This window comes from Pelecanus crispus, chromosome 1, assembly GCF_030463565.1.
Source record: "Pelecanus crispus isolate bPelCri1 chromosome 1, bPelCri1.pri, whole genome shotgun sequence".
NCBI lineage: Eukaryota > Metazoa > Chordata > Aves > Pelecaniformes > Pelecanidae > Pelecanus > Pelecanus crispus.
This window is the reverse complement of record NC_134643.1, coordinates 202,165,783-202,237,871: the sequence shown is the minus strand read 5'-3', so window position 1 is coordinate 202,237,871 and position 72,089 is coordinate 202,165,783. Positions and strand designations below refer to the sequence as shown.

Here is a 72,089-nt window from a genome sequence, read left to right as displayed (position 1 = left end):
CCACTCCATGTGGTAGACTGCATGGATTGCCAGATGATTGTTATCTCTGGAAGCAGATGTTGGAGCAAACCATGGGAGTCTTGAGAACATAGTAGGGACTAGTGACTGGTAGAAAGCTTTCTAGTTATGAAGTTCTTCCATTGAAGAATTTTTAATGCATTAGATTCTCCAAACACCTTGTCAAAATCTTACAATAATTAAATCCGAGAAACAGAGGACAGTGTACAGCTGAGGAAAACTCTATTCTTTGCTAAGAAGACTAGTTTTAAAATTAGTAGGTCCAAATAGTTATCCACTGAATTTTGATAGATTTTCCTGTCTCTTCCTGAGCATGCCATATAATAACAATATGCTTTTTAATATTGGACTGAATTATTGCAACATGTTATTTAAGGACCATACAGCCTGCTTCCAGTTACAGCAGCCATTGCAGATGAAAGGATAATTTTACCAGTGGTACACTCCTTAATGAGGATGTAAGACCTGGAGAGGAGGTGGAAATGAATTTTCTCTCAGAATTTTTATTATAGAATATCCTCTTTTGAAGATCTTACTTCTGGGAATTGCCCCTGAGGAAGACCAAACACCAAGTGTTGGGACTAGCAGTGTACATAAAACTCACTAAGAACCCAATGTCCTTGTTCATAAAATGACTGATTTTAGCTATTCCAGAAATGAGAGATGTCTACACATGAACTAGATGGGGAAGGCAACGGTTGTTTACTCATCCTAACAGTCAGCTAGCTCTGATATATGAGTGATCTTGGCTAGAAAGTGATAAGCACAGACACTAATCAAAACTACTTAGAGTTGCAGGAAACCTCATGGAAGCAGGAATTACTGCTATTGCCACCTGTCACTTCCATTCCTTCAAATCAGGCATGTGTAGCAACAGCTGTCAAAATAAGATTTAAGTACCTACAGAAAATCTAAACCTGACTGAGGTAAATAAAATAGCTACTTCTGCCTATTATTGAAATTGCCAGCTGGGAAATTTGCCATAATGATTTGGAACCGCTACAAATCTGTTTCAAATTATGGGAGTGAAGCGGGAGGTAACTGAAACACTGGTTCAGCTGGACAAAAAAGCGTGAATAGCACATCTAGCTCAATCTGTGCTAGAGAGTCACCCATGCACGGACTGGCCATCACTAGGGGATCCAGCTTAGGTTTAGCTTCAGAGGAAACCACTGGGAACAGGTATTTTCTCATACTCAATTACAGATGCCTCAGCTGCCTTCTCTTTTGGTGTCCATCTTCTGATAATTGCTCTACAGTGTGTTTTCCCCTGGGATAAGTTTTGATCATGCTAAGTCTGATCTTCACCATTTTTACAGTAATGCCTCCAAATAGATATTTCCACCTTCACTGTGGATTTACACTATTTATGAAAGGAGAATCAGTCCTAGCAAAATCACTATTTCTGCTGCACAATATGCCTTTGGGTGTCTCTATGTATGTAGATTTGTATTTGAAGTGGGCAACTTACCTCCCCTTTCCCCACCATGATTTAGACTTTCAGGGACTTTGTGGAGAATAGATACCTGGCGGTGGCTGAATCTTGACAGCAGCAAGGACCAGATCCACATTTCACAAGTCCTGTTTGGTGGACAACCTTCTTGGTGCCACAGCTCCCTTGCTCAGCCTGTCTTTCCCTCCATCTCTGCTTGCCCCTGTGTCAAAGTCACCACTTTCTCCCCTCATACTGACTTCTCCACACTTGCTACTGCAGGTAGACAAGGGCAGGGGGCTCATTCTGCCGTTTGGGTAGCAGCCAGATCCCATCCTCCAGGGAAGGGAGTTGGCTCAGCCAGCAACATCTCTCTGGCTGCCCGATGGACCACGCTGCTTTAGAAACATCAAGACTTTTTTCTGTCAAATATGACCAAGTAATTCTTGGACTGCAAATCCAGGGTGTGCTGTGAGAAGGTGTACAACTTGCTGCCAGCATTGGTTATGGGTGTTTGTATGGGACATTGGTGGTGGAGGTAACCTTTGGAGAGAAATGTTCCCCTCCTCTGGCTGGATGTGAATATAGAACTTTCTGCTCCAGTGCTTTTACAAGGTGTGAGTGGACTGGATCCATGTGAAGATAGGTCTGTGCACTATATGGTAAATAATACAGGTTTTTTTCTGTTGCTTTATTGGGTGAAAACAATGATCTGGACCAAATTTCCTGGGCAAACATAATTTAAAACAGGTGCTTTCTCTGGACATCTCTGGATGTTCAAGTGACTCAAAATTATTTTTGCCATTAAATTTTGATATAAGCATGCCTACAGAAAATGAACAGAAAATGACTGTGAACTTAGTCAAAGCACATATATTTAATAAAAACATTTCCTGAAAAGATTATATGGTATTCATGCATTAAATATTTCTGGAGCTTGAAAGGAGCTGTAATGGAAAGAGTGACATCAAAGACATTAACAGTCCCCACAAAGTGAGTTTGGAAAATATAATTGAGGTTTTTTCAAATTCTTTGCTTGGAAAAAAAGGTTATTCGTATTTTCTTCCTTTTCTGAAAGACTATATTATCATCTCATGATGTGATGAAGTTAATCATCTGATTGATAATGGTTTTTATTCTGTTTGCTCACTGTTTCTGTGAACAACATGGATATCTGCAGTCAGGAAAGTGGTATTTATAGCAGCTAAGGCTAAATTATCCCTCACTGGTGTTGATCTCTGCTTTATCAGCTGATGCTATTCCTCATGATTGTGTGTGTTTGGAAGGAATGCAATTTTCATTATACTCCCACCTGTCATAAATTCGTGTCATCTCATAACAGAATTACAAATTCTGCTTTCTCAACTATCTAGTGGTTTACCATAACTCATTTTGGATACTGGTTAGCTGACGAGCAAAATCTAAGATAATAATTAACCTTTTTCTCACTTTTTCCTTATCTAATTTTTATTCCTGCACTTGCCTATACTTTACAGCTTATTCCAATTACTTTTTAAGCTTTTATTGCTCATTTCTTACTGTTGTCACTTGAGCATTAATTGTTCACAAACCAATGCCCATCCACATTGCAGTGGCAGTAGCTTCAGTAACTATTTGTAGGATTTACAGCCCTACCTGCTACGTATACAGATCATATACTCATAGAACCATAGAACAGCCCAGGTTGGAAAGGACCATGAAAGATCATCTGGTCCATCCTTTCGTGGTGAGAGAGAGCCTAGATGAGATTATCTAGCACCCTGTCCAATCACATCTTGAAAACCTCCAGCAATGGGGACTCTACCACGTCCCTGGGGAGGTTGTTCCCGTGATTGATTGTTCTCACTGTAAAAAATTTCTTGGTTCTGTTGAGATGAAACCTCTCACGGTGCAACTTGTACCTGTTGCCCCTTGTCTTCTCCATGTGTCACCCTGTGAAAAGAGAGCCTCCCGTCCTCTTTGTAGCTGCCCTTTAAGTACTGGAATACTGTGATGTAGTCCACCCTGAGCCTTCTCTTTTCCTTCAGCCTTTCCTCATAGGGCAGGTTCTCTAGCCCTTTGATCATCTTCATGGCCCTCCTTTGGAGTCTCTCCAGTCTGTCTGTGTCTTTCCTGAATTGTGGAGACAAGAACTGGACACAGTACTCCTGGTACAGCCTGACAAGAGCTGAGTAAAGTGGGATGATCACACCTCTGTCCTGCTAGTAATGCCCTTGTAGATGCAGCCCAGGATTCGATTTGCCTTCATTGCTGCAGCAGTGTGCTGCAGACTCGTGTTCAGCTTGTTGTCCACCAATACCCCCAGGTCCCTTTGAGCAAGGAGCTCCCCAGCCACACAGATCCTAGCCTTTACTGGGCTCTTTGTTTATGTTGTCCAAGGTGCAGGATCTTGCACTTGTCTTTGTTCAACTTCATACAGTTCTTGTTAGCCCACTCTTCCAGCCTGTCCATGACTTTAAGATGGCTCTCCCTTCTGATGTGTCCACCTCACCACTCAGTTTGGTAACATCAGCAAACTTGTTGAGGGTGCTTTTGGGCCCTTCTTGTAGATTGCTTTTTCCTTTGTCCCTATTGGTGACATGGTGCTCAGGCCAGGCATCCATGGCTTCCCTGGAAATGCTTCTGAGGGAAACCTGCTGCGAATCTGCATGCTGGTGCTCAAGATTCTGGTTGCAAAGGTGTTACTGGCTGTAGCTGTGTTACTGGCACAAACTCAATAACAAATTTAGATCAGGAAGGGACAGAGAACTCCCAAAGATGCCTTCTCCAGCCACCAGTTCTAGAGACATCAAAGCAAACATTTGCCCTCCCTCCTTACAGCTGGGCTGTGGCCTTGGTCACTGTCCTGTTGTGACACATGCTATAAAGGCACTCAAGACGAGGGCATGGTCTTGTGTGCTCACTGCGGAGCTCTGGGGGTTTGGAGGAGGAACTCATTGGTCATTTAATGATTTACATATGTTTTATAATTATTTGAAGGTCTGTAGACCTCCTGACATTTTGTCAATAGACCTTAGGCATGGAAACATGAATGCACAAGAGGGTGGATTCACTGTCCTGAGCAGAATGTATGACTTAACGTTCCTGATTTGTCAACATATCTACAGCACCTGGGACTGACTGGATATTTGTTCTGCAGTTTTTTGAAATTGTTGTCACCTATTAGGTGTCCCAAAGGATCCAGCATCATAGACACTTTATATAGTATTGGTGAAGAATGCACGTCTTTTATGCATTCTTGATGCATTAAAATAAAACTGGAAAACAGTCTCACTTTTTCTGTTTTATACTCATTCATTCAACAAATACTGAGGATTCCTTTAATAGAGCTTGATGTTTCCATAGTTGTTTTCCTTTCCTCCTCCTCTTGTGCAATAAATCAGTATTACAATGATGTCAGATTACAGCAGCTCCGGAAAGTGGGTGCATTGAGAAGCTAAGAAAAATGGCAGATTTACTATTTCTCATGTTCTGCACAATTCATTTGCAAGCTGGCTTGAAATGCTAGAAGTGGAAACATAATGCATTGAAAATTTAATCAAAAAGTTGTTCCAAATCCATAATAAAAATAAGCTGGAAATAGTAATTGGGAAGACAGTAGCAACTGTTGGCTTTTGCAGAAGGAAGCATTTTATACTCAGAAACATGCAGTTTTGCAGGTTTTGCCTTCCTGACCCTGCAGGTCTGGTTGGTAGGTAAAGCTGAAACTTTGGCCTTCCTTTGCACCCTGAGACCTATTCTACTGCCTGGAGTCCACAGGGGATTTACACCTAAGAGAGACATTGCATCCAAGGTATTCAGCCTTCCTAGGACACTGACTGATCTCCCTGGCACATTGACAGTCTAGTACATACAGAGGTACGTGTCTTGTATTTGAGCCTTAAGTTTGTCAAAACAGGCTTAGAAGGAGTCAGAATTATTTTTTATTTAAATTTGTTAGGTTATCTGATTAAAGGCTAAACGCTATAATCCCACAGGCCCAGCCAGGATCAGAGGATGACTGACAAGTGGAATCCCCCACAACCTGCCAAGCAGAGGCAGAGCCCACCGCCCCAGCTGCTTTCTGAGGCGATCCCAGGGGAACGATTCAGCTAATGTCTCCAGTGGGAAACTGCCAACAGGAGTCAAGGAAAGAATCTCTCCTGCAGAAAGCCATGCAAAATAAAGGGGGAGGGGAATAGGACTTGCTATTGGATGCAGGGGCAAGAGAATTTGGAGAGGGTGTAAAAGTCATTGTAAAATATTTTGAGGGAAGTGTGAGAATTTGTGAAAACTATGATTAGGCAAAGGACCAAAGGTGGGGCAAGGGAGGGACTGAAGTAGACAAGGGAGAAATACATGGGAAAATAGAGGGGAAAAGGAGACCAAATTTACTGGTCGCATGTAAACAAGACTGATGGTCTGGATGTCTCTCTAGGTAGGCAGCCTGTCAGTCTTCTTATTAAACTATTCCTATTTTCTGCATGTACATGGTCTCTGTTCTGTGTGTGTGCCTGTATGTGCATGTGTGCATGATGCACTAGCAAACTGCAAGTCCGAATAGCTGGAGAGCAGGGTAAGAGGTCCAAGTGCCAGTCACTAAGAAGGGATCGCAGGTCTGAAGGGCCTCTCGGTGTCAAAACCAGGAGGTGACTAGGCAGAGGAAGGCTGAGGCTGGATGGACCCGGGGTCAAAGGACTGCTATTGGGGGGACACATGGGTAGGGGGTGGGAGGGGGGTGTGCATGCACACGCGCACATGTGTGACCACAGGGGATACCTGCTCAGAATCACTACTGGCCAGACCTGGGGATGCAGAGCCACAAAAAGTAGAGTCACGCAGCAGCGGCAGGAAAAAGCCCCTGGGTCCTCAGGTTCACTGGATCATGCAACCTCTGTCAAAATTCAAAAGCCAGAATCTATGCATATTTATGAATGTTAATATGCATTACAATTTTCCATCAATTTGATGTTAAAGCAACAAACATAAATCCAGAAGGACTCTGTAATCAAAGGTAGTGTTGGAGGACAACTTATTTCATTTGATGTTAGTCTACAGCAGTTCGTATGGTAAAACTATATTTAAGCATATCATACTGAGATTAGTTTTTAAATAGTAATTAGATACTCACACTTTTGAGCATAGCACCTTGATGTCTGCCTATTTATAACTTCAGTTTGGAGTCTGCAAAAGTAAAATAAAATTTTCATTATCATTTCATGTAGATTTCAACATTCCAAGAAAGCTGGAAGTTGACTAAATGGCTGCAAAATTATATGTTCTGTTTGCAACTCATTGTCAGAATTGGATGCTTTACATTCCCCAGGACCACTGGACACATTTTCCTGAAATGTTCAAAGTCATCTGGAAAGTCTTTGTAAAACTGAAGCATATTCAGCTGTCTGATGTACCAGCTAGAGAGAAGAATTCACGTTTTGTCCTGGATTTTTTGAAATAAACTGAGTAAATTAACAGATGCAGCAGACACATACACTACACACAAAACCAGGGTTGCTGTTCTCCCTCCTGATAATATACTATTATTATCTCTTTTATTTGCCAGGACATTTTTGCCATTTTGAGATTAAACTTGCTTTCAGTTTTCTGACAGATGTAAATACCTTCAGGAAAAATTTCTTTACGGAAAGGGTGGTCAAGAATTGGAACAGGCTGCCCAGAGAGGTGGTGGAGTCACCATCCCTGGAAGTGTTCAAAAAACGGGTAGATGTGGCACTTCGGGACAAGGTTTAGTCTCGTCTATCCTTGATTGGTTTTGTGTGGACTTGGTAATGTTAGGTTAATGGTTGGACTGGATGATCTTAAAGGTCTTTTCCAACCTAAACGATTCTATGATTCTATGATCTTGGCTCTAAGGCTTTCAAAATCTGAAGGTGTTTTTAAAAGTGCATGGAAGATATTCATCGCTTCCTGTAACGTTACACTTTTAGACTGTGTCATCTGAAGTTTTCACCAATGACAGGACCAGCTATTTGCACCATAACTCTGTCTTGTTTGTAATTATCTCATCTTATCACTCAACAGTGTGACTGCCCTAATTTTCTTTGTGAATAATATTAATACGTTTGAGACGTAGAAGTAAAAACTAAAGACCTGCATAAATTTTCATTTGATTGCCATTACTTTGAACCATTATTTAGGCAATATCCCTTTGTTTCGAAATAAGTACCCAAGTGCAGTGTGTTCTAGGATTCTGGCAGCAGCTGAGACAACCCACTGCTTTGTTGTGAATTTTATTATATTTGTGAAATTATCACAAACTTTGTTGAAGATGGCAAAATCCCCTCCTGTTAGGACATCAGCTGCTATATGAAAGGGATAAGCAACACAAAGAACATGTTGCAAACAACTGTGTGCTCAAACAGGATTTTTAGCAGGTACCTGAACATACAATGAGAACAAGACATGCATATACAATATTTCTTCCTAATACACTCTGAGCTTCCAACTGTTTTCAGCTCCAGGGACCTCCTTAAGCTGATGTGGTTTCTGTGTAGTTAGGAATCCTCTAGTTTTCCTTACATGAAGTTGTCTCTTTGAACCCATACAAACTGTTGTTATCCTCAGCAACCTGAAGCAAGGAGGTCAGAGATTTACTGCATTTTCAATGAAGAACTCCCTGCACAACTGTCACCTAACCATGGCTGAGCAACACCCAGCTTTTCCAGCTACTGTCACCCAAAACAGCAAAAGAACCATAACAGGAGCATCATATGCTATTTCTGAAGTACTGCCACTGCACTGGATATTGCACACTAAACATCATGCAGTTCCTGGAAGTCCTTGCAAATTTGCTGTTTCACCAACAATTCAAGAAAGCTGATGACTTTATAAACAGTTTGCTTTTTCTTTTTTGACTATGCTTCATCTTCCAGTGCTCTGGAAGGTATTCCATCACCAAGCACTGACTCTCAGCGTAAGGGAATGCATGAGGTACATATTTAATTTGAAAAAACAAAAATACCTAACACATTCAGACCAAGCATGTTGCCACTTTGGTCTGTAATTTTTATTTGTTTCTATGTTTTTGCTGCATCCTTTAGTTTGACGTGACTTGCAGATACATGCGCTAAATCTGAGTTTGCTTTGCCAGCCACAGCAACACTACAGTATTTGTGCCTTAAAATTTGTCCTTCACACAACCTATTTCTCCTGTGGTTTTTTTTTCCCACTGCAAATTCCTTATATGCTGCTCATTACTTTTTTGCCTGTTGCAGACTCACAAACCAGCAGTGCACTTTGCTGTCAGCCATATTGTCCTCATCCTTGACATGATCTTTTCTCCTCTTGGCTGACTTCAGAGTTTGCAAGATAACCAACACCCTTCAGAAAATAGAATTTTACAAAAAGAAAAAAGAAAAACTACATCTGTGTGTGCCCACACATCAGACTTTGTCAGCTACAGTCCTCTGTTTCAGGGTCAATCCTGTCCTACAGACTGTCCAAAGGCCAGAGACCTTACAGCTTCCAAACTCCTGGTTGTCTTGCCAAAAGTTGGGCAACCCAGGAATCTGGCTGGCCTGGACACCTGGGAGCCTCATGTCCCTCAGCTAGTCAGTGTCTTATAACTTGCTGTTTCCAGAAAAAGGTATTGCACCACCTCAGCTCTTCCAAAAATTTCTTTTATGGTATTTTTGGGAAAATGCATTAAGGATTAGTCACAAGTTGGGATATGACTGCAAAAACATCTGGAAACTGCTGGTAAAGTAACACAAGTTAGTTTTTTTTTTTTCCTGGCCAGCTGTGTCACATGTATAATTTCAATTGCTTACAATACTGAAATTTATATCTAAGTCACTACCCTGAATGGTCAGCAGTGGAAAACAAGCACTGTTTTGCCATAATTTAGCTACTGTGTGTTAGATGTCCCCATAAGGACAAGAACAACTGTGCTCTGATGTGCCTGCCTCTTTTCGCTGACCATAAAGGGAGCCAGGGATGACCAGCTCCAATGCAGATGTACACATTTCGTTAGGTGAATTCCACTACTACTTCTCACATTCAGCCCATGACATGACCTTAATATGTTACAGTAGTCACTCCCAAACAGAAGGACCCTGACATATCACAGTGCCTCTTGATCTTATTTATATCTTTGCCACAAGCGCACAGCGGTAACAGGAAAGGGTGTTATCATGTATGAGATGATAGCATTTAAGTGTGCCACGGTCCATTTATTTGGGGAGTAATGCTAAGCTTGTTTGGAAAATAGCCAGAAAAAGATTTCCTTTAGATTTCCCCAGCAGCTTGCTACTTTCTTATCTGCATTATCATAAATCTATAGAGAGCCCTTTATAGAATAATACAATAGAATAATACACAATAAGGACAATAGATATTATCTGAAATAGCACAGCAAGGAGCAACAATGAGAATGAAGCATAGAAGAAGGTTTTAAAGAGATTTTCCACTGATGCAAAATTTGCAGGGCAACTTGAGCTAAGGGGGGGCAGGCAGCTGTGACCAGCAGGACAGCTAAGAGCTGTTTCTGGCAAACAAAACATTTACCTCCCTTCTCAACCAGTGGTACTTGTTCCCTCCTACCTTGCCATTAATACTGCTGCGTCCAGAGGAACTGCCCAATCTGCCCAGACTTACTTGGCTGCACTTGCTGTCAGCATCCCACAATGATGGGACTCTAGACAACTTCTGAGGTCTCCATTTTTTTTGCTTATCAGGCATGCAATAGAGACTGGCCAGAATATTAGTGCAATGGATTCACATTACTGAAGTGTCATGAACACTAAAATGATTTAATGCTTGAAAAGTACATAACTGGTTGCAAAATGTGCCAATTTGATATCAATAGATCTTAAATGTGTATTTAAAATGAAGTGCTTTTGAGACTGAAGTGCTTTTTGGGTCACAGCACATGTTAAAGGGCTTTAAAAGGAATGTTTAAAAGGCTTTTAAATCAGTTTTAACTATAAGCATGTTAATTTAATTTATATTTGGGCTTGAACCAAAAACGCAGCATCCAGTTTTGCATGCCGTAAATTTGAGTCCCTTTCTGTTTGGACTTCACTGGCCCTCTGATTGTTTATATTAGCTAGAAGTCTGGCCCCAAAAAAGTTGACTTTGGCTAAATTGTAGTGGGGTATGTATTTTCAATAAGTCTTAAGATGATTAAAATAGTATTGTTTTACTGTATAATCAAGTACTCCTAAGCAGAGACCAATTGTGCCTGTCTGAATTTAGGTATCCTACCTGGAATGCAAAAATAGCCATAGAACCATGTCACTGCAGAGAAGGCATTTCTTACCCTATTTTTCTTATTTCTTTTTGTATAAATGATTAGCTGCAATGCCAAATAATATCCAGAAGCTAGTAAAAATTTTACATAAAAGACTTTCCTGTAGGAAAGTGGGATCTTATTGAAATTTTCTATTAGAAAGAATACTCTTTCTGTAGACATTTCTATCAGGAAAATCTAAGTGACATATTGTCTGTGTAAATCTTCAGGTTCACCTTAGGCACTTCAAAATCCTGTGCTCATAGTCCCATTTCTGCCTTGATTCAATTTTCCATTATGTGCCCATGAAACAATCCGTCCACATCACACTGGACTCAGCACCGTCCTCCCTGCCTGGGAGGTACTGCAGAGGGGAGGCCACAGGTGAGACCACAGCTCACCAGGGAAGGTGTGCTGCAGGAGGAGAACAAGGCCCATGCATTCCTAAGCTATGATTCCTAGAGGGCAATGTGTTGGGTCTAGAGGATGCAAAGATGTTTTCTAAACCAGAAAATGTTAAAACGTAACTGGTTTGATGTTTCACATGTGAAAGCAATTAGACTTCTTGTACATTAAGTATTTCTGTATTTTGACTTTTGTCCTTGTGACACAAAATCAAATACAAAAATATTGACATGCCCCACACAATGGAAATCTGGGAAGGGCTGATCTCATGCAGTGGTCTCTGCAGGAATACTGAGTGTATTTGTTAGTAATATGATATCTAAGACCTAGACAAAACCTTAAAAAAAGTCTGAATTAGATACAGACTTGCTCTTTTTGCCTGTCTTATGCCCACCATTTCTTCTAATTTGAATTTGGGCAAGCTAGAGCATATAAATAACTGGTGTGCAAAGCTGCCATTGACAGCGGTACCTGGACCTTTTGCTTTTGTTGCCAAGGGACAACAAGCTAATGTTGAAAATAATGGAAAAGTAATAAAGCGCATGCCATAGGAAGTATTGTGGCAATGGAAGGAACTCTACCAAAGAGGTCTACACAAATACGTAAGTGGAGCCATTGGGATAGGACTAGAGTCAGCTGCAGTGTGGACAAGTTAGGACATCAGAGGCACAACTATAATGTCACACCACCTGTGGGGCACAACATATGAAACTAATGAAGGTGGGAGGGGGATACAGATCCTTTTTCTGTAAATAATTATGAAATTTCTTCAGATTCGGCATATGCACCATTTCTCAATAAGCTGAACCATATGGGAAGTTTGATGCATCTGTGTTATTTCATTACTTAGCTCATTTGGGTACGAATAGAGTCTGAGACAGGTGTTAAATTTCTTAGAGGCTTCAGTTTTCATTAATTTTCATCCCTAAACTGTCTAGCGGATTGAATTGTAAAATGTCAGAAAACTCATTCAGTTCACAAAAGAGTATTAATAATGTAAGGGAAGATTATGTTTTGTTTCTTACACATAAAAGAGAGAATGAATCTCTATTTTAAGCAAGAAATGGTTATACCGCTATCAATCTGTATAACCTATCAATGGAGTCATAGTTTTACTTCCACAATTATCTGAGGCTGATGGTAAACAGCCAAGATTTACTCTTGGAAGAAGTTGAGCAGACAAGTCCAGACTCTTCTGCTGAAAAAGTCAAAGCCATTTTCCTTTGGAATATATGATCTACACATAAACAATCTCATTTTATTATGCCTTTTTTTTTTTCACTTTTTACTCTCACTTGCACATTGTAGTCATATTGTGTAATAAAACTGCAGAAATACTGTGTTCCCCACAAGTTGGGTGTAGGATTGTTATTTACCACCACCTCATCCTCTTCACTGCAAGGCATTGTGACAGGCATACAAACCTTTACAAGAAAGGCTGTTAAGAGTAGACAGTTCAATTCTTCTGAAATTCAGACCAAGAATAAGGGGTTGCATAACTAATACTTTTGATTTTGTTTTGGGTGTTTTTTTCCATGTAAAAGCTGCCAAGTTTCCTGGTTTCTAAATTTCAGACTGGTTTTTGGAAGGTCTACATCTCTTGCCAATGAAAGCAGATAAAAATGAAAATAACAGAAGGGAAGATTCAGAGACATTTCAAGTGATAAGCCTTTTTTAGCCAATACACTTCATGTTGCAGCCATTCCTTTTCTTTGGCCCTTCTAGTAAGAAGACACAGTGAACACAGCAACTTTTGGTTTCAGGATGGTGTGTCCCCATATGTATTGTAGGGAGGACAGAGACCTTAAATCATGTAGTCCAACTGCTTGACCAGTCCAGGGCTGGCCAAAAGTTAAAGCACGTTATTAAGGGCATTGTCCAAATGCCTCTTAAACACTGACAGGCTTGGGGCATTGACCACCTCTTTAGGAAACCTGTTGCAATGTTTGACCACCCTCTCGGTAAAGAAATGCTTCCTAATGTCAAGTCTGAACCTCCCCTGATGCAGCTTTGAACCATTCCCATGTGTCCTGTCACTGGATACCAGGGAGAAGCACCTCCTTCTCCACTTCCTCTCTTCAGAAAGCTGTAGAGAGCAGGAAGAAAGGGCTTTATGGTCATACAGAGAGGGACAACAGTTTGCCGTCTTAACGGACTGTGACTGACCAATAAATGCCTACAGTGGAAGAAGGCTCAGTAGAGGTGGGCAAGGATAATGTGCCCATGAATCATGGAGAATAATGTAGGGTGTGACTGACCACAGCTGTTGCACAGGAGCTGACTTTATCTCAACACAAAGGGACTGGAGAGTGGCCTTTGCTCTACACAGATAAACACTCAAGTCAGTTGAGCAGATTAGCTGAATATGTCACAGTTGAGTGGATCAACTGGTGGTGCAAATGTCTCCCTGAGTTAGCCAGACCAGCATGGGGGAGGAGGGTGAATATGTGGCTGGGCACAACACAGAGTATAAAAACTAAACAACTAAGAAAAGAATTTGAAGAGAGCAATGGGCTTGAGCTGCCTTCAACCCACATATTCCTTCTCAGCGACTGGGGACACCCAGAATCCTGACAGTGACCATCTTGTAGAAAGCAGTAATGAGGATCACATGGTTGTCACGAATGCAGGTTTGTGAATCTTGCTGATTATGTCAATTTATTGTGAATGAGTGACTTTATACAGTTTGATTTAGTAGCAGTTTAGAATTTACTTGTAGCAAATCGCAGAATTTGATTGTAATATTTTAATAGCACTCAATCATCAATGATTAACAAAGTGATTAGACAAAATTGATCAAAACAGTGACTTAGTTACAGATTCAAAGATGGCAAGGTTCACTCTATTACTACATGGAAGTGCATAAAGGAAAATTAAATTACACTGAGTGGGAATGATTCACAAAGGGATTGAGTATGTAGGAGATAAGGAAGACCCTCCAGTTGAGTCACAAGGTTCAGAATAGACCCCCTTGCTTTCTAAACTCCTTCTCAGAGAGGAGTCTAGGTGTGGCTAGGCCCACTCTTAGTCTCAGACTTGGTCAACAGTTTAATAGGTGTAAGGATAATGCAGCAGTATAAGACTCACTTTGAAATTAAATCGTACATATACAGACTACTTAAACTGGTTCTCACATGCATACACACAAACATGGATACATATATAAAAATGGTATACCTGTTAAAAATTCCCCTCGAGTTCAGTGAAATACTCACGTCTAATGTCTTGGCATTTCTCAACGGGCGAACGTTGAGCCTCGAGGAGTGAAGGGTTTCAGCCCAGGCTCCACTGTCGGTCTTCGGTAATGGATTTCTGGTTGTAGCAAACTTTCAGAGTCTGCTAGCTCTGAGAGGCGTCTCACTCAGAGGGAGATGCTGGTGCAGCCCACGGCAGTCCGGGAGAGCTCAAAGGGCCTCAATTAGGACTGCTGTTTATAGGATTGTGAGATGATTGACTTTAATCACCAGTAAATTTCCATCTGAGCCACAATTCAGGTCAGTAGTTGCTGGAATTCCAGTAACGATGATACCACTCTGTTTCAAGGCTGTCAGGGGTAGCAGTTTGTTCTCGCTCCCCTCATTAGCCATAATATGAAGATTTTGATAAGGACAGGACCACTCTCTGCTTCAGCCATGTAGGAGTTTCTGGTACAATTAAGGGGCACTGAACTGACTAACTCGCTACACAAAGGCTGTGTCCTGGAATTCCTAAGGTTGTAACGTGGTTGACGTGGTTGATGAGAAAGAGGAATGGTATTGTGATTGAACTGTATATTGCGATTGCCATATTTTGCTAAGCACAACTTACATTTGTATTATGATTTCAGTATATTTTGTGTCATTCTGCTAAATCAGAAATCCTGTGTAACATCAAATATCCTCAAATAAATAAATTTGATATTAAACATTACACCCTCCACAAATGGAAAAGAACCTGGTCAGAGAGTATTGGACTCTGACACAGACTTATTGACATGTGCATTTGACACCCTTGAATCTCTGACTGTGAGTGTCAGTGGGGAAGAAGGGGTGTCAAACAAGCAAGAAAGTGGTGGAAATAGGGCAGCGCCAAACTGGTGGAAGTTTTAAAGAAGATCTGGTGTTGCTTGTTCATTTACTTGCAATAATTCATATTTGTCCCATTAAAGAGAGGATGGAAAATCCCCTGAATTGGTAAAAGATTTGCTAACAGTGTAATTGTCATCAGGATCTGGTCCACAGTACACAGTGAAAGCTTTGCAAAATAATGAAACAACAGTGGCAATACAACATCTTTTGTGCAATGAATCATACTGGTATTCATCACTGCAGTAATTTATCATGCTTGCCATGCTTCCGGCATTTGCTCATTGATATACTCTGTTGGCAAAAACAGAATATTGATCACTCATTATCATGGAATTTTGCAGAAAAATTTATTGATATAAAATGCAACACATTCTTGTGTTCAAAGCCATGGAAGACAGAAAGATCACAAACAGAATAAAGTCATTTGTTTCATGTATATCCAGGAGAGGAAGTTTCTCTGCAGTTTTCTCACAGTCATCTAAAAAAAAAAAAAAAAATCACTCAACTGTAGAAACAAAGCAAAAACAACTAAGAGGAGAGAAAAAAACCACAGCTCCTTATATACAAAAAAGGTACTGCTAAGGATTTACTTATTATGAATTAATTTAAAATTTTCCAGCTTTCTTCTTTTTCCTATCTTCTGACAGATCTATCTTCATAGGACTTTTCACACCAACTTAAATTTCATGTCTAATAGATCCAAAGCCCTTTTAAGTGCTAACAGGTTTTTTTAACTTCAAAGAGGATATGTCTATAAGGGGTACTGTATGAATTTATAGTAAAGCAAGAGCTAAAATATATTGAAAACATAAAACAGTAAACAATGGAGTATTGTGACTAGCTTTTAAATGAGAAGTTAGTAGCTGGACAGATTTAAGAAATTATATCACTACATTGTGCATTTTATGATAAAAACATTTAATCTTCTGGAATTTTAGGGCTTAATCCAATAGAGAGTTGGGGTTGTTACCAACATACACTACATTGGCTGCAACAGTCACTGTAGCATTGTCCCTACGAAGCAAAAAAGGGTATTTGACATGTTCCTGTTAGTGTTTCGGTAGAATGTTAAATTGTCATCATTTTGAATGCTGGAAATTATTACTATCTAAACTATGTGTAGCCATAACCTTGTTGTAGAGCTATGCACTTTGTGAAGTTATTAAAATTCTTAAAAAAATAAAAGATCTTGTCATGATTTACCTCCAGTTATTTTGAGTACTGCACTATGTTGAGTATAGTAGGACTTCCAGTGCAACTACACTGATTAAAGATCCTGATATCTACCTTTTACAGAGTGACTTCTCTGGATGTTCAAAATTATGATAAACTCAAGATGATCTATGTTAAACATAATCTCTTTTTTTTTTTTTTTTCATTTAGAAGCAGGTTTGTCTGTGTAAAGAGTAGATACAACAGCTAGGACTCATGAGTGCAGTGCTGATTTATTTACCAAAATCTAGCACAGTACATTCGGCATCTGCACAGTCTGAGTGCTCCTCTCAGTGCTATCACATCTTGGTTAGATGGCAGTAATGATGTTGCACAAGAACAATGAGATGTGGAGAAGCCCTGAACCATCACATTTAACTGAATATGACTTAGAGGGCCAGAGAAAAGAGCAGAGATGTGAAAAGGTCATCCCCACAAACTGCAAATAACTTCCTGCAGCGGGCACATATCACACAGAGACTTCAGGGAGAAACAGCTGTAAGTTCAGAGGAGAGACTCTTACATGATGGAAGTTCAGGAGGATTATGAAATATCAATATGCAGCTTTGTTTCATTTGCTCTTTCTCTGATGATGTGTTTGTATGTTTCTTGGAAGTGGAAGAACCCAAATGGAGTATAGAAAACTCTCCCATAAGCTTCCTGATGTGGGGGAGATCCTCCAAGACAGAAAGAAAGAACACCAGTAAAAAATACGAAAGAACATAGACTGCAATTTGGTAATGCTTAAATGGACATCTATGGGTGTAAAGTTCCATTTTAACCTAACCTGGGACAGGTGCAATTTTTTGTAGACAATTGTTATTAGCGCTAGATGCAGTAAAGAAGGTAGGATAAAGCAAAAGAAACATGCACCATGGACCAAATGAAACCATGGTAACATGCATGAATGAAAACATGGGAGTTTTGGTAGCATCCAGACTATAACAAAGCCATGGCTGTTTAGGTCTAACCTTTTATGCCATTATTGCAATGATAAAACAGGAAATGCAAAGAAGCAGTAGATCAGTCCAGTTTACTAGTCATAACACATTTGTTTGAGGTAAACATCTTTAGGGTCTAGTAGAAGCATGAGTCCTGTGAGACTTCTTTTTCTGCATACTTGAAGGTTGCTCCTTTAACAGACTTTGATGAAAACAGTGTTTTTCTTAATATTAGATGCACAATTACCTTTTGCTACTTTTTTCTTTATTTAAATATACATTTCATGCACCATCTTAATTTTTTCTATTCTTTTGATTCAGCTTCTTCTCACTTATTTGAGTTTTGTGATTTCTGATCTTGCCAGTAGTTCTGCAGCTTTTATTCTGTAAGGCAGAAATAACTGTTACTAGAGAACAGACCAGTAGTTTTCCACACATAGAGCCTACGAGGGAAAAGGATAAAAAAAACCCAAACCAAAACCCAGAATATTTGTAAAAGGTAGAGTAGGAGTGTATGAACAATACACAATATTACTATTGGCTAAGCACTGATATTGATATGACTGAGAAGTTCATTGGCAGGTTCTCACAGTTGCAATAGTTAATGTTGTACTAAAAATATACCCTCAAACTTCATTATAGCAGTGCTGATATGATTTACCAAGACAGCTCTGGCATTCTGTGTGGGGTAAATGCAGGCATATTATTGAACTCTGGTCAAAGCCCAGTAGGAAATCTTACCAGCGGGTACTTTCTTGTTCCTATTATTTTTGCTTTTCAAAGATGAACAAGAAATCTACAGCCTGAATCTGTTGTGTCCCTTAAGTCTGCCTTCCTCTTTTTTTTTTAATCACCTCTTGTAACTATTGCCTTTTATATTTTCTACCTTCTCAACTTTGAGAAGTAGTGGGAAATGAAGGCCACTTTTTTTTTTTTTTTCGAAGTGGCAGGTTGTTAACTCATTCTTTGTGCAGTTAGGCAGACTCTACAGGCTGTTTGCAGTAAATGCTTCCACAGGGCTCATGCTCTGCTCCTAAGGTGTGGGTATATTCCTAGCTCATCTTCCCCTTCACTTCTCACCATCCTTGCTTACATGTGATGCTCTCCTGCTGGATTGCCCTACATACAGATGGTAAATGCCTTGGGGAAAGTGTTTCCCTCTGTCTTTGTAAGATGCACAGAACATTTCTGGATGCTTTTGATAAGCAATAAATATTACTGTTTGTGTATAACTTTAGGACACAGACTGTGATCATTTACCATTCAGTACATGTATTATCTGTCTGATGGCTGAGCAGGATTTGCACATCAATCCGTCAAACCATGAAGATTTGGTCTTATTCCCACTGAAATAAAGCTTACTACTGGTGTCAAACAGTGCAAGGTCAGGCAGTATGGCCTTGAAAGCATTCTGTAGCACTGTATTTGAGCTGAATGATCTACTCAGATTTATGAAACTTGGTAAATAAATACTCTATAAAAACAAAAAGCATGAGGGCTCAGTCCTGCAAGGATTTGAGTGCTTTGGTTTTGATCCAACAAAGCACAGAAGTATGTACTTAGCTTTAAGCATGCGTTTATTCCCCAGGGTATTCCTGTGCATTTTAACTTAAATACCTGTTTAAGTGCTTTACTGGATCAAGGCCAAAGTATTTTCAGCATCTTTTAGGGTTAAGTTCTAGACTTTTTCTCTGAGATCCCAAAGCATTTCACAAAACACACTAAAGACAATTCCTCAAAATAATAATATGAAATATTGTCATAGGACAGAAAATGATATTGTTCCCCTGGGTGGGTACAACATTCCCATGCATAACTAAGGCTCCTAGCTTTCTAAATCAGTGACAGGAAAAAAATACCGATTTTTCCTCCAATTACTGAAAGATGCCCTGCTCCAGTAAACACTGAAATGAATGAGTCATGTAAGAAAGGCAGGCTTTAAAGTAAGCTACAGTGATGAAAATCCCTAGCTACAGGGGCTTTGTTGTGTGTTTTGTTTTCTCAAGATTGGATGCAGAGGGATATGATTTATTTCTTTAGATGGGAAGAACTAAAACCACTGAAAAGATTAACTAAAGAGCATTTACAATAGATGCAGTAAATTGTCTTGAGAGAAATAGCAAGGAGCTGTATAAAAAGTAAGGTCCTTGTCTGGGATACTGAACTAACTAATAGCAATAATGTATGTTAATACTGCACATATACCTTACTCTAATTACGTTATAGCAACATCAAAAGACCCTATCTAATTTCTTTGTGCAAGCAGTGCAAGCACATATGGAGAATTAAAATGTATTTAAAGAACGTTCTACAGCACATTTGCCCAAGAAAGCCAAAAACAAACAAAAAAACCCTTATTATTTCTTCCTTGCTAATGTAGAGGTAAGCATTCAGAACTAGTCTGGGTGTCTCACCACAGTACTGCATAGGGTGGTCAGACACAGGCAGAGGTGCTTGGAGGCAGCTCTCAGCACCACAGTCCTCAATGTTTCCCGCTGTCTAACTCAAAGTGGTTCCCTGATTTATATACTCATTTTTGGCAACTCAGTGCAGTGCACTGGCTGTTCTGGATCTCATTCGGATACATTTGAGCCTTGTCATGAACAGTACGGTAAGCACCTGTATCTCCCACAGGATTTGGGATTCTGTGGCAAGGGGACCAGGTTACTGTGATGCTTAATTGCCAGGTGACCATAACCTTTCCAGTTTATAGACCATGGTGGCAGCTGGCAAACAATAATCCTGAAGTTTTGGAGTATGTGTGGAAGGTAACTCTCCTAGGTTATGATCTTTAAATTCTGTAGACAGTGCAATGACTCTGTTATGAAATGTCTGGTAGTGTTGATTCAGGTAGAATTGCACATGTCATAAACAATGTCATAAATTGCATCAAAAGAAACAAGACTCTTTGGAATTTGTTTTGAAAAGAAGGTGCAGCATCAGAGAAGGTCTTTTAAAAACCATTTTATCTTGGTAAATGTATCATCTATCAGTTGTTATTTCCAAACCTGTTTTTTTCATTTGCAGCTTACATGTGTAGAATTTGATCTTTTTCAGTCTATGTCTGTTCCACATGGAAAAGTTCCTTTACTTTACAGAACCCACTGTCAGCAGGCAGGACTGGGCAATACTGCTAGCTCAGGCACGGTTTTTTATATGCTTATCTGGAGAATCATAAGCATGACTATGTTGACAGTTTTAATAGTTTGCATCTTTATGTTGGCTAAATGCTGGACCAGATACTCGACACTGCAAGGTGGTGCTATAACCTTTTGCAGATTTCTGTAGTTAACACAATTCATTTTATTGCTGGCACGTTATGCAGGTAAGATTTGTGGGCCAGCGGATCTCCTAAAAAACACTACATAAAACACTATAATCAGTATCATCATCAATAGTATTCATATATTAATATTCTACATGGTTGAAAGAATAGTGTACACATATCTGAATTGTCTGAATTGATTGGAGAAATGGTCTGAAATCAAGAAGCCCTACCATAAGGATGAAAAATATCAAATGCAGAAATACTAAGTAGAGAAGAGCCAGCAAAGCATGAACACTGCAGGAAAAAAAAGCTTTAAATATTTTAGCAGGTCACAAAAATCTTAAGTGTGCTGTTGCTGCAAAAAAATGGGAAATGAAGTTCTGGATTACCAGAATGCATTAATAAGAGTATCCTATGGCACTGATCACTGGTCAGTTCAGGACACTGCTATTGGGGCAAATATGGGGCATTTGAAGAAAATGCAAACCATAGTAAGTAGAGTAGTCCAAAGCCTGGAAAGTATGGTCTATACGAAAAAAATCCAAAGAACTGGGATCATATAGCCTAGAAAAGAATGGAGTAAAGGAGTTTTTGTATATGTTGCAGTAAAAAAAGAGTATTGTGGCTGTTCTCCATGTCTACCAAAGCTAAGAAAAAATAATGAGTTTAATTTTCAGAAATGGAGGCATCAGGCAGATATGAGAAAAAACCTCTTTTTTAAGGCTAACAGAGAAGAAAGTGCTAAAAGACTTTAACAGGCTTTTAAAAAGATAGTAAAATCCCCAACCCTGGATGATTTTGGCTTAGCCAAGTATCTCTCAGAAGAGGTGTAATCTTACTTGATTATCAGAGCATACAAAAGGTTCATTTTATGTCCCTTTCACTCCACATCCCTGTGATATTTATGATTTGATAAAGCAATGGTAATTAAACCACTAGCTTTTTGCTATGATCTGCCAGATGTATCTAGTGCTAAATCACATTCCCTTTGGTGTCCTTTTCTCGCAATACAGAATTTAAACGAGAGCTGACCTAGTTTACATATTCAGCATGGTGCGCTTTCACCTATTTTAACGATGAATCTATTTCTAATAATTTGCTATTAAATTCTGCCAGCTTAATTCCAATTGCTCAGTTTAAATAACGATAATATTTTTATCAGTATTTTTAACATCTCTGACCTTAATTTCCAAAGCAGGAACATTTCACAATACCTCTGACATTATTAAAATGAGGTCCTGGTTGATCCTAAAGGCTATGAGTACATGTTACTGTTTCACAATGATTGCTGATGTTTCTCTCCTCTCCCTCTCTTTCTCCCTACCACCCCCAGTCACTCATATCTGCCATGAGACATCTATGCCTCCTCAGCTGCCAGGTGCTTTATTACTGTATCTTGTTTGTTAAAACTTGTTCATTTTTAATATTGTGGTTAGAGAGTAGCTACACAAAGAAAATTAGCACTGCCAGACACAGATCTCTTTGGCGAGTGAAGGAGTTACTTGCACTAGAAGTGCAGCTCACAGAGCAGTAACATTCAGCCATTGCTTTAGACAGTAGCAAAACAGTGTGCTCACCAACAATGGCAATTTATTCTCTTGCATTTATTTTTTTCCACAGAAAGTGGTTCCTAGAGGTTGTCTTTTCTCCATCGCCAGCTAATTTTAAATCTACTGTTTAGTTCAGTTTATCGATTGCCAGTGAAACCATTCAATACAATAAATTATGCATTAAGGTTTCCATTCACATTTCACTGGATGGGGATTTATACACATACTGCACACACATAGCGCAGTGAGTGATGTGCAAAATGACAACTGATTTAGCTAGCTGTATGGTGGCCTTCTCTTCTGCACTTAAACTTATGTACATTTCAGAAAACAATTTTATGACTTCTCATATATTTTATAAGCATGTCATATTCCTCCAACACAACACCATTTTGGATGTAAGATGACTTTATGCTGTGAAATGAGTCCATTTTTCTTTCAGGATTCTTGAAATGTAGAGATCATGCTACAGACACTGTGGACAGCTTGACAAAATGTCTACTTTGACATTATATCTACAAAATGTGCCATATTTTAATGTCCATGATAAATCACAGAGTAGTATTCTTTTTTTTCTCCCTCTTTTATGAGAATACTCATTGAACAATGCAACTTTGGGATTTGAAGGTGAACTGTAACTAACTGAACTGAGAGTCATCCTAAGTACATGAGCAATCTGAGGAAAAAAAGAATAAGGGATAACAGTTTAAAATATATTTTTATGGGAAAGGTATGAAAACTTCCTGACCACACACAGTCACACTGGCTCTGACAATGCCACACTCTCAAATATTAACTTGCTTATTGTCTTTAAGCATATCCTGTTTACTCCAAGCCAAACAGATTCCTCTAACATGTTTTTCATCATTTCTTCTAACAGGTTTCCAAATCTTCTTTTCCAGTAATCTTCACCATATGTTAGGTGAGAAAGGTTAAATAAAATGTCTTATTTAGGACTGTATGTACATCTATTCATGTTTCCCAGTCTCTTAAGTTTGGCTATGGAGTCATCCATGCCTATGTAATAATGAAAAAGACCTCAACACATGTATTGTTTTTTCTAGCGTAATAGACATATTCAAGTAACAGAAATTTCCACTGGCTTTGGAAATACAGACAGAGATTCAATTTGAGTCACTGTCAGAACTGGGCAGAGGCTGACAGAAGAACTTAGGGTGGAGGTTTGAGGTAAGCCTGGTGCCTCCAGGAGCACTGGAGAGCATCCAGGACAGGGCTTATCCTGATGGACTCTTGCAGTCTGCTCCCACACAAGCCTCAGCTCAGTGTAGACACTGTGCAGGGTATAATAAGATCTGACACACACACAGAGGGTGTCAGGAAACATCTACTGATTGCAGGGAAATGGCGAGCATCTACTAATTGCAGCAGAATTTTTAAGGTAGATGGTTCCTTGTTTCTGCTGCATGGTTCCTAATCCTGCATGGGAAACTGATTTTGGTCTTGGACTTCTTGCAGAAGGTAGTATATTATCCTAGAAGCTTGGTATGTTTTCAGCATTTATGTCTGCGTTTCAGTGTGTTATTGAAGTTCTGTATCCTCTTTTCTATAGGCCAGCTAGATCTTGAATGGAGTGGCTCTGAACCTCTTCATCAAACAAAATTGCAGGAGACCAGAAGCAAGTACAGCTGACAGCTGTACCACCACAGGCCGAGGCAAGTACATGTCTGAACCCAAAAAACCAATGGCCTGGCAATTACTTTTTTTTAAAAACAAAGTGTGCTTTTTTTATCTGCCAGCAGAAAGCAGATTTGCATCCAAGGAGCAAGGGTGGGGCTAGAACTAAAATAGAGAACTTGACTAGAAAAGCAGAGAGCTCATTCACCTCCAGATTTTCCTGTCATAAATAAACATGCTTCAGGGTCTCCTTTTTATTGCAAGCATTGTTTGCCACAGGTAATCTTTCTCCTTTTCTCTTATAATTTTTATCACCCTTTTCACTAGAAAAAGTACTAACTATAGAGTCTATGGTGAAAAGGGTTGTATGTCTATTTTGTCCTACTGCACCATGAGAAAGCACCCATAGAAGTGTCACATATCATTGTACTGGATATTACCTTTCAGTAATTTCTGAAGGAGAAAAATGTTAGTGCTGCATCACTTTGGCAGCCTTCCTTTACTTATTCAGGTTGTTAGTCTGAAGCGTTTGAGATCATCTTTTTACCAATTTAATACATGCTGGAATGTGCAAACAGGGTTTCCTTTGTAGAAGGTGACTGACTTTAGATATAAAATGGAAACGAGTAGACTTGCTAACTTTAATAAGTATGATGTGGCATTCTCAAGCCAACAAGGACAGCACTCCAAAGTGCCACCAGACTTTTAGTAGTTAATTAAATCAAATCACTAAACTAGTTCAGAATGGAGGAGAAAGGGGTCATGAAACTTTTGAGATTTTAATGAAAGTAGACAATGCAAGATTTGCTTTACATGAGCATACATGAAGAGACAAAGAGAATTTAGGCTGGCAAACTGATGCATCCAAAGAAATTTCAGTGTCTGTCACTGTTAAGTTAGAGAAATTATACAACTACCTCCACACATCAGCCATTTACTGTGGCAAACAGAACAAAGGAAAAATGAACAGAAGGACAAGAGGACCAATTACCTATAAGGGGTAGGGGATTGAGCTTTATTAGCTATGTTTCGAAAAGTCAAACAAAAGACTTTACACAGGATATTCTGGATAACTGCCCAACTTCACAGACTTGACTCTGAGGCATTCCAAAGACCTGAAAGATCTCATCTATAAATTTATTTTCAAGCCAGACACACAATCTCAAGGTACTTAATGTCAGAACAAATAACTATTCCTTACATTCATTATGAACCAGTTGTTACTGAAGAAATGGAAAATAAAATAATATTACAAGAATGTAATGTGCAATGAATCTACTTTATCCAGTAAGTGACGGTTAACCCTGCGAGTGCAGTATATATCTTCTCACCTCCCAGTCTCCTTCTATCATATCTCATACATGCACCTCATTCCTCCTCTGCAATGACTTTACTTTCAGTCACATCTCCTCTTGAATCTTCTCTTTCTCATCTTAATGCTTGAGGAGTAGACTTTGCTGCGTGGAGCATTCTTCATTTGGGTTAGAGTGGTGAAAGTTTTGCTAGGTTTTGGGTATAAGGAACATAATTCTTGAAGTACAGTTGATTTGAGTGCTCATTTGAAAGCAAAGAAACCATTTTTTTTGCTCCCAGTGTTGTTTATATACTTTATCCAATGCCTCTCGTAGCGCAAAGTTCTGAGAACCAAGGGTGACAACATCATTGATTGCCCCAAGCATTAGATACATGTCCCTGCTACTTCTCTCTCTTTGCTCTTTCATTTCACTACCAAGTAGACTTTAAATTTCTCCATGCAGAGAAGCAAAGCTTTTTAGCAGACATGGAGGTTACCTTTTGCAAGGTAAATTAAAAGGTTATGGAAGAATGCAATGGTCTATACTCTTACCAGGCACAATTTTGGCCTGTGCTAGTTAGGAATCTCCTGATTCTCAGACACAGCTACGGTATTCGAGCACCTAACAGCCCAGGAATCATTCCAGGCACACAGTTGGACACCATCACCCTGTTAAAACAGAGTTTCCTGAGTAAGATTTTACTAGCATAGGTGTGGGCCATTCTGTATTACTTGGTCTAGGCGTTCAAGAACATGGCTGAGGGCTGTTTGATTTGCTAGTAAAGACGTGGCTGGGAACTGCTTTCCACCTGCCCTACTAAGATCAACAGACTTGTCATTCAACATGCTTGCGAGACAACAGATGGCAATCTCTGCAAGCTGAGGAGCAAACAGAGTAGAGGCCTTCTCCTTCCCACACGCCAAACTGGCCATCACATAAAAGGATGTCACTGCTTCTTTTCCTCCTTTAGATGGGTTTTGAAAGGGAAAGCGCTGTGCAGTTCAGTGCAGGATAGTTTACAAGTATCTCTCTGCAGGATATCAGAAGCTTGATAAATGGAGATGCTTCAATGCATCTGAAATAAGGTACTCGCACACCAGAAGGCCCAGGGATTGAAATCTTCTGTTCTCTGAATATCTTTTTGAAAGCTGCATGCTAATCACATTGACTTTGAGTTTGAATTAGTGACCTCAATGTATTAGGAGCTGGGATTTGTCATCTAAGGGAGTCCAAATTTCCATAAAACTCATACAAATCATTAATTATAGGTGTCTGTATCTCATTATGGAAGGACAGGACTTACATGTTAAGTGCTGTACTATATAATTTCTGGCCTTAAGTGTTAAAGCATTGTCATTTAAGGCCCTCATAAATCTGTGCTTCCTTGAAAACAACCAGTAAAATTTCCTTGACAAATGTCTCAGACCAGTACTGATACTTTGATTCTGTAAAGTTTGTATATCCAACACATAGCAACATTCTTCATCAGGTACATAAAGGTAGTATATCAGCTAGAGTTCTGGGTAGGTATGTAGGCAGAAATCTAAAAGCGAAATAATACAATCCCTGCTAGAGTCAACCACAAAGTTTGTGTTGATTACCTGTTGTGTTAATTTGGTAATCAATTTAGCCTATTGATTGAATTTTAATTGTAAACTCAATTTGGTCCTTGCAGTGTTATGTCTTTGTCTTCTTCAAGAGTCTATTTGTTTGTTCACTCTTTTTATTAAAATCCAGGAAAAACTAAGTCAACCCAGATTATGCTGCTTTAGTCAACTCACAAAATGGATCATAAACGCTAAAGACACAGGTAAACTCTAATAAAAAAAAAAACCTGCCCACTAGGTTCTGTTTCAAAATGAAACGTAAGTTCCCAAAAGTTTTTTTGTACTTGTTAAAAATAAACTACTCTTATTACCATAGAGACATTGTAAAATATTTTTTGTTAATGTTTCATTTCCATTTTGTAGTGCCTAGGGGCTTTGTGAGTTATGCACAGTTTCTCAGCAACTTCGGCTGTTTTCAGATGAATATATTTTTAAAACATTTAAATGTGCTACATTTGTAGACAATTACATTTTAAATCTAAGCATATGGTTCTATTGTGTTAAATCCTTCAATAATTCTTTGGGTATTTCTTATCTTTGAATTAATGTCACAAATGTTTTCACTTATTACCATATTCCATAAAAATATTCCCCCAAGTGTCATTTTGATTGTATTTCACTTCCTGCTCTAACTCACAAAATCTAGATACAATTTTTCATGTCCCTTCTTATTTCAAAAAAATATCAGCAGTAATGCATGCAGATTTCTTTTTTTAATAATATCTCTATTTTTAATTTTCATTACATGCCTTCTTGGCATTAAACCAAATAGATTATATAATATTTGGAAAAGCATCACTGTGATTCATATCACATGTTTTTAACCTGAACACAGCAATTATTAAAAAAAAAGCAACTTTTGTTGAAGCAACTCAGCCAGAGGATAAAAGTTCATTTTTCCCTGTGTAGTAAACACCATTTTCCTTACATTTGGTTTTGAATTCACTGTACCTAAGCTTAGCCCAGTAGTTTAAAGTCTCTTTTAATTTACTGTAAATACTGTAGCACTGGGTTCACCCTATTCTCTGACTCTGTGGTTTCCTTCTGGCTTCTTGCATGCCATTTACACAGTATAATGCACTGAGTATGGCATAAACCTTTGCTCAGCAGCAGGTACTAAGGGAGGGCATTTTTCTCCCTTCACAGTCACAGACCGGCTTTCAAGCAAACCTATCATAACACCAGCATGTCTTGAATATTTCCACATCATCTAGCTGTCCTCTTCTGCATTATCCAGCAAGTAACTGTTCTTCTGACCTCCTAGCTCTCTGGTTGTCAGTAAACCTATGCTTGTGTATATTGAAGCATTCAATGGATACTGCTTTACAGGTTCTGCCAGACAAAGCAGGTACACAAGCAAATCCCCAAACTGGAGCTGCAGCACCATCCACGGCAGGCCCCGAAAGCCGCTCCCAGGCCCCCTCTGGCTCAGCTTTGTGTGCTATGTAACATACTGGAAGAGGCACTGTAAGCTTGGCTGGCTTCCAGCCATGGCATCCTTAAGATCTCCTGATCTCCTTTTATGACCTGGTGACCCGCCTGGTAGATGATGGAAAGGCTGTGGACGTCATTTACCTGGACTTTAGCAAAGCTTTTGACACCGTCTCCCACAATATTCTCCTTGGGAAGCTGGCAGCTCATGGCTTAGACGGGCGTAGTCTTCGCTGGGTAAAAAACTGGTTGGGTGGCCAAGCCCAGAGAGTAGTTGTAAATGGAGTTAAGTCCAGTTGGCGGCCAGTCACAAGCGGTGTTCCCCAGGGCTCTGTTTTGGGGCCAGCCTTGTTTAATATCTTTATCGATGATCTGGATGAGGGGATTCAGTGCACCCTCAGTAAGTTTGCAGATGACACCAAACTGGGGGGGAGTGTCGATCTGCTGGAGGGTAGGATGGCCCTGCAGAGGGACCTGGACAGGCTGGATCGATGGGCCGAGGCCAACTGTATGAGGTTTAACAAGGCCAAGTGTTGGGTCCTGCACTTCGGGCACAACAACCCCATGCAACACTACAGGCTTGGGGAGGAGTGGCTGGAAAGCTGCCTGGCCAAAAAGGACCTGGGGGTGTTGGTAGACAGCCAGCTGAACATGAGCCAGCCAACCTAAACAATTCTATGATTCTATGATTCTAAGTGAGCAAAGGAGGCATTTGCAGTGACTTTTACAAAAACACTTTTACAAGACTCTACCTAATCAGCTCTGACTATGAGTGACGGATGATGTGACACTTGGCATGGGATCGATAGAGCAGGCTGCAGCTGTACGTGCTTCTATACTATGTAATATTAAAAAAAAAAAAAAAATCCAGTCTTGGATACTGGGTATCACCACCTGGTTATGAACTTCCAGATGAGGGTCAGCAGAATCTGTACATCTCCACTGAGTTTCAACGCTCTGGATCCCCCAGTTATTTTTCAGATAATCCCAACTCACATCCCACAACCTGCTCACACTTCCTGCTGAGGGCTGGGCTTTGGCTGTCCACCAGCATGTCACCTCTCTGGCTGGGCTTCACACTTCAGTGTAGTGAACTGAAGACCAAGCTACAAGCTAAACACTATCAATAATGCCATGAAAGAAAAAAGTTTTTGTGGGCCTAAACTATTTCTGTTTTCTTGCATTGTGGAAATATCAACAACAGGGTAGCTCTTAAATTAGTTCCTCCTGCCAGCTGACCCCTTCCTGGAGGAGTGGGAGGGAGTTTGCTACCTGCAGCTCTGGAAGTACAAGAGATAACCTCTGGATGTGCCAGCGCCACCCCATCTGTTTTCTTCCCCACCTTGCTGACAGGTCAGCTTCCCACACAAGCCATCCCTCTTTCATACCTGTTATTTGTACATTGGAGTAAAGTCAGTGGCATACATGGGAACAGTCCTCATCCACCCTGCAATACCTGGGCAAGCCCAAATTTCACTCAGAAAACAGGCTATTCACAACTTTGCCAGCATTCCTCTGCTGCTTTGCAGGTTGTCACATTCTGTTTCCCACTATAGAGAAAATGTTTTTTTTTTCTTACTTATCACCAACAAAGATTGGCTAAAAAAGTGTGCTAGGGGTCTTGTTCCCCTTCTTGTTTGATAATCCTTGATCTCTGGATGAGAGGAAATCTTGTGGTGACTTCTGGCAGGAACAGCCTGTCCTGTTTACCCCTACCTGCTCCTGGTTGCATGTTCCCACCACCTCCCTCGCTTCCCTGGTGCTTGGCAGACTAGGACTGAGCTCATGAAGGAAACTAAATCAGCAGAAAACTACTGTTGCAGAGAGAGACTATCCTATGCCAGAGCTGGCATGACAGAGGGGATGTGACTGTGGAGTTGGAGAAGAGGGGCCAGACAAGTTTATCTGGTGACAGCTCACCATCAGGTTAGCTTGGCCTTAAGGAGAACCTCACCTTCACTGAGCAGCCTGGTAACACAGCAATTAATTAAAAACATCTACTGGGGGCTTGTGAATACTCCTAATTAATTAACAGTTTTGCTTCCTGCCTTAAAGTCTCTTGACAAACCAAGCTTACAGAATAACCTTTAACACAAAAGCTGCTATACCCTGCAGCCTCAGCCCAGGTCTTTCACGTACTGCATGGCCAGACACAGCAAAATACCTTGACTGGTACAGCACAGGCTTACCCTACTGGGATCCATTTTTTTGTTACAGGTGAGCCAGGCAGCTGCTGTTCCTTGCTGTCAGGGCCAGCTGGTGAGGGCCAGCTCACCCTTACAATGCCCTCCCATTGCACTGGCACAGCAGTCCGTGGATTGTGTGGACATTTGCAATAGGGAACTTGCGCACTCCTTTTTTGCCAGGTTATTTTTCAGCTGGCGCCATGCCTCAGCTTGGTTCACCACAAACACTGGTGTGGGCCCAAGAGCAGAGGCAGCCAGAGGGGCAGGAAAAGGCAGGCACAGGGAGGGGGGTCTCTGACTGCTTCAGCCCTAAATCTAGCCATAGCCCCACCCTGACCTGACCAAGTGCTCCAGGCCCTGCGAGCACAAGCGTGAAGCACAGAAATGCTCTCCCAACACCAGGAACACAACAGAAGCACATATAAATAAAAACTGAGGGTACGGTGTATTTTTACCTGACAGCACGTTGTGTGCAGGTGCTGGTGCAGCCATATTTCATATGCGATGCTTTTGCAATACAGGTATTGAGTGTTCCTGGCCAGTAACAATTTGTCTCTGAGCTTTGCTGCGTGATCATTCTGGAACAACAAAATGGATGGGCTACACAAGGGCTTTTTATCAGAATTCAGCTTTTGGCTGGAGTGTAATGAAGCTGGCATCTTACCGCAGTAATTCTGAATTTGAACAAGGTACCTACTAGAGCCTGAGAAAGAATAGGCAGCATATAATGCCATTAGCAGACCTCCCTTTCAGTTCTCCAACCTCCCAGAATCCCTACTTGGAAAAAGTATCCTAAAGGAATACACACCATCGCACCAGTTTGGTGGATGTGCCTTATCCAAGACAACAATTTTACAGCATACAACACTATGTGTAAGCAAATTTCATTCCTCTTATGAACTATATATCATTTACCCCCAGAAAACTTGGAAAAACCTATGAAACGAATAGGAGAAGAAACCAGCCAACTCCCAGACTACCCATTGCAAAATCCTTTTTCCTTGAAAATAACCAACAGATAACCACTACAGATGTCATTCTTTAATGGAGTTCCTGGATGCACTCAACAGAAATCAAGTCAAGAACAATATCGGAATAATTTGTGTTAACTGTCTTTAAAAAAAATCTATATAAAAATCTAGGTAAAGTGAACTGGCACAGGGATAAAATATGGGTGTTAAGATGAATAAGTTAGGTTGGTCCAGTAGATGTATGATGAGCTAATAGCTGAAGGCATAAAAATTGATAACCTAGAAGGTGAGTCAGTGAGTGTCCTATGCTACCAGAGTGAGAAAAGATGTAGAAAGGATTTAAAGACATTTGCAGACCAGTTGTTTTTGGCCTTGCTTTTTACTAAAGAATATACAGGCTCTTTTGGGACTACAAAGATTAAATTGCTGGAGAGCAGAGTAACAAAAATCTAGACCATGAAATAAATTGTAAAAATTGCAGAGAAAATTGGCACTGAAACGATAGTATATTCACTAATATATTTTAAAGACAAATTTTACTAATTCTTTCAGGACTTTTCTGGACTTTTTCTCACAACATGGTGCTTCACAGACATCCCTGTTCTTACAGCCTAGGTTAGGAGTTACCACTCTAAAGCTATTGAGCTTCCAGGCAGGTCAGTGGCTACAAGGTCTGTCCTGGCTGAGCATGGGATAAACGAAGTCAGCAGGAGCTCTGAGGCCAATGTCATCCTGGGAGCCGGCTGCACTCCTCGTCTAGCCCATCCCACAGTGAAGCAGAGGGACACTGGAGAAACACTGTCATCTCCTGTCTACAAACTGAAGGTAAAGCCATGAAGGAGAACAGGGAGCTTGCAACGCTACTTGGATTAGCAAGTCACATTAAAGATTATGAGGGTGTTTATTTTTTAACACAGCCTGAGATAGATGTGAATCACTGGTTATTTTAATAGATAAGTAAGCAGGTGGATTGTTATTATCCCTAAGAAGCTCCTCAGAAACAAGAGATGGTCCAAAGCAATAAGATGTGCAGACGATACTCATAAATAAAATAGCAGAGCAAAAGGAGCATTTATAAATTAGCTGACACATACCCTACAGAATTATGAAAGCACCAAAATGGCAAAACAAGAAAATGCTGACCCTCCCTGTGTACCAGGAAGCGAAGAAGTCTTAAAAACACGCCATCTCCATGCAGTTGCCTTTCATAGCAAGACGTTTCCCTGCACGCAGTTAATGCTTTATCACACAAAAAATACAACATGACAAATGCCTTCTTTCAGTGAGACATAGGAACGCTGGTGAGTATTGACCGATTCCTCCATGTATCTGCTGCACTGAAAAGCTCTGTGGGTTTGTTCACACGTCTCTCACCCGGAGGACGTCCCCATGCCCAGCTCACCCCACTCCTGGCTATGATCCCTGGCTGTGGATACCACTCCCATTTGCCACTGAAGCAGTTGAATAAGCAGCTTTGAAATGTTTATTGGTGGGGACAAGGAAAGGGCTGACAACAGCCATGTGAATCATTCATCACAACAAGCACAAGCGCTGCTTTTATTCCTCCTTTCAGGCTAGGTGACAGCTCTAATTCTTCAAGCTCTATTTTCCCACGATTCTGGTGAATTTTTATGCATATGGCTGTCACAAACATTACTGCAAAGATCTATATTTAATACTGAAAATTCAGGTCGGAAGTATCACAAAGACCGTGTGGGGCTGTCTCTCGTTCTTGATAGGGACAGCATTTTATGTATTTTCAGGCATACAGGTGCATTAATGCCAAATAATATAACTTTTTCACAAGCCAGTGTTCAAATTTATTTTGAGTAGATTAATTAACCAGAAGTTTAAAAGCAGCTTGCCTTAAATTTGTGTTTCACTGACAGCAACAAGCTGTCCTCTTTGGCCAAGTGCCCTGCAACCTACCAAGGAGACTGCTGCCAGACCTGCTGCTTGACACCCAGGAGCCCATCCCAAGGAGATGCCTTGCCCTAAGGGAAGAAGAGGGAGAGCTCAGGCACCTGGCAGCAGCTGAACGGCTCTGCCCGTCCGCATCCCACAGCCCTGGCAGGCCCAAAAGCCTCAGCCCAGAGAGGGAGCTCTTGGTAGCTGTGAGGCACCATTTTGGGGGGGCCTAGCAGAAAGTTTGTCCTTCTGAAGGAGATTGGTGGGGGAGAGGGATGGAGGAGTGAATATTTTCTTGTGTGAAATGTTTTTAAACAGTGGCCTTTTCTTTCCCCCTCACCACATTTGCTTCAGTCACGGAGGCAGCAGGTGGAGCTGAGGGAGCCCAGCAGGGCCTGGGGGAGCCTTGACCAGCACACCAGGGGCAGCGGGCAGCCATGCCCTCCCAGCCCTCTGTGTCTCACCAACAGAGCTTATCCTTTATATGAGCCAGCAGTGCCTGAATATGAGCCAGCAGTGTCTGAACATGAGCCAGCAGTGTGCCCAGGTGGCCAAGAAGGCCAACAGTATCCTGGCCTGTATCAGGAATAGTGTGAGCAGCAGGAGCAGGGAGGTGATCATTCCCCTGTACTCGGTGCTGGTGAGGCCGCACCTGGAATACTGTGTCCAGTTTTGGGCCCCTCAATACAAGAAAGACATTGAGGTGCTGGAGCATGTCCAGAGAAGGGCAACAAGGCTGGTGAAGGGTCTGGAGCACAGGCCTTATGAGGAGCGGCTGATGGAACTGGGGTTGTTTAGCCTGGAGAAGAGGAGGCTCAGGGAGACCTTATCGCTCTCTACAACTACCTGAAAGGAGGTTGTAGTGAGGTGGGTGTTGGTCTCTTCTCCCATGTGGTTAGCGATAGGACGAGAGGAAATGGGCTCAAGCTGTGCCAGGGGAGGTTTAGGTTGGAAATTAGGAAAAATTTCTTTACGGAAAGGGTGGTCAAGCATTGGAACAGGCTGCCCAGAGAGGTGGTGGAGTCACCATCCCTGGAAGTGTTCAAAGAACGGGTAGATGTGGCACTTGGGGACATGGTTTAGTCTAGTCTACCCTTGACTGGTTTAGAGTGTAGTTGGTAGTGTAGGTTAATGGTTGGACTGGATGATCTTAAAGGTCTTTTCCAACTTAAACGATTCTATGATTCTATGATTCTATGATTAATGACCTTCGCAGATTGATGTTTCCTTCCAGTTTCTTATGCAAGTTACCCCTTCTCCCCACATACTATTTTTTCAGTCAACTATAAGAACAAGGCTGGAAGTAACATAGCACTGAACTGTGGGTCAAATTAACAGTCTGCTGACGAGTAGTTCTGTCCAATTTGCTATGCCATTTTAAGCAGTGGTCTTGTATAGTCATGTGTATGAATTCTAGACAATTCCCTTTGTACTGAGTGCATGCCACTCTGCACAACACCTAGCAGGTTTAAGCGTGCAGTGTGAAGCTTTGGAGTTTACCACTGCTTCACTGATGGAGGCCTCTGCCAGCACAGCACAGTGGTGTTGGCAGAATTTACTTGTACAGTGTAACCTCCAGACACCTGCTACAGGTGCACACTGAAACGAAGGAAGGAATAAGCAACTGAAGAAGACAGGAGAAACACTTCTCAAGCATTATTCCTGAAACAGTGATACACTAAAATGCAAATTCAAATGCCGACGCTTCTACTTGGAATTGCAGGAATTGCACATAAGACTTGCAGTTAAAGGGTCAAGCAGCAATTCAACCTGGAATGACTCCGGCTGTGAAGTAATGCCATATTTGTATTAAGATAAAATGCAGCACATAAACCAGCAACAATTTCAACAGAGACTTAGTTTTCCCTCACAACACCTGTTGTCAGTTACAAAGGACTACCTCATAAAAGTCTTGGATATACCAAAAATCAATATGCATCTTGAACATGCAACAAACTCACTTTTATATCCGGTGGCTTTCATTTTTAACTGAAGGCAAAACCAGTTTGTGGTTTTTTCCTGTTTCCATGAATTGAGGTTTCAAAATCCTTTGATGGGACAATCAATGAACTTAGCCACTTCAGCATTCAAGGGAGTCAGGGGGTTCACTTGTTCCCTTGTCTGATGATACAAAGGCTTTATCTAGAACTTTGTATTGGCTTTCATGGAAACAGTGACTTGGCAATCTGGCCTGCTGTGGCTGGTGAGCAGTTATTTGAGTGCGTTCTCGACATCTCAGAAAAAAATGTTCCCCACATGAAACTCCTGAAAACAATGAATGAGAATGAAATTTTTCTTCCTTGGAAATCATTCATATATGTGTCATTTTAAGCACTGTTTTATTCTACTTTCCCATTTACTTAAAGCAGTGCTATATTTTGGGTTTCAAACAACTTATACTAGATAAATACAACTACAACTGAATGGAGTAAACAAACATAGTTTTACTCAGGCTATAGTGAAGCATGAAAACAAAACAACCCACTAGCCCTGCATATGGAAAGAGTTATTAAAATGGTAAACCATGACACTGCAGACAACATAATGTCATACCATGCCTTAGGCCAGTCTTGTACTATCTGAGCAAGAAAAGTACCTGATGACAGCACTCTGGAATGTGTCTTTTGCAAGGAGTGTTGACCTGATAGTGCACTCATTAACTCTGAAAACTCCATAGCATGAATGTTGACAGCTAGGATTTTAACTACAGGTAAAACTTGTTCTCTTCTGAAAGATTACAGTTCTCTGGGAAAATAATCATGAGGCATTGCCTGCAAGTCTGTTAGCATAGTGAAAGTGTTGGAGGGAGTTAAGTTGCATTAACGTGTAACTGATAGAAATTTGAGAAAAAGTGTCACCATTTGCAAACCAACATTTATGATGCTTTCTCTTTAAAACGTCTAACCATTTCTAGTCACATCACAAGAATGTAACAAACAATGTTATGTAAGAAAACACACTGAGAAAACAGAGTTAAATGAGGGGAAAAAAGAGACCAAAATCAACTGGCTCTGGTAACCTAGAAATCCTGCACAAGTCAATGTGTTGTCCACACCACTATTCTTGCCATGGTTATAGGCTCTACAGTGTTGCCTGCATCAGGGATGCTTTTCTTGTTTGGGGTTCCCTACATCTTGGCAGTAGAGAATGAAGGAAACATCTGTTCTCTATTTTTAAAAGATTGAAACAGGAATAGAAACAATTTCTCCCTGTGACAGTTCAGGCACTTTCTTGATGCCAGTTTTAATTAGCCAACAAACAGAATATCATTAGAAACATATAGCTGTTCCTCACAGCCTAATGAGAACCAGCAGTGGCCCCAATCCAGCAACATTCAAACATCACTAGATGGATGCCAAAATGTTTGGGGACTGGCTTAAAGTCGTAAGTTTCCATTTTCTTTTTTTTTTTTTTAATCTCATCGTGGAGGTTCATTTCCTCAAAAGGAATCTCATGTTTTCTTCAGGGTTTCAATATGAAATGCCTAACATTCACAGTGGACATCCTTCCTTCCATTTTGTCAAGGGTCTTCCTCCCCTTATCCTCCTGAGCACTCTCTTACACTTTTACCTTGAGGGGCACATCATGGTTCATTGCCTGGCACTCATCAACCAACTTATGCCGCAGCAACACACTGCCTTTATACCAGTCTCCTCCCTGCACCTTGCTCATCCTCTCTTGCAGATGAGCTCAGTTCTACCATGCTCTCTCTGTGCCTGGGTACGCTGGCAAAACCACTGTCTTTGTTGACACTCTAAGTGATGGATGCTCTTTTTTTCTGGATTCCTGCTCTTCACCTCCAACTGGGTCATTGTTTTGCATCTGCCTTCTCCAATTCAGGACATTGCATCACTTCAACCATCTTAATTTCTCCTCTGTGCTAGCAGTAGACAGGACTGAGGTCCTAGCTGCTGAGCCTCCCCACAGCACTATCTGCAATCCAGATGGCCCATCAAGTGTGGAAAGGTTTCCTCTGCACGTCCTCTGTGGGCTGACTTCAGCCCACACCTTTCCTTCAGATCCTGGATTTAGTTTAAGAAGTACTGACCTCAAAAGTCATGCCTCTGTGTTCCTGGGCACAGTCCTATGTTGCTGTTTTGCATGCCCCTCTAAACCCCAGCTCTTAGGATGCAAAGGTAGAGGTCTATTCTGTCCTCAGGAGCTTTTTTTCTTGTTTCCTGCCTACATGTGGCTTTGAAAAGGGATATTAGGTAAAATCAAGAGAATTGTTGGTAGTTATGAGAATCTGGCCACACACAAAAAAACACCCAAAAGGTCGGAGGTCTCTACAGAAGTCTGCTGTACACAGAATACATATTTCATCTGTGCAGAGACTAGCATTTAGCCTGAATGTATTATCTACCTAGTACTACGCAGTGCTTAAAAAGGCAATTAAGCAAGTACATGGCTCAAAATCAGGATCTTCTACGCTGAGACTGTAAGCCAGACTTCTACATTGGGACAGCAAAATCAGCCATGATCTTCTGGTAATAGGTAGTTGCCATTTTCATCACTGATGTGATGACAGGTAAGCAGAGGCATAAAATTCTCCTGGTGATTTCATCAGTCTCACCTGTACCAGGGGCAGGGCATTATCTCTGTTACTGCCGTGAAGGCCTTGAGAAGGCCCCCGTGTGTAATCTGTAGCACAGTCTCAAAGAAGAGCGAGAAGCAGGGCAGCTCTGCTCCTTTGCAGCTAGTGACCTGCAGCATCTCAGTCCTCTGAGCAGACAACTTGCTGAGCACACGCCAGGAATGGGATGCCAAGAAACAAGGGCATTTTTCAATGTTATTTCACTTTTTCATGTGATCCCCACATAATTTCTCGTGGCTACTTTTCTCAGTTGTACTTTTCATTTTCATGTGCTGAATCTAGGTGCCATCCATCCCTTCTCTTAGGCTAGGAGCTCTTCAAGTGCCTGGGGGGACAGTATGTAGAAAACAGAGACAAACAGTGCCAAGCAAGACATACATGTAATTTCACTGTGGTGGCCAAGAACCTTTAGACCTTTCCACCAGCTTTGATTTCAATCACCTTCCACATTGCAATGTTGGCAAATATGCACATCCACATCTGCTGTTTCAGAAAGTGCAGAAAATCTACAGTGCTACACAGCACTAAGAAATATAGGTGTAAGTATGCCATACCCCTCTCCCCCCTTCATTTGCCTCCCATTTCAATATAAAGAGCACCAGTGGCTGGGATGGTAAATGTATGCCAAATATTGCTGATTACTGAAGTAAAACACTTTCTGGTATGAGTAATCCTCTTCATTTTCATTGTTCATTGCCTTGCATAGATATGAACAGCAGTTTGGCCTTTTAATGCTGGGTAATTCATGACAGGCCTTTTTTGTATCTTATGGAGCGGACCACCCATACAAGTTGCATTTTGTGGTCCCTATTTCTTGAGATTTTAGCATTCCTCCTGTTAGCCCATGTATTCTGAAGTATTCTAGACAAAAGTTATCAAAAATTTCTGGTGAGATTTTATACAAATGCATTGTGGTCTGTTTGCATTTGTTTTCCTCATTTAAATCAAAATATACAATGGAAGAGCACAGTGACATTAGTCGCATATATTAGTTAAATGCACTGAAAACTTACACAAAATGAGGTATCAATGTTAGAGCAATGTGTCTGTCCTGCATAATTTTAAATGCAGATAACAGTATAGCAGAAGATCTTCTACATGTCTGTGGTATCCTCTTTTGGTGGGAAAAAAAAGTTTTCATTAAGTGAGGGACACGTGTAAGGCTGCTGTAACATGGGGCAGAAATATATTAACTTTCCAGAATAATAATTAGGGCAAAGGGGTAATGATCTTTCTTTGAGAAACTACTATTTCAGAAATCACTCTCGGAGACAACTAAGCAACTGAGTTCAGTGGGCCAACTCTACACAGTGTTTGATTACATGTTCAAGATATTTGTACCAAGATATTGGATATTCATACTTAGATGGCATTGTAACTAAAAAAATCAAACTGACATATTTGCTTTGTAATCCCAGTTGCAATATAATAACAGCAAACTGTTTAGAGATGTTTATCTCCCTTACAAAGGCAACTTACTATTATTAGAAACGAAACACTTCCTATAACCCAAAATTAGAAATCAGTCATGCATCTAATAAAATCAAAACCCCTTACACTCTTTCTCAGGCGAAAGCAGTAGTAATCCAGAAACCAGACAAAACTGTTACTATGGTTTAAATAATTGCCAACAACCTGATGGGTGACAAGAGACTTCTTTAGAGCTGGGAAGCTCTAAAGCTTCTAAAGGCTGTGAGCATGCTCAACGCCACACATAGCTGAACTGGAGATTTCTTTATGTGAGCAGCTACTAAGGTGTTCAGAGCATAAGTACTGCTTGATGGCCATAAACATACTACTGCCCTTCTCTTAATTTTACTGACTTCAGACTGTCAGCAATGTTATTTCTGCTGAATTTTGTTCCTCTGTTAGAAATCCAAGGTAAGACCGCTTCTTTCCTAATTCTTTATAAACATGACTGCCTTTTGGCAAACAGTAAGGAATTTTCATTTACATTAAGGAATAAACAAGAAATTTCATCTAAAGTAAGGAATCAATAAGGTATTTTCATTTACATTATTTTGAAAAACATATTTTTAGGGAAAAAAAATGTTTACAGCACATGAGAAAATTTGATTTCATAAAATGACAGAATTGTCCAACCAGGTTACTCTACATTTTGTTGAAAATAAATTAATTGAATGTAAGACTAAAGGACAAGCTGACACTTTTTGAAAAAGTACTTGACATAATAAAACATTATTGTAAACAGCAAGCTTCACACCAGTATCATAACACATTTTCTACATATTAGTTGAAAAAAATAAGCATTTAACCTAGTAACTGAGTTTTCATAAATATTTCTCTATTGCAACAAAAGTTGTGGTAATTTGGGCAAGAAAATCCTTTCAGTATCAGCATATTAAAATTAGAATTATATATTTGATAGAGCACTTTGAATCTCAGAAACGATTGCCTAAAAGATTGCTTCCATGAGAAAAGTTCTTTCCCATAGAAACACCGTATATAAGAATATACAAATAGAAGCTACAGTATTTCATTTACACAAATTTTCCAAAATTAAGACTTTTCAGTTCCTGCGCAATTTATTTTTTAATAATGAATAGTTTTCTTATGCTTAGTAATTGCTGAAGCATTACAGAAAAGTGAATTAATAGTTTTCACTGTAATTAGCTCATGAATGGTAATTTCTCAGCTTGTGAATACTTCTTTGGTAAAATAGCATTTTTTTCTAATAATGCATAAAGGGCAGGTTATAGTGTAATCAAAGGAAGAAACTGAAACAGAAAATATATTGCTGTGAAGAAAAGAAATTTTCAAAATTGCCAGCCTGTTAGAGACAGTTAGAGAATATATTATTTGTTCTGTAGACACCCTGTTATAAAGGAGTGGAATATGCAGTATTTTAATGTACTGAATTTTACTAAATACTCTACTTAAAAATAACTATTTTAAAATCGCTATGTTTTGTTATTGCCAAAGGAAATTTTACGCATGTAAAGTTTTTATTTTAACATAAACTTTATTTTATTATCTTTCCAACATTTGTTTTAAGACAATGTGGTTAATAAAAACCATACGACTCACTTTTTCATTACACAGATTAATATGTTGCTTTCACTGTTACAAGTTCGATTAGAAGAAACAAAAGTTGGAAATAATTTATTACCAAAACGTCCCTTACTATGTTTCCTATTTACACACCATGAAATGTATCTTTCTTTACTTTGAACTGTTATAAAAAATATAAATAGCCACCTTACCATTCTTTCAAATTGCTTTTTCCATATACTCCCCACCAATAGTAGACAATAAGTCTTGAACAAATTTTGCCATAAATTACCTTGGTTTAACAGCAAACTCTTTGTTCCCTTTAGCCAAACCTGACTAGTTCAGACTACTCCAGAGTGGAACTGAACCCAAGATGACTGGTCATTCCAAGGCAGTGCAGCTTCCATCCTAAACAGGTTCCAGCTCGAAAGCCTTGGATAACCACAGATACAAGGAAAAGATTTTTCCTGTGTGGACAAGTCCTCACAGCCCTCACATAACTGTGTTCCAAGAGGTACAGAAATATGAAAAGAATAACTGATCAGCTCCCATCTTGCCCTCTCCTCTAACATGTGTCCACAAATGTACGTGTTCAGTATAGCAGCTTTGGGAATGCCATAGGACACCGTTACATCTGGGAAACCCACATCTGCGGCATGTTTCCAGGGAAAACATCTGTAATGTAAAATGGGTACTGATTATAGGCTGTTTAGGCTTCACCAGGTCTGTGCTCCACAATTCCTAGAACAGATATATGAGTCCACTCCAAAAGAGTGGAAAACATCACTTGATTGTAAATACTGCTGATACCTGAATGGCTGGTTAACCTTCAAAAAGTGCCCTTAGCATTTACTGCGACTAAACTGATGTGGTACAAAAAGATGGTGTTTCACTGCCCTCTAACGGCTGGCGATAAACAGCTCCCCTTTTTTGTATTTATTCCACGAAAATCTCTCTCCAACAGGCCACTGTGACACGAAGTCTTCCAGCCAGAACGAAACCTCACACAAGTATCCTCACATGCCAAGACCTATGGAAAGTAATTATGCAGCATCCTAGGCATGTTGGAGAAACAAAACTGGCATGCTACTGAGTGGAAAGAAGGTTATTCACAACAGAGCTGTAACTTTGTAATTGATGCTAGGTAGCCAAACCATGTCTAAAACATCAGTGATGAAACTTCAGCTCTTGAATAGGTCTTACCAGTCTGAATTGATAAGCCCAGGAGGATCTGCTGATGTAGCTGAGAGAATAGGTATCTTTAACAGCGTTTTCAGACTTTTTATATCACTGCCTAGAGATTCTATGTGTGACAAATTTAAGGATAAAATATTTAAATCCAGACTTTTAAGCGTTTTCCTTTTATGATGAACCGCTGTTCACAGCAGATATAGGACCACTTCAGTGAGTAACTGCTTCTCAGTATCAGGAAGGGATTTACAGTCCAGACCTTACTAATAGTACCAATGCAGGCTAGTGATCAGTTGAGTTGTTCAGTTCTGACAATAAAAAACCCCAGCTATTATAAATATGACAATCAATCATATTTAAGTGTCATACAACTGCTGAGCATAAATTATAGTGTGACTCACTTTTCAACCAGGGAAAAGAATAACCTGCTAAAGGATCCGTTCATTTCAAAAAGAGACTTAAGGGATGCTGGTTTCCCGGGGAGCTCCATGGTTGAAGAGTCTGTCACCATAGTAAATGCAGGAACCCTAAAGCAAGAACATTTTAGATTAATGTGAAACTCTGATGACTAGTGCCATTTTTTTGTAGATTTTATAAATTTCACAAACACACGGTATCTAATGTGCGGTTGATTTAATCCTGCTCACCGTTCAGGCCATTACATGCATGTTTCACATGGACAATCCACAGCATTTTCAAAGTTTTATGACAACAGTTCTTGCAGGTCATCAAACATCTCTTCAACCTGTAGTTTGAATCTATCAAGTTGGGTTTTTTCAAGGGAAAAATTGATATAAAACCAAGTCTTTCTTTTCCCAGCTAGAAAAAACATATTGGTAGAAAAGAATGGTTATGAAAACCTAGATCTGTGCACAAGTAAATAATTTTGTGTATGTTTTAGTGTGTGTCTTCATTGAAAGAGGATCCAGAAAGGTGAAGATTTCTCTTTCTATTTTCCAAAAATTTTTACTAATTCTGAGTGCTTATGATTCATTTGACATACTTACTTGTTTTCTTTGTTTTCATCTCTTCCTTCTTAAGTGATATGTGAACTTAACAACAGCTGTGCTCCCACTGAGCTCTCAGTCAATAATCTTTCAGTGATTTTGAAGCTAAGTAAAGCAAACTGGCCTGTCTGCTCTCACAGTGACCTGGGAGCAGTAATAATAGCATCAAAAAAAATCTATTCTGTTATCATCTGAAATATGCCGTAATTACGTGTGTTACAACAGCTCCAAGCAGTGTTGGTTCAACAAGGGGCTTTCACTAAACCAGTTTTAACCAGTGCTGAAATCTCTGGATCTGTTTTATTGCAAAGGATAACTTTTGCACAACTTGGACATTTGCAGAGAATTTCTCAGTTTTTCTGCTTTAAACAAAACCATTCTTACAACCGCAGTCACTGAAAGAGACAACATTCCTTGCTTGCACTATCAAGTTTGCAATCAATTTATAGACTTGTTTCATTAAAGCACATTGAGCAACAGTGACATGTTTGAGAACCATGCTCACATTGTGTGAACCTAGCTTGTCACCAGTAATACATGATATGGTTTTGTTGATTTTTGCCACTCAAATTTATGGTGAGAAATCAGGGAAATCTATGGTTAGAAATAGGGGAAATTTAGTAGTAAGAAGAGAAGGAGCGACTCCATCATAGGCAGAAATTTGAAGATTGAATTGTCTCACATGTTGAATAAAGAACTGCTTTTATGGCATTATTGCTTTGAAAGAGAAGCTTCCACTTTTATCTGTACCTATTCATCAGCCAAAGTGCTGTCTGTGGGGTAGTAAATCATGAGTCTTACGGACCTGCTCCACATAATACTGCAGGCGTTGATGAGAACAGATGTGGATACCCAGCAGATGACAGCGTTGTTTGTGTCTCAGCATTACTGGAAAGCGTGTCAGGAACAACAGCAGCCATCAGAGCAGTGAACGCACTATGCTTGATAAAGGAGCAAATTAAGACAAGTTAAAATGAATTTAGAGACTCATAGAGAAAACTGAGAGAGCAAGCCCTTTCTGTTTGGATAATAGCTGGCTTCTTGTCTGCAAGGGCAATTAACTGAATGCTGAGAGCGAAGAGAGACTCAGGATTCATTTTCAGCTCTGCTACCCCACATGCATTCTGTTGTAGCTTTGCTTCTCTTCAGAGGTCATGGACACACTCAGTTCTTTAAAAGAGACTGTCAGACCATGGTGAACATATTTCAGCTTCAATACTTTGAAAAAATGCTTTTTCTGTCCCTGAATGAATACAGAAAGAAAGCTTTTTCCAGTCCAACCTTTGTGCAATATCTGATGCATGAAAAAATGAGTTTGAACTAAAAATGTTGGCACTACCATAGGGACTTTGATGAAAACAACAAACTATCAGAGTCTAATTGTAACATTATTCAAAATACTGATATACAAAGATCTATAGTTTAACCAGTCTAAACTACGTATTTTTATCCACATAGTGGATCCCAACAAAAGCCTTCAGAAAAGCTAAACTTCTTCATCCATATTTTAAGTTTTGTAGCAAAAGAATGTTAGAGCTATCTCACTTAAAAGGCAAGGCATTTCTTGATGAGATTTCCAAAATTAATTGAATTTGGATCTCAAGCCTGAGTTTGGAATCAACTATATGTTTCATCTCCTATCATTGTGTCTCAATCTCAATTCTTTGCATCATACAAAAACCAGTATTATTAGGACAGTGTTAGTTAGATAAGACTAAAACATACACAGTTTTTAAAGATTACCGTTTAGTTGAATTTCTGCTCTTTCCATCCTTTCTGATACTATATAGACCCTAATTGTCCATCGGCCTCATAGGAATCGGATTACTTCACTTTGTTTCTGTCATTCCTCCCTATAATTTTATCCCATATGTTTTATTTTAATCTTGTATATAGTCCCATAGGAGTCTCATATGTCTACAGTCAGCATGTCTGTCTTTGCAAGGTGGGTCCATAGACATTTCTACCTGTTCAACTAAGATTATAATCAAATTTGCTTTGTCAAATTTGAACTTCACTTTTCAAAGGCATTGCTAATGAGTAAAAACAGAATCAGCTCTGTGTGATACAAAGAACTTTCCTATTTTGTTTTTTTTGCTTTTTTGCGGTTTTAGCATTCTTTCATTAGTTTATCTTGGCCATAAAAGCTCCTGTAAACTTTGTGAAAAGGAAGAAGTGTTTTTGCAAATGGACATACATTCCATACCTGTAATGAAACAATAGAGCAGATTTCCTGCAAATGTTCTGCAGAAAACCAGTCATTTGCGATGTGTGCCAATAGACATAAAAACTATTCTCTTGCTTTGAACATCTTGTCTAAATGAGTGATTTACAAGACTAAAAATGTAACTGCATTATTGCAAAAAAAAAGTCCCAAAAGACATAAATCTGAGACCACTTTTGCAGATTCGTACCAAGATTTGACTTGCCAACTGCTGAAAGATTTTACTGTAATTGTGTCCAATAAGTGTTCTTAGTAGTTGTACCTCTCTGATGTGTAAGTGGACACTTCCCTGTTGCCCAGTGGTTTTCAGCATGGGAAATGGCTTTCCACATGCTCCAGCTGGAAATTCTCTCTTCACGTGAGACTTCCATTTCCCCTAGCCAGGAGCACCCAAGTACCACCTCCCTGTCCATCCCTGGCCATGCTGCAGGGTTCTGCTACTTAATGCTCACACTTTTGAGGAATCAGTCTACCAGGAAAGTACATTGATACGTTTCTTTCTGACCAGCAATGTGTTCTGCAGATGATGGGAAAGAGAGAAGAGAAACAAACAGAAACTTTAAGCTGTCTCTTCTAAATTTCAGTGGTGGTAAGCCATTTGTAGCTGACACTGTAACACAAGAGGCAGAATTAAAATTACATACAATGCACTTTAAAGTGAAAAATGAAAATATTCTGTTGCATGCTGTGGTTGTGGTTTTATCAGGTCTTTCTAATTTGAAACATACTCTGCTATAGAGGAAATGTCTTCCCATATTTTCTCAGAATCATGGCTGATGGAAGACATTTCAGTTGGTGTTGTCTGCCAGAAGGGTTATTTTCCATGCAGATATCATACTACGTGCCTCCCGTGGGCATTTCATTGTGATAGTATAAGTGACTGTGAGAATGTTGGAGACGAAGAGAACTGTGGTGAATAATGCAACATCTGTAAGTACACAGAAAGAAAATATGTTTGTGGGATGTGCTCCTCCAGCTAATACACACTGAATCACTAATAGTCGGCAGATGATCCACAAGCCTGACAAGTCTGGGGGTTTCAAGGTAATTGAATATTTTCTTTTCTTCAATGAATGGGGGTATTACACCATGCTGGTCAGCAAAGAAAACTGACAGGTTGTCTAAAAGCACGCCCCAGGCAGACTCCAGCGGTGAGATTCCTGTAGAATCCCTATTATATTATCCTCTGCTGTGGACAGTGGGTAATCACTGTATATCTGTGTGGGGAATCCTCCAAAGTGGGTGCACAAACTCCTGCACGTAGATAGGGGTACTTATGCTCAGTAAGACTTTCTAGCAGTATAAGTGAAGTATTCTTATTCTGTGATGATTTCAAGTGTTGTAAGAGTCTTAGATTTATACATATGTTGGTATATGTGTATCATAAGCACCTACGCACTTGGTGGTGATCACACTAGCATTCGTCTTTGTCTTATTAATCTCCACGCCCACTGTCAATCCAGAAGAGCAAAGAGGAAGTGAGATCAATGAGACCAATCTCCTTCTTTGGCTAATAAATGATCCCTATTTTGGAGCATGATTCCCTCCACACCACATGTGACTTCTGTGGCTCTGAAGCATGTTGGGTCAGAAGATACTGTGTCAACTCTACTGTCATCTCCTGCTTTGTATCCTCCCTCCCCACCTGCCTCCTAGTGAAGTTCTTACATCTCTTTCACTTCCTTTTCTTCTTTCTAGGTATTTCAAATCATCCTCCTGTGCCTCTTTCCTTTTTCATTCCCATCACCCCTCAGCTACCATCTTTGGATGTAGTCATTTGTGTTTATGACTTTCCACATTGCACCATTCCTGTTTACTATTCACCTATGTACCAGTGCCGTTAGCTCCAAACTGCACTCTGCTGTACTGATTGCCCCAAAAACTGATACACTCCCTATGTAACAGAGATTCCTACCTTCTCCCAATCTATTAAAAAAAAAAAAAAAAAAGTCTAAGCTGTATAAACTTTAACTGATTTTCTCTCAAATCTCCTAGAACTTGTATAATTGCCTATACATTTAGCTGGTCCAGTAATGATCTGTTCTCATCATTTTCCATGGTTTTGCTTGAAATTTGAGATCACCAAACATTAGTTTACTGAAACCGATGTAAACTTTCTCGTTTTTACTGAGCCACTTTCTGACTTTCAGTCTTGTTCTAGAACACTTCCATTATCATTTGTAGATTTTCACTGTAAATAATTTGTAACGCTCCATGTTATATCATGTACTGCAGTATGAGTTTCTCCACTACATTAATAATACTTTAGCATTCAGTTCTTTTTATCAACTCATCTTCTAATAATATTTTGCATCAATATTAGACTTCTATCTCTATTTCTCTCTCTCTCTCTCTGCCATGTTTATAGTCTGGTACACTTCTGATATTCAATTTACATGAGATTTATTAATTTGGTCTTATAAATGTTACTCATAATCAGCAGAAAAGACAATAAAAACAATCCATTTGAAGATTTACTTTTGGTTCCATCCCATATAAGAAAACACATGTACCCCACAGACAAATTGGCATTAATGTTCTGGTTTTCTTTAAAAGCTGATAGAAAATTTAAAGTACAGCTGATAAACATTAACACTTTTTATAGGAGATAACAGTGGATGGGCAAGTATCTTTGATACGGTTCATGGAAAGCCTAATTATCTGGATTTGTCAGAAGAATTCTAACTTAATCTTAATGCCCTTATTAATATCCTTAAAATATTTTACATTTCTAAGGCTTTTCACTGCATACATATATTTACTATAATTATAGAGATATTTGGCATTTTAGATGTGCTCAGGGAACACCTTTACTTTCCCAGAGCTTTTTGCATGCATACCACAGCAGAGCAGAGTAATGCAGTGTGGAATTTACCTGTTAGTGGCAGGTTGCAGCTTTATAAAGTTGCAGGAAAATGGCAATTACATTCCTGGAAACTTCTGGAAAGTCAGTATTTGTTTTCATCCCACTCAGGAACAAAAGAAAAAAGAAAAGCTTCTCTATGAAACATTAAAAAAAAAAAACAACCAACTTGTTAAAATCTTGAAATGTCTTATGTTGATCCTTTCTGAAATATTTCTTCCTGTCTACTGATGAAGAGTCATAAACCCAAAAGCTCAGTCAAAGTATTACAGCTCTGGGACAGCTCTTCAGATGGACTGCCAAGCTGGGGTACCCAAAAAGCCCTTCCCTTAAATCCCAGAACGCAAGGACAGTGTCTTGGCAAGGAAGAGGCAAGTTTAGATGCTGTGTTCCCTCTGGTCTGCACTAAAATCAAAGCATACAATTTCTCAGTGAAGTATAGTGACTTAAACAAGTCTGCATTCTCTAGTGGAAACTGCTCCATCAGCAGTTTCTCAGATGTTCTCATTTGTATGTATATATAAATTTATAGGTACATCAAGTGCATGTTGTGTTTCAGTTACCCTTATTGTAGCTTATGGACAGTAGGATGTTAAACTTGATTGATGTTTTACTTACGTTTGCTTTCATTACATGTAAAGCACTGCAATCCTAGGAAGTGCAGCATCAGTGGTTTATAGCCTTCCTGATATAGCCTTATATATACATATAGCCTTCCTGTTTTATAGCCTTAGCCTTACTAAGGTAATTTGGGGGTGCTGCATGTAGATGTCCAATCCCTTTCTAAAAAGAGGTCTCAGAATGGCACTCCATCTGATCAGATGTACTTGGTGGGTCATAGGTAAGACATTCATTCAAAAATTCTTTTTCCTAGGTCTCCACCAATACCCAGAAGGTTGCAGCTGCATGGAAACAGAACTAGAATGTGTTGCTGTTAATTTGAAGTCTGTTCCACTTGTTTCAAGTAATGTAACCCTCCTGTAAGTAGTTCCCTTTGCTCTCCAGCATAAAGCTGCTTTACAAAGAGATGCCTAAATACACTTTGCATAGTGTTAGACTACCAAGTACGGGCCCCCTGCATTCAGAGACTGCAGAAAAGGTTGACCCACTATAGGTATTTACTAGGTGATTTACTAATATGTAGTGAACACTGTGAGCATTTTGCTGCGAGGCCCACTTCAGTGTGGAATTCGTCTGACAAACTATATGTGTCAACCCTGTAAACCAGTCATCTAATACAGGTCATATGAACTGCACACAGAACATGTTTACTTCTCTCCTTTAAAGAGAGCTTGGGGTGTTAGCTGAGATGTGCATTTTGCACTGTAGATGTTTACAATTAGGTGAGTTGAATGCTATTTGGGTTCATCATTCCTTTTGCTTAAAGCCTGTCAACCCCAGGCCACTCACTAAAGATCACTGGCTGTGCAGCCAGCATTGGGGTAATGAGCACCCACCAAATATTGCTGAAGTTACCAAAGCAGGAATTTCAGGATTATTGGTTCTTAATGATGACTGACAGCTCCCTATTTAATTTTGCCAGCTCCAGTCCTACAGGTTGTCAAAATTTATATGTGGCTGAATACTTTTTAATATGAGAAATTCTCAAACATTTTTCTGGATTACCAAAGGAAAATATTTTTAAAAGGCCAGTCTTAAAACTCAGCAATGAGTTTGCTGGCCTTCAGCTAGCTTGTTCAAGCAGCCAAGTACATTTACTTTCTAAACAGACCAAAGGGAGGCCTGTCTCCTCCCAGCTAATCCCAGGAGGGCACTCAAGCTTCAGCTCAGGATTTAAACAATAAGGACAGGTGACAAGGAAGCTGAGGTTACCCAGGCTTCACAGGCAAGGTAATGTACCCAACATACTGCACCCAGTGTAACGTAATGGAATGTGCCCAAAGTCCTTTCCGGGCTCTGACCCTGTGTCAGCTGCACCCAGATGTAAGGTATGATTTTTGGCAGTTGCAACACTGACCTGTTAAGATCTAATTTAAACATCAGTTATGAATTACTTCTAGGTCACTCACACAACCAGATCCATTCTCTTCCAGATGACATTTTCAGCAAGTGTACAAAGGTAAAGAAAATGTGAGTATCTTGACAGTTTATTAAATTATTACATGAGTCCTGAAGTGTATAGAATGAACAAAATCAACATACAGCCACTTGTGTGATCACTTTTTTAACAGTACAGCATGGCATTTGCCTTTGAAACTCATGTTTTGATCATGCTGGTCTTCCAGTGTAGCCAGATGTGCACAGATGCAGGCAGTTTTGTATGCAATACACAAAGGTCTAGTCTTGCTACCTGCCACAGAAAAATAAGTAAGCAGAAAATAAGTCTGCCTAATAGGAAATACCATCATTTTGTCATGAAACTGCAGCTTACTGTTTTAAAAGGTTAAATAAAGCATCTTTTTAATTTTTCCCCCTTTTTCTTTCTTTTTTGATGCTAAGCTACCATGGAAACCAATTGCAAAATTATGCAAGTAGCTGTATACATGACAAGTTCTCCTGTGTAGTCAACCCTCTCACATACCACTAGTACATTTTTTTTTTTCAAGTTGGGTGGTGTCTTCTATGTTCTTTATATAGTAGGATGGCCTTCTTATTGGAATTTGACTTGGAGAGCTTTCAATAGAGCTTCCTCCGAGTTCCTGTAGGAACTAGTCTGACCTTCGTTGAGTTATGAAGAAGGAAGGCATTCATATATATTACACTGTCAGGTAGAATGACTGTTGTATATAGCTGTTGTAATGTTGTAATGTTGTAATGTGGCTGTTGTTCATAACAAAAAAATCAATCAGCCCTATACCTCAGACAAATTCTTACAGGATTAAGGCATACGTACAAAGCCAGCATGTATGAAGTCTACATAAGAAAACAGGGACAGCTCCAAGGGTAAGAATTCATATGCCAGACTTAAGATAAATCCTCATAAACCCCCTAAGGACACAGTATTTGAGTTTAGCTCTTGCTTCTGAGTGGATGGCGTATGCCTTTCATTCGACAGTTCCTAATGAGAGCTCAAACCGCCTTCCATCCAAAAGCAGTCAGCAGCCTTCAAGAACAACAGTCACGTGAAAGGACTGTATAATTTGAAGAGTGGGCAGAGTGCTAGAAACAATTTTTTATAAACAAAATATACATGCCACTAATTTTCAGCTGAGTCGCATCAGTAGGTGCAATATATGTTAGCATAAGTGTGCCAAGAAGGATGGCTAGTGGTGGTTCACATTTAATAAAATTCAAAATAATATACCTATAGTCTGGAACAGTACTGGCTTTTCTCCTCAGCCTCTAGTGCTTTCTATTTTGTATCTTAGTTTTTATATCTTATGATCTTCTATTCCAAAAGCATGAACAAGAAATGGAACATGACACACCCTGGAGACAGACACATACAAAACAGCCTCAAAGAAGTCATTAGAAAGTTCTGTTCTGGTGGAAAATATTGAATCTGACTTCAGTGATGTTACACCAGGCATTCATTTAGCAGTGTGCTTAAAATGACAGAAGGGGATAAATATGGGATTATGAAACATTTGCATTTCTATGAAGTTAAGGAATTATGATTATCCTAGCTTTCTTACCTTACCTGTACTGGATTTCCACAACACAATTGCATTCAGACAATATCAAGGAAAGCATTCTCTGGACTACGCAAACTTCAGAAACTGTGAGTACATTATTGCCCTATTTTACCTTTTTAAATAACTGATTGCCTTTTGGGTATCACAAAGCAACCAGCCTTCCACAGTACAGGAATGGGCATCTAAACTTCAGCCCTTCGAAGTCTCATCCAACCATTATTCCACATATTCCAGTAGCTTGAGAAAGATGTGAGAACTTCCTGAATTTTAACTCTTGCTGTGACTCTGATTGCACACTGGGGCAAAGACAAATCACTGAATTTCTTTTTGTGCCATTATCAACCCATTATAAACTTCATTTACTATGTGTACCTGACACTACCTCACTAGTTGATGTTCGAAAACCATATTGGCCAAATTTTTCAAACATCAGTATTTACAGCATTATTAGGTACCCGGCTATCCCTACCACTTCCAACTGCTCATACAAGCTCAGTGCCTTTGAAAATCAGGCTAATCTTTCCGGTTCCTTATCAAGTTTTGAATAACAAGCTACAGGTATTGACATTTTGATAGCTTACTGTATATAAATGCAAAGCATTTTTACTATGTCTACCTTGGTCTAAAAAGCATATGTATAACACCTAGGCGAAGCTGGCCATTGCATCATAGCAAAACAGATCCATCCCAGCACAGTGCAAAACTATTCATAAAAGCACATTTTTAATGCTTTACCCAGCATCATTCCAACTATAAAATATTTAAAAAGATTAAGTCAAATGCTACTGCCCTTGCAACAACAAACAACTTTTTAGGAGATAGAAACATTAAAATACTTTCAGTTGGCATTTTAAAATCAAACATCACTTGTCACAGTTCTTTATCCTTCTGGTTGTTCTCATCAGCTGTCTGAAAGGTTTCTGCTTCCTTCCTTTAGAAGCAGTCTATCAGTTTTTGGATAGTGTTATTTTAGTTTCTGTGTTACATGTTTTTGTCAACAGGTATCTCAGTCATAAATGTATCACTACTTTGAAACCTGGGGTACTCAGAGATCTAGACAAATTGAAATGGCTGTGAATACCCATTTTCTCCCTGTCTGTAAAAGCACCATTCAGCACTGGCAGTGCATATGTTTATGGCATTGATCTAAAAAGAAAGGGACAAGGCAGTAAAGCCACATCTGCAAATGACATTCTGCACCAAAAAAAAAAATTGCAACAACTATTGCAGCTTTCAACTCCTTATCACACAGATTATGTTTCAATTTCTGGAGATAATAACTAGGTCCAGTTATTTGGATTTGCAGAGGAAAAGCTCCCCCATGATTTGCTCATCTCAGCTGTTTTTTCATTGTTTCTTTACAAGGATTGGTGATGTAGTAAACTATTGTTTCTTTCCAGAATTCTAGATTATAACCCAATAGTGAAAATACACAGCAGTTATTTACTGGGCTAAAGTCTTCAATTTTTCGGTAAGTATTGCTCTTGCAAATTTTCTTATTGGTACTGTTCAATATCCAAGTGGCTTTCCTCTCTATATTTTTGTTTTTTCCTCAAAGTTTTTTTCTTTCTTTAAGACTTTCAAACATCTTCTTCATGAAGGAATCATGCTTATCAACTCCCCATACTTACCACGTCTGGATCCAAATTTGGATCTGGATTTCTCATAGGCATCTTCCATGCTATGACTATCTTTACTATGTTTCTCTTAAAACTCAAGCACATTCCTGAAGTTGTAAACCTGTTTAGAATCGTATCTGTCTTCTCAGAACGCCTACAGGAAACTCATGATCTAAACTGGAAATTCTTGGATACAACCAGCAGACACCTAGCAGCTCCTTTTAGAGAAGTGGAACAGTATTCATGTGCTTGAACAATTTCCCAGGCAGATACACTGTGAGGACTATAACAGAAAATTCCATATAAGGCAGAACTTACAGTAAGAGGGAATGAGACGTGAGGTCCTATAAGCTTTTTTTCCATCACCTTCATCAAGTAAACCAGCAACTGAAAAGTATAACCTTGGTTTCTTAGAAAAGCTAGCAGCTGTTCTTAATAGTATCCAGGGAAATAAATTACTTGGTTTTGCTAGCAGAAGATTTTTATAGAATCATAGAATCATAGAATCGTTTAGGTTGGAAAAGACCTTTAAGATCATCCAGTCCAACCATTAACCTACACTACCAAGTCTACTCTAAGCCAATCAAGGGCAGACTAGACTAAACCATGTCCCCAAGTGCCACATCTACCCGTTTTTTGAACACTTCCAGGGATGGTGACTCCACCACCTCCCTGGGCAGCCTGTTCCAATGCTTGACCACCCTTTCTGTAAAGAAATTTTTCCTAATTTCCAACCTAAACCTCCCCTGGCGCAGCTTGAGCCCATTTCCTCTCATCCTATCGCCAACTGCTACTAGTCCCTTGGCTCAGGACAAAGAAGATGAAAAGCTTTGTGTCTTCAACGGTCCCTTGACTCAACTGTCTCAGCCAAGCTTGTGGTGGGCAGCTGCTGGCATCAGAGCTGGCACCAGCAGCCTTTGGACCTGGCTCCACAGAGTGAGCACTGAAGCAATGGATGGGGCAGGAGCTGAAATACCATCTCCCTCGGGAAAGGGTTTGAGGAAGGGCATAGCATGTGTGGAAAATGTACATTACGCATACTGAGAATGCAAATGATTTAATGAACACCTTTTTTTTTCCTGAATTGTTCAATTTAGCATATTTCTCAGTCATTCAATGTATCCATTGCTTATAAATAAAATAAATTAATAAGCGAGTATCAAAAAATAACTGTTTGTGCTATGTTTTGCTACTGGTAGCTTTAAAAATCTTTTTTCTTGTGTAGTTTCTGTAAAATCTAAAGTTATCTTAAATTCCAAAGCAATGTAACGCAATCTAATCTTGGATTCTTCTCTCAAAAGTTTACATTTGCATGTCTTTCTTACACTTACATATTGTTAGAAGTATGATAAAACATCTTGCTTTCTAACCATGTTTTAATTTATGAACATCAATGATAAACAATTCACTTGAGTCTCTTCCCAAGATCTGTACTCAAATGCCTCTTATTAACTTGATGTAAGTAGATTATGCAAACAATTTATTTGATAAATTAATATATTTTTTTCTGCATAGACAGAATCTGTTGTTTATTCTGTTAGACCAAGGCGCTTTTAAAGGTGTGACAAAAAATACAACCTTGCCAAAGTTGAACCTCACAGTGTTTCAAATGACTGTCTACAAAATACCACAGTCCTCTGCCAACATAAATCTTTAGAGCTGCTTCTTGTTCTCATGGCTCTCGGGAGCTTAGCAAAATTCTGTCTTTCGCTTCAGTTTCCCAATGAAAATTAAATCAGTTACTGTGAATGCATGTTTATCCTAAGTATAACTTAGGATCTATAGATATGTGTTACAATTATTGTAAAATCTCCACCTAGTGGTCTCTATGTATTCTGGTACACAGATTACACATAAGAAATGCCAGTGTATTAGCCTATTATTGCTGAAATAGGTGTCAAGCTGGGCCTTAAATAGAGATTAAAACACAACAAAGAAAAGGATATGATTTGCTTTGTTTGGTAGTTACATTCATATTCAAAACTAAGTAATACATTTGGGCTAATTTTGTAAGAAATAAATAAAGGAAGGTAAAAAGAAAAGATGACTAGCCCAGAGCTTAAACTCCCTCCTGCAAAACTATTACACAACTCATGAATAACACCACTTTCCTTATTGTTATTCAGGGATTTTGAAGGCAATCATATTAAGGCCTTAACTAATCCCACCTTCCTGGAATGTGATGCGCTCACTGTATTCTAAGTAAAAGAGTATAAAAATAAAGCAAGAAAAACCTTTTGAATATGTGTGACTCACAGAGCTCAATGCAGGATTTGTCTCAATGTATAAAACCTCATCAGGACAGTTGTGCTTTTGTCAAGGAGGTATTCTTTATAATTAATTAAATTATTGTATGCACAGTCACATGGCACACTCTGGCAATTGTCACAATCACTTGTTTCAACAAACAAGATAAGAAATAGGCATGCAGTATTATTTCTTGCCTTGTGATCAGATCATGAGCACCAGGTGCTTTTTAAATTCCACTAAATCCTGGGACTTGCAATCTGATCACAAAGCAGAAACAATACAGCATGCCTGTATCTCAACCTGTGGATATTTTTTCTTGTTGAATCCATTCCTCCTTCAGACTGGGGCTTCCCCTTGCAGGGAACCTGAACAAAAATGTGTTGCTGCTAAAATTAAATGTATTGGTATACAGTAATAACTTACATTTCTAACTTTTTATATTCAGCTATAACTCATATAATACAGAGGACAGGAAACGCAGAATCTGAAGGAGGATCATGTTCATGAAGAAAAAATACTGCAGGTTAAGAAATACAAACCACTCCTTATATTATACATGTGGTGTCTTACCAGCGAGGAACAGGAATTCCCTGCAGTGGGACTGTATCAATCACAGTGAGAGCAAAAGCAAAAAAAACCTGAATTTGAACATGTAAAATTTCTGTCTGGATAGCAAATCCCAGAGCCTTTAATCAAATAAAATTCCACGTTGCTCTTTTACTTTGTAAATTGCTTGCTTGTAATTAAAACTAAGGGAAGTTTTACTTAACTGCTTAGTCTTGGGTAGATTTCTTTTGCACTGACTACAGTAACACACCTTGTTACGGCTTGGAAAAATTAACCAGGGTCCTGCGTAACTTCTAACACACTAGAAAAATAAAAAGCCAAGTAGTCATACTGAAACATGAAATTAGCACCCCATATTCAATTGAATCATAAAGTACTTATTCTAATCTATATTTTACTTTACAGGTTTCTTCATGGAAATTGAATTTGCTTTCTGCCTGCAAATACCTTTTCCTCATTAAAAGAATTGGGGGAATTGCAAGCTTCCTAAAATCTATTTTTAAATTACAGAGTGCGAGCTATTACATGGCTGTAATCTGTGAATGTATTGCACTTTTCCAGCCCAAGGCGAGGCAGGAGGCCATGCGGAATCAAAGGCAGAAGGACAGAAAGGTACCCGGCAAGAGGGAGATGCAGGTAGTGCTTGGGGGGAGGGGGGAAACTTATTCCAAGACTTCCCAGGTTTTACAACAGAGGTAGCTGTATGGGCTGAAAATCAAGGTCTCTCTCTGCCCCAGTGACCATTGGGCTCCCTCCCTTCTGGGCATATGAGTGCTCAGCTTCAGCTGGGTCCTCTGGAGCCAATACTACATTTTTCAGTTGCTTTGGCTCACACACTGAGGGTATCTATATTCCCTGTACAGTCTATAGAAAGATAGCTAGGGCAGCATCAGCGTCTCTGTGCTTTGGAGGTGAACCAGTCTCTCCCAGTAGCTGTCTGGGGAACTGAGGCACCTACTTTATGATCTGAGACTGCCACTTCCCCTGGGGATAAGCGCGTATGCATTAGGCTCATCTGCATATAAAGTAGTCACACTGCATCTGGGATTTGGTTGCCTCATTATCTGGCATGACATGTTTAGGCAGAAAGAGAAAACAGCTGCAGAAGGTGCAGAAGCGGAGAAGAGAAGAGAAAGCTTGAAGGAGAAGGGGAGCTGTCAGTGACTGGAGTGACATGAGGGATTGAAACAGGCTGTTACTGTTTGTGGAAGGAGAGTAGCAAATGATGTTATTTGTTAAAGACTGATTTGCTGGCGTAGTGAAAACTCATTCACTAATACCGATCTTCAGAACTGAATTTACTGTGGGAATTTTTTTAATCTCTTTTTTTCTTTGTTTTCTATGTTCTACCTATATTAAATGTGAAAGCTTCACATCTATGTAATTAGGCTTTGATTCATCTCACCTCTCAGCAATGATTAAGTTCATAAATTATAGAGAGACCCTCAGGCAACCAGGTTTCCAAATTAGATACCTCAGCTGAATTAGTTATGATGAATCATAGCTAAAATGATCCATGTTTAGCAATCGCCAAACATCAGTGCCTGTACCGACTGGCTTCAAAGTGACTTACGGATAAAATCAGAGCAAGGAAGTATTGGATGAATTGAAGTAATGATAACAGATAATTTTGCTGCTATTAAAATTTTAAGTAAGGTAGCATGCCTCCTCACTTATAACAAGGAGAAAATCTGAGTCTTAGAGTTCTTAAAGTTTGTATTGAAAGGGATGGGTGGAATACTAAGGATGAACCTGATTGATTTTGTTCTCTATTTCTCCAAGGGATCAGTCCAGCAACATGATTACAAAATTGCAATGTTATATTTTTATAGACATGAAGTATTTACAAAAGCTAGAAGTTATAAATGAGAATTCCCAGCTGAATTAAAAAATGTAATAATTTAGCTTGTCTTTTTCCTGAAATAAAATAAGGAACAGTTTTTCTTTCTTTTAGCAATCTGTCTTTCAATCCACTTTCTTACCTCTCTGATTGCTTTGAAAGTCTTCAGCAGCTTCAGTCACTGTAAGTAAAAGCTGAAATATTTTACTAACATAGTAAACTAAATAATATCCTTTCTTTCCAGGAGAAATATTCATCAATTACAAAAGGCATGTGAAATATTAATTGCCATTCTATCAGATGCTGAGTGTACTTCAAATTTCTATTCCTACAGGAGTGCTCAATGCCCTAAGGTAGCAGGCCAAAATACACTAATGACAGCTATACAGTTTGCTCAGTTTTACTGCTATTCACAAATTTTAAGCCTAGAAGCAATCAAAACACATAAATTAAGAACAAATTGCACAACAAGCACAGCTAGGGCACCTGGACAGATAAGGACATAAATAAACAGTAACAAGTATTTTAGAACTTCTATAAACTCTGCTTTGGGTTGGTTGATAAATTACTCACTCCACAGGGCAGATCATTCAGCTGCATATTTTTTAATTAAGTATTTTACACAAAGCTCAAATTCAGAAGTTTCTTATTTCTTCTTTAATTTGCAAAGATTCACCCTCATCTGAAAGTACACTTTACAATTTCATTTGATTCAGAGTTGAAAAGCAAGACTATAATTCCTTTTTTTAAATTGTCATTATGTGCCATATGGCTTTTTCTTAAAAAGCTGTCCAAAAGAAGAACCAAATGTTATTTTTAAATTCATGCTATTTTTTTCCTAAGCAAAAGGAAAACTTCCTGAATTAATCTGAATGATTAATCTGAACAGCTTTCCTGCAACTCACTGTTTGATATTTTTCTCCTGTGCCACACAGTGAATACTGTAAGTCAACACACAGGGTAATATTCAGTTCTGTTTTGTAGACCCCTATATCTTAACTGTCCAAGGGTAACCAAGGTGAGCAATGTGTCTTAAGTCATTACAGTAAGAGCAGAATTTAGGAGGTTGGTTCAGTTGCTCACAGGTGAGATATCTATTGTTATCTGACACCCCTACAGCATCCCCACTCCAGAAAGTCTTTGAACTCTCATGAGTCCTGTGTCATGTCTGCCTGCCCACACAGATGTCTCAGATACCACAGGACATGCCAAATAACACTAGATGGAGTATTAGTCTGGAGAGCCATTCAGCAAACCAAAAGCTAGTCTAGGTTGAGATGATCCATTCTCCAGATCCCAGTGACTGTGTTCACCCTGGCTTATTAAGTTGCCCACAGATAGGAGCCTGATGCTGCTGGAGATGCCCTTGGGTATCTATCCTATCTGGCCATCACCTGCTAATCCAGAAGGCCACAGGTCTCTTGTAGGTCTTGTATGTCTTACCAGCTAGCTCTACATGAGCATCTCAAATGGGCATCTCCAGGGCACCTCAAATGTTTTTTTGACAGATAACTGAGTCAACTATGTGGCAGCTGTGCCAGAATAACTTCCTTTTAGATTCTTTTTGAAGTGCATTACAGCCCTTTGTTTCATTATTATGCACAGAATTAAATGCAGCAAATATCAATATTCTAGTCCATAAGCCACCACATGGACAAGACAGTAATTGCAAGACAGGACATTGTTTTGAAATATGGATGGAGATGTGTTCTGCTGCTATATAAACCTTGACCAGCGAGGAAAAGTGTAGTTATTTCAATCTGAGAGCACATTAACCGTGATAGATATGGTACTGCCAATGTAATAGTACCACCTGCCTGCCTGTCAAAATGATTGTCTGATCTACATTTCCAACTCAGAACATGTAGTACAGGAACAAAGAATGTGAGACAGACATAATGTCACACGCACACCCCCCACCCTGAAATTGAACTGGGCTAGAATTAACCAGAACAAAGTGATCTCACTAATCATTTTTCCAGAAGCCTTGCTGGCAGGATGACAGGCGTTTTATTTCATGGGTGTATAATCCAAAATATGAGAGAGAGAGAGAGATACAATATATATATAGTATATAATCCAAAAAAGAGATTTTGAAGTTTAAAATCTTGTGGAAAAAAATGCCACTTGGCTTGGGCCCAGACAAGAGCCAAATCAAATCCTCAAATAAAATTTGAAATTCTTGTCAAAAAGAATCTACCCTGTGTTTTCCCAGAAGCGAAACAGACAATACATCAGGTTCTCTAACCGCAGTGACAAGAGGGATAATTTCACAAGGTCTCTTCAGTGAGCTGGGAATAACTGAGACAGGAACACATACTAGGTTCTTTGGAAATACAGGAATCCCTGATCCCAGATTAGGTACCAAAGGCATGTCTGCCCTCGGACCAAAGCTCTGGGGTTTACAACTTGGGATTTAATCTTTTCCTATAATGGACATGAGCACTCTCACGGTCTTATTGATACAGCCATAGTGATAACACTGTTTGTGTTGGTCATAAGGCCTGGATGGATGCCACACACACATCGTCACATCTGTCAGAATCACAGAATCATAGAATGCTTTGGGTTGGAAGGGACCTTTAGAGATCATCTAGCCCAACCCCCCTGCAATGAGCAGGGACAGCTTTAACCAGATCAGGGTGCTCAGAGCCCCGTTCAACCCAACCTTGAATGTTGCCAGGGATGGGGCCTCCACTACCTCTCTGGGAAACCTGTTCCAGTGCTTCACCACCCTCATTGTAAAAAATTTCTTTCTTATGCTTAGTCTAAATCTATTCTTCTTTAGTTTAAATCCATTATTCCTTGTTCTGTCACAACAGGCCTTGCTAAAAAGATTCTCCCCATCTTTCCTGTAGGCCCCCTTTAAGTACTGGAAGGTCGCAATAAGGTCTCCCTGGAGCATTCTCTTCTCCAGGCTGAACAACCCCAACTCTCTCAGCCTGGCCTTATAGGAGAGGTGTTCCATCCCTCGGATCATTTTTGTGGCCCTCCTCTGGACTCGCTCCAGCAGGTCCATGTCCTTCTTATGCTGAGGGCCCCAGAGCTGGATGCAGTACTGCAGGTGAGATCTCACCAGAGCAGAGCAGAGGGGCAGAATCACCTCCCTCGACCTGCTGGCCACGCTGCTTTTGATGCAGCCCAGGATACGGTTGGCTTTCTGGGCTGCAAGTCAGAGGTTCCCGGAAGTTCGTTTCTGGTCCTTGTCACAAATGCAGAAGTCATCACTCATCTCTTCTATCAGGGCTTTCAAATTCAGGCTTTCCTTTCCCATTTTACCAGACGAAGATGTTCTTTCTAAACCTTATTTGGAATCCTTGGATGCAGTTTCTTACAGATATAAGTTATTTTTCTCCTTTCATCACAGTCATTTCAAAGGGATATGACAACCCAAGTGCCTTTTATCTAAGCAGATAGCGTGGCTTGGTAATTTTGTTATTTTTCTTTTTGGTTCAATTGTGATGTTTTCCTTTTCTAAATCATGATCAAAATATATCATCTATACTCTGCTTTGCCATTCTATGAACCAGTTTCAGGTTATGCCAGCTGCATCATATGAATAGAACAGGTTTTGGTTTTCATGTTACTAGAGCACCATTGACAGATTTCAGTTCCTCTCACTCTTCTAACATTTCACACACCTTTCCCTAAAATATCACCTGTGAGATAATTTGTCAAATCCCTTGAAATGCTATTGCCCAACAGGAGAGGTGAAAATGATACACTGCGGTCCAAGTATGCCAGTACCTGCACTGAGTTGCCTACTGCAATGGACTCACTCAATATCGCGGGTTTCTGTTAGCATTTTTGCCTCAGTCAGGTGGCTACAGTTGGCTTTGGTTATGCCAGGAGTTTCTCCTCCTTTTTGGATCACAGCTAATCAAAAACCTATTCCCGTGGCTTCTTTTCTTTTTCCATTATAGCCAAATGTGCAAAATAATGAAGTTCTGTCCCTGTTTCTGGCCTTACTGGGTTTGCTAATCTTCCAACACATGCACTCTTGCCACTGAATTTGTAGACTGAAGGTCTATTGGGATGCTGCAGAATGAAGCTTTGCTTTCAGACACTTCAGGAAATGCTTACTGAATATATTCACTACACAAAGTGTCCTTTCATGGCTCTATCACCATTAGGGTTTTTATCAAGTTGAATGCTTTTAAGGCCCTCAGTGCCAGCACGGGTTTTGCTTGCATTCATGTGACATTATACAAACCTTTTCCTTTTACTGATATTTAATATCACATTTCCCTGATGTATGGAGTGTATGTCCTGCTCACCCAGCAAGTTCTATTGAATCATGCCATGTCACAGACAGGGGAAGGGCTATATTTCTCCATTATTTTGTTTTCAGGGTTCATTTTAATTGTTATTGGCATTTCCTCTGTTTGGATAGTTACATACACCCATTTTTGTCCTGTTCTTGTTTGTATTACAGCAGAACAGAAGTCAAAACTTTGTATAACTTTTCTGCTTACAGGTGTCCCCAGTCCCTGGTTGCCTGCTTCATACCTCTACACCTTATGCTTTTTTCTCAGCAAGCTACATGGGCAAAGCAGGTTGCCTCATGGCACTCCATACGAACACTTTTCAATGCTCTGCATCTCTCTTGCCTTGTGTAAGGCAGTCTACATCTGCTGCAAACACACCACATCTGCCCTTAACTATGTCCTTCTCCTTCGGTTCTGTGCTCTTCTGTCACTCTTGGGGTGGGAGGGAGGAATGTACCTGCACAGTAATCATCCCTCTGTCTCATCACATGCATGTCATGTAAGTGAGTAGTCCTAGTAAGTGCCTTTGGTCCCTAGGCTCCATTTATGCTAGTAAATATAACCATCTGGCCTAACTAGCTCACAAGGGACAAAACGATGAGGCAGTATGGATAGCTGCTTATGCCCGCATCTTGGCCCTCTTCATTTAACCAATGCAGATATAAGCTGAATGTTTTATGTGGCCTGGTTATTCAAACTAATATTTTGTAATGTTAAATTTTCTGATATACTTTAGTCTATTTTGCTAAAGATTTCTTCTCTGTGAGGCTCCCTCTACAGTCAGCAGACAAAAAGAAACCTTGCGGACAAGTAATTTAAACTAGCTATGTCTAACATGCTTCTGTCCACTGACTCTAAAGGAAACAGCTCCAGTGACGAGGTCTAATGTCAGGTGAAACAAAACCCAACCCAGATGCCTGAATCTACAAAATTTAAAAATAAAATAAAAAAATATAATTCATCTTAGTGCTTTGGGTGGCTCATGGAGGAAGGCCCAGGCCCTCACCTGCAAACACCCACTCTTCAGTGACTTGTATTTCTAGTTGAACAGACTGTTACTGAATCATTCACTGCTGCACCTTCTGCTGCTGGGCAGCTAGTACCTATGGTTTGTGCAAAATCCAGAAACGTGACAAAATATTCAGCTTCCCTCAGCATACTAGACTGTATGTTTGTCTGTCCTTCCAAAGGGAGGTCTGTCTGTACTGTCTACAGGAGCTGCTTCCAGTAATTTAAACCCAGAAGATCTTCAGTGTCCTTGTCTTTCCTCAGCAGGCCCACAGCTTTCTCCCAGTACTTTAGATTTGTCATCAAAAGCTTGCAGGTCAATCTTACCTTGAACAATGGAAGGGAATTCTCGCTTCCCCAAGGAAAAGCTGGGACAATTATACATTTTGCCTTCTTGTCTTATTTCTCCCTCCCTTCTTCTGATTCTCATAGCAGAAGCTGTCTTTTATGTCTGCCTGTTCTGGGCTTATTAGTGCTTTCAGTTCTGTGACTTCTTTGTTAGTCAGAAGGCCCTCTGGCCAAGGTTTATAATAATAAGATTTTAAATCACACTGCTGTGAGCAGCTGAGCTTAGCAGGCAGGGAAAGTGACAAAAACCTGTGCAAGCCACTTCTTGTGCTTCCCTTAATGGATATTGCATTGGTTGTTGAATGGCATAACTACAAAGGGAGTTCAGGCTAAATGTGCATCCTCGCGATAAAATCTTCCAGTAAAAAGCTCGATGTGATGAACAGTCGTAGGATCATTCCTACTGAATATAGTCAGGATTTTTCCATAACGTAGTTTCTTTAAGACCTATGATTTAAGAAAAGGCTTGTTTGTTTTATTCAAAATTTGATAACTACTGAAAGCCGTATTTCATTCAATTTATTTACAGATCATAACTTTTACATATTTTACAGGTACCTGGAAATGATTGAGATTCTAAATATAAATGGAGGAATGTTTCAACATATGAGGAACCTCTCCCACAAGTATGTATGCAAAATAAATAAGGGATAATTAAGGGGGTGGGAGGTCCATATAAAAATGTCCAAAACCATCCCAGGGCGTTGCTTTTCCATATGAATTGCACTGGTAGCCCAATTTCTGAAAAAAAAAAGATTAAATCTTTCACTATTTTAAACAGGTAAAGGAAACAGGCTCCTCATTTTGTTCCCTCATTTCTAGATCATACCACATCACTTGTTTTTCTGCCCTTCATACTTCTTTTTCTGGCTGAAGCAGAATAAATAAAACTGTTTGCTTACTTGGGAGTTACTGTAGCCTTAAGCTTAGCAGGCACAAGTAGAATACCTCATTCATGTGCACCAAAATTGGGAAGTGAGTTAAGAAACAGGAAAGTGATTATATTTTGGTCATGAATAAAAGCCATATATGTTCATAGAGAAGATAGAATATGTGCTGTATAGACATCTTGATTTGCTGTCACAAGGCATGCCTTTTTCCTTCACAGTATGTGACAGCTAGATGCCAGTAGCACCAGGTGCCTCTGAACTACAATCCCTGAGCTGAGGCAAAGGGCTTTAGGAGTGCCACACATCCACACTTAATGCCAGCCAGGATATATACTCAAATATCTCTTGCCTCTCTAAATAATTAAAATGCCATTCTTGATGAGAAATCTTCAGGCTTATTTTTTCCTTCTGGTTTTGGTCTCTCAGTCTAGAATCGCTCCCAAATCTTTACATTTGCTTATTCTATGCCATGAATGTAAGCATCTTCTTCAACCGAGCAATGTTCTTTCTGACTTTATTTCTAAAGAGCTTGTATTATACCCTTTCCTCTACTCTTTACTACTTCTTGAAAAATAAAACTCAGATCAGCTCCTGTCCACTTAACTCACCAGCAGATGGTGGATACAATCAATAGGACCACATCAACATGCAAAATTTGATATATCATATATTTCACAGCTAGAATTATATCACATCAGAATTTTATTTGCAGATCTATCCTTCATGTTTTATTTTTTATATATACCAGAACATATTTTTAAATCTTGCAGACGTCAATGGGATGTAAGGATACATTTCAAAACAACCCTGCTCTAGCAGGCTTTACTGAGGTAGAGCCTTTATGTCCTGTCCCACAAGCCTTCTTCATGAGTGCACTGCCACTGAAGCAGAGAACTATTTATTTGAATAATGGTCAAGGAATTGAAACATTTAAGATGTGTTAATGTTCACTACCAAATGTAAGTCATGCCACAGACATTCCACAATCTGTTAAGGCAGGCAAAATCCTTCTGCCAAGGACAGTAAAAGATCTGCTTTTGGAGCACCTTAGCATGAAGAACATCCACCTGCACACTGACAACAAACTAAGAGTAGCAAAGCAAAGTTCTTAAAAGGTTTGTGAAAACAAAAAATATACCAGCTCTGACCATTCCTCTCCAGTCGTACATGAACAAAGAGCAATGGCCTAATTGCATACTATAGCAACCTAAAGAAAATCACAGGTCATTGTGGCCACTACCACCAGCATGTTACTGGGGACCAAAAGTATATGAGCTGTTACCAACCTCCTAAGTAAATCCTCCTTTGATGTAATACCTCTTACAGCATGCCCCTTATATGCACTAGGAATTATTTTGTCAAAATTTATTCTCTTCCAGTTCCTTGCACCTAACTGTATAACTGGTACATAACTGTGACATTGGCTTGTGTTTAATCAGCAGCATTACTTGTTCATTTCTTTACTTTCAGCTACTTCAAATAGTTTCACTTATTTATTCTAAGGACTCCACGTGTGACTATGCACATCATTAACAGATGGGATTTCATCATTTGAAGACCTCTTAGCTAACAATGTTCTGAGAGTATTTGTGTGGATCATAGCTTGTACTACATGTTTTGGAAATCTTATCAGAATGAGATCATCTATCAAAGCAGAAAACGAGACGCACGCCATGTCTATAAAAATTTTCTAAGTATGTATTAAAGGTATTCATAATACATTGATTTGATTAGTACATTAATAAAATTAATATATTAATATGGTATTGTATACTGTATTATGACATTATATTCTATATAATACGTAACATTATGTATGTTCCAATAATTTCAGTTTGCATTCTAGATACATACTAGTTTCAAAACATTTAAAAATATTACGCATTATCTATTTTTGCACTATTTTCTGATATTCTAAATGAAAGTGAGTGTCAAAAAATAACCAAGGTACTTCAATTCCTTGACTTTGGGTAGTCAAGATGTGTACAAAGAACTTAAACTTTTTACTTTATTAATTACTACTAGTCATTCTGCATTAAAGATTATGGACAAGCTAGCTAATGTTAGACTACTTGCCGTCTGAATTTATTCTGTGATGTGTCAAATCATCCTATCTCCTTGTTTGGCACAGGAACTAATAAGTGCTTCTGTTGTTTTTGAATTGGATGTTTCAAATTGTGAGTACTTCCAAAAGATCGCATCACACCCTGTTGTGTGTTGTTCCCAAATTAAGAATCCTTGAGCCAATAGAAATGTGGGACCAAATTCATACTTGCTGTGGCCAAATCCTGCTTCCTTACAAGCTTATGGTGCAATAGTGTGACACTGTTTTCTGGTGATTAACCCTCTAAAAACATAATGAGAGCTATTATTACTTCCCCTCTCTTTGTTCCAGTTAGCCAAGCCTACAAACTCTGCCTTCTGACTGCATGTTAACTTCACACAGGAAAGATTTTATCTTGCATAACTTCAGATGCTTACAGTGCAGCTGTCTATGAACTAGTCACTTTGCACTCTATAGTCAATGAATTGTGCAATTTACCTAAATCTAAAAAAGACATCCAAAGTAGGTCTAATGAATCATGTCCCAAAAGTATCTGTTGACTTCATTGACTGTAAAGACAGCCAAGGCCCAACTGGTTCAGATCTTCAGCTTTGCAAATGGCTGAAGTCAGGTAGAATTAATTCACCTTGTTAGTAGATACATATTGTGGATATGTAAAATTAGAAGTGAATTCCAGGCAAGATATCGGAGATCTCCTGTTTATTTATTATATAGTGTCATGCATATACTATATAGTGCCATGCATATATTATATCGTGCCATAGACCTGCCAGGTCTTCCACACTCTGCCTGAGATGCTTCCAGCTTGCTCCTGGCTGAAACTTTGCCACCGCAGTATCCATACCATGAGCAGGGCCCAGACCCTACTGTAGCCTCTCTCCAGGGCTGGCTGCCTGTGTGCCAAATACAGCCATTGTAGTGATTCAGTCTTCACTGAAAGGGTTGTCAAGCACTGGAAGAGGCTGCCCAGGGAAGTGGCTGAGTCACCATCCCTGGAGGTATTTAAAAGACATGTAGATGTGGCACTTAGGGACATGGTTTAGTGGTGGACTTGGCAGTCCAACTGCTGTAGGTTTACAGTTGGACTCTATGATCTTAAAGGTCTTTTCCAACCTAAATATTTCTAACCTATGATTCTATGATTCTATAGTATTCTGTTGTCTGCAAAAGCCACCATCCTGGCCACAGCCAGGGAGCTTGACCACAGATCATTGCATGCTCATGGGAGCCCTGTTTGGCAACACTTCCACTCTCATATCCTGACACCAGCTTCCACTCTCCCGTTTGTGACCAGGGGGTCATAGCCCCACAGCACATGAATTCTGATGCCACAATCACAGGGTTAAATTGTTTTTGAATGCCAGCTAGAGTTTGGTTAAATGTAGAAGTATACAATATCTAAAGGATTTTATTGATGTTTTTCAGCAAATTGTGAAATCTGTTTCTTATATAGGTGCTGATTGTCTTGTGGGGGTGTACTTGTTCTTCACTGGAGTTTCTTATGTTAAATACCATGGACAGTATAAACAATACACTGTGTTAAGGATGGAAAGTTTACCATGCAATATCATGGGGTTCATTGACATGCCGTCTACAGAGCATGTTGTTGACATATCTGACCTTGGAAAAGTATTTAGTGATTTGTCTTTCCCTTCAGATATCCACCCTCGAAACCAGCAGACAGTAGTGATTCTTACATCCATATGGATTGCTGGGTTTGTCATAGCAATAATTCCATTCTAGGATGAGGACGTTTTTGGAAATTACTATGGAAAAATGGAGTTTGTTTCCCATTGAATTCTGATCAAAGAGACAAAACTGGAGGCAACAGGTATTCCCTTGGTATTTGCTTGCTATTCCTTTGGTATTTTTCTTGGTAAGTTTAATTTCTACTATGCTATACTTACTGATTAAAAATATTTTACTAGAAAAACTGGCAGTCAGTCTACACAACACTCACTGATAGATTCACTTTTCACTACACTATTAATGTTCATTTTGTAATACTTCCCAAAGGCCCACAAAAGGAGCAGAGCCTCATGTGCTGTGTGCTGCCTACACACGTAAAAGGGTCTGTGTCACCTGAAAAGTTTAGCATCTAATTTGAACAAAACACAAGTGAGTGTAACAAGGAAGAGGAGAAGACATAGAAGGAAATAGTAATTTGAAAAACAATGAGGTAATGAAATTACTTAGCAATACTGTGTGTACAACCTAATGGTTTGAAACCTTTCCATTTTTATAACTGAGTAAAATCAGCAACCTTCAACTACTACTCAGTATAGCCCTCATGGGACTGCAGAAAACAGTGATAATATAAATAATATGGGATGACGCGTTAGAAGTGTAGCTTTATGTACATTATACTGGCAGAGAATAGTGATTAAACATATACATATAAAATAAACTGGAAATGAACAGGATAAAACCTAGAAACTTCAGCCTGAAATACGCATGAGCTGCTCATGCTCAGCCTCAGAGCACTCACTCACAGCAAAGACTGCAAATTATTCAAACTGCTACTAAAAGATCTTCTCCCTGACCTGCATTTGCAGAGCCATAGGGGTTATTTTGCCCGTAGATATACATTTAACAGTTATTCCTCATTTTAACTCTTGATATCAAAAAGATGAAAAAGCTACATACCAAAAGATAAAACTAGATTTTTAGAATTATACTGAATAGAAAGCAAAAAAGGCAATACACATGTCAAATCAGATTCATGTAGTGATTTCCCATCGATAAAATTATTATGTAATTATTATTATTATTACAATTTCCAATTCTTTCAGTTGGTTTAAATCCATATTTCTGAGCAAGAGCTTGCTTTCAGGTGCTGGGATCTTGGCATAAATGGCTCCTTCAACAGCTCTCAGCTATTTATTGGAGTACTCCAGTCCGTGGAGTTGCCATCTGATGAACTGTTAAAAGCCTTGCTCTGCAACACAGTGCAGTGCAATTAAAATCCAAGCTGCGCAGCTTGCTCTGCACATGTTCTTCCATCAGTTATTTGGGATGGATATTTATACAGAATCGAGGAAGCCAGTCTGAAATGAACACACACCTCAGATCAGTTTGTCACTTTGCTGGGGAATATGTTGTTCTTTCTGTACTACATGAGAGTCCTGCAGGTGGTTTCTGTTTCAGATTTACTGCAGCATTTCTAGTCAGGAGACCAGATCTCTGTGGAATCACGAGCCCACCCATACTGTGCATTAACTGTGTTTCTATAGTAACTTCTTACAACTTATTCACATCTCACTGTGTAACAGATGGGAACACGCAGTATGTGAGCAGGCTGTGTGACACTAGACAATACTGAGGAGCTGTTTCAAACGTAAAATCGGTATCAATGCACTACAGATACATTAATGTAAAAATTATAACAAAATAATGGAAGAGAATGAAACAGAGAAGTGGTCGGGAGAAAGGGAAGAGAGGAAAGACCATTTCAATGCCATTTGTTTTGAATCCTGTTTCCTCACAGGTGTGAACCTGCTAGCCTCCATCATCATAGTGTTTTCATAGTCAGCATGTTTTGTTCTGTTCAGAAAACTGCCCCTCAGACATCAGAAGTAAAGAGTCATATTAGCAGGGATGTTGCTGTTGCCAACTGATTTTTTTTTAAATAATATTCACTGATGCCATCTGCTGGATTCCTGTCTTTGTCATTGAAATCCTCTCCTTATTCCAGATGGAAATTCCAGGTAATGCTGCGTAAGAGAGCAGTTTGTTTTGTTAAAGATTCATTTTAAACCAAACCAATTCTGCCAAAGGAATTCTAGCTAACCATGGGTGAAGAGTAAGTATTGCCCAAAATATCTGACTTTTTCTATGTTCAGAAACTGAGATTTAAAGTACATACATAACATATTCAGTCCATGTATGTAGGTGGGAACCAGAATAAGCTATCCAGTGAAGAGGCTATCCTCACTATAGCTGCAAAATCCCATGGCAATATGTATGAATAAGTCCATCAGTTTGATCATCGGGGAAACAAAACTATAACAGGAGGGTCTTTAAGCAACCCAGACACCACATTTCGAAGTGCAGGCAATGATTTCCAGGGGGTTCTGAGGAGGCTACGGGCCCTCCCTGCTCCCTCAGGGCAGCACACACTCTCCCCTACCAGCCCGCAGAGGAGCTGTAATGTACAATCTCACAGCTCTCCATCACTGCACTGGTTATATGCAGCCCTGCTAACCTTGCAGCTGCTAACAGATAAAACGGTAATAAAGGCATCCTGCTCTCCCATTGTCATTCCAGAAAATCGTTGCCTCATGTTTGTAGAAAATTTGGTAAATAATTCTCCATAATATAAAAGGCATTAAAGAAATGTAGTAAATTTGTAATGATTTTATCATAAAACCTTTTTAGCCTCATTGGGAGCATTGAATTCCATTCACGTAAGTAAGAGAAAAGTGATTACATGTAGGTTGTCAAAAAAAAACCTACGGCCATCATGAAGGTGTTCAGAAGATGTATGACTGTGGCTGGCATGGGATACACGGTGGTGAGGCTCCACACAGCTCAGCTCATGGTCCTCTGAGCAAGTCATTTCACCCCTCTGTACTCCAGTTTCCCCTCTGTAAAAAAAATAATGATAGCTTTTGTAAGGCATTTTGAAACCTACTGATGAAAATTGCCATGTAAGAAATAGGTATGGGATTTGGATTTATATTAGCTACTATCCCAAAGACAGCTGGACTTCAGCTCATGTTTAGTGCTTTTATTAAATACCAGTAGATAGAGAGAAAGACATTTTCTGGTGAAAAGCTCTTTTTTTCCCCCTTCTCATGAAAACCCTTGGTGAACTCAGTGAAAACCACAATGAGCAATGTTGAATTCAAACCCCTTTCTTGTAAAAATAATACTATGATAGCATTCCACAAAAAATATATAAAGTGACATGAATTAAAATAAAAGACATAAAGTAAAAATGACATAAAGACGTTTGCTTCTTTAGCATTCCTACAACAGAGCATATGAAGTATCTTACCTTTTTTCCTAGACACTGTCCCTTCCTGGATAGTGATATTAATTCTGCCAATACACAGTGCCTTGAACCCCATTCTCTCTACTCTCACAACTAGTTTCTTTAAGGAGAAGTTGAAGCAGTCACTGGACAGTCATTGAAGGAGGGCAATTCTCGAAAATTACGAAAAAACTTTGGCCGCTTCAGTCATGCTGACAGACAATCCCCTCACCCATAGCTTTTAATTTATGCTTGGATTTTTAAAAAATAACTCCTGAGGACAGTACTAACTTTTATTTACCAATCTACAAGTGGTTGTTTCTCAGCAAGATAACAGAAACAGGACCTAACTGCCTTACGGCTGCATTAATCTCTTTGAGATTCATATGTAGACTCTTTTTGGCCATTACCATCTCTGTATTCATCTTCCCGGAAAATAAAATCATAACTGTTGCATTCATCAGGGGAGATTTGTATTGCAGATTGAAACACAGGCAGACCGTGCACTGGGGCTAAAAATGGCAATACTTTTCTACTATTTGTGCCCCTTTCCGAGAGAGTCAGTGCATCTGTGCTTGCTAGCTATAGTCCTCGTATAATACATATAGATTAAGGGA

At 39.5% G+C, this 72,089-nt stretch overlaps 1 protein-coding gene across 1 annotated transcript; it reads left to right on the top strand.

The window, feature by feature from the left end:
- The first annotated feature begins 45,959 nt into the window (after positions 1-45,959).
- Positions 45,960-71,717, top strand: RXFP2 (relaxin family peptide receptor 2). Its single transcript, XM_009492993.2, is given in 23 exon segments — positions 45,960-46,095; positions 47,789-47,852; positions 48,006-48,130; positions 48,921-49,026; positions 50,051-50,137; positions 51,657-51,728; positions 52,644-52,715; positions 53,043-53,071; positions 53,074-53,111; positions 54,649-54,719; positions 55,388-55,471; positions 57,861-57,932; positions 58,033-58,101; positions 64,097-64,168; positions 65,916-66,130; positions 67,951-68,095; positions 68,097-68,142; positions 68,145-68,268; positions 68,271-68,345; positions 69,979-70,020; positions 70,023-70,123; positions 70,126-70,204; positions 71,509-71,717. Coding segments are annotated over 23 exon segments (2,133 nt in total).
- The last annotated feature ends 372 nt before the right edge of the window (positions 71,718-72,089 follow it).